The sequence below is a fragment of the Camelus bactrianus genome, chromosome 4 (assembly GCF_048773025.1).
Source record: "Camelus bactrianus isolate YW-2024 breed Bactrian camel chromosome 4, ASM4877302v1, whole genome shotgun sequence".
Taxonomy (NCBI): Eukaryota; Metazoa; Chordata; class Mammalia; order Artiodactyla; family Camelidae; genus Camelus; species Camelus bactrianus.
In genome coordinates this window covers 82,780,911-82,848,259 of record NC_133542.1, presented here as the reverse complement: position 1 = coordinate 82,848,259, position 67,349 = coordinate 82,780,911, and the positions used below count along the sequence as shown (strand labels likewise).

Sequence of the window (67,349 nt, the reverse complement as noted above, 5' to 3'; positions counted from 1 at the left end):
AACCAGGAGCTATAACAAAGCTGAAATGTTTTTGTTTCTTCAGTCTGAGTGGGTTGAAATCAATTGCTTTCTTCATGTGTTGGCAGACCTGTGTGTTCCTCCTAGGGTGAGGCTCCTGGGGGAAGGCCTGGCAAGGAACGCACCATATCTAGGAGTCATCACTGATGTTCCCACATGGTAGGTCAGAATGTGGTCAGATTCTGAAAAAAAATTGAGGGTAGGGCTTGTCTTCTATAAAACGTGTTTCTACCAAGTAGTCTATGTCATTTACATGAACCCATTCAGTAGTTTTTAAGGTGCCTACTAAGTACCAGATACTATGCTCAGAAAATGACAGTAAAGCTAAATACTCAAACTTTTTAATTTTTAAAATAAAACTACAACAAAGAGGAAGGGAGTGGTGCCTAAGAAAATGAAGATTAGAGGATTTGAAGATCAGATGAGATGAGCTTGGGGATAGGTGGCAAAAGATAAGGGAAGGAGAATGCTATTAGGAAGGAGAAGAGAAAGAAAGCTTTGTGGGATGGGGGCAACCTACTACAGTGCTCTAAGAATATGTGCTTTATTAGGCCAGATTTTTATTTATTTATTTATTTTACTGTTTTGACCTTTTCTATACCTTAAAGCCTAAAACAATGCCTGGCATTGGTAAATACTTAGGGTTTTGTTGAATGAAAGTGTAATGGGTGTGTGGAAGAACTGAAGCTGTTTTAGTCAAAGCTGTTCAAAACATTTTGGTTCTCTATGCTTCTGGGCCATTTTGGGATTTCATTGCTCTACTGCCTTGAAGTAGATGGGACCATGTGACCTGCTTTCATCAATAAAATATGAATAGAAGTGAAGCGCATCATTTTTGGACAGAACCTTAGGCACTAGTGAGGTATTCCCACATCTTTCCTTCTGGCAATGAAAGGGATGGTAGCTACTCAAAGAGTTTGTGTTACAGCTCTGTTGAATTTCTTGCATGAAAAGAATTTAAAAGTTATTTAGGCCACTGATATTTGGGGGTTATTTGTTACTCTAACACTGTCTAGACTGTCCTGACTGCTACAGAAATTTATATTCATTTTTGTTTGGCTGGAATCTTTAGATTTCCAAACACACTTGAAGAAGAACTCTGCCCACATGTCTCCTGCTTATATATTTGTTCCAGTGTTTCCTTACCATTGGTTAGGAGAGGAGTTTTAGAAATGAGGGCTCAGGCAGGAGGAAGATAGATAGGAGAAGGTTATTATAATTATTTAAAATTTTCCAGCCATAAATTTGTAAAAGGGATTGTGTTTGTTTGATGTTTAGTGTATAGAAATTTCAAGCACATTTCCCCCATTCTGGGCATACCACCATAATAAGTAGGAAAAAAAAAAAAAACAACAAACAGTGAAGTAAAAGGCTTGTACTGTGCTATCATAGATCACAGGCTTTTAGAATTAGAAGAATTTTTAGAAATTCTTAGACTAGTTTATCTTGTCTGTGAAGTTCTGATACTCCAGTATGGGCACCTAGAGTAAGTAGCAACTAGAAGTGAACATCAAAATAAACACAATGACATTTATTTTATAATGGCTTGTTAAATGGCTGAAGTCCTTAATGTTAAAATGTATTTAGGCAAAGGTTCAGACACTTTAAGAACAGAAGTTAGGAGCAGAGAGGAGTTTTGATAAAACCGGGCACTGTGCAGGAAGCTGTGTCCACCTTTGAAAGTTTGTCTCTGACGTTAACAGTTGTTACTGACAGCGGGCAGAGCCTCCCGCCCCAGTTCCCAAGATCATTCACTGACACAGGTTTGAACTTGGGGCCTCCCTGGGGTCTAAATCCTGAGAGGCGCCCCTGATAACTCTTAGGGCTGCCCTGCATTAGGAGCAAGGGCTTTGCCAAAAATGTATATGAGCAAGCAGTTAAGCTGTGGCCTTGGCCTTCTCTGCCCTAGAAACTTAGTAGCCCTGATGAGAGCTTGAGAACATGATCTTTGGAAAGGGTGATTTGCTGTGACAGCAGCTCCCTGGGCCAGGGTTAGGAGACAGTCACAGGTGAATATGAGCTCACCCTTTCCCTTCTCTCCCAGAGCAACTGGGTGTCGGCTGAGGAGATGCCAGGATGGGTGAATGCCAGTTAACTCAAATTGCCCCTCACTTGACCCTGGAGAAGAGCAAGATAGGCATGAGCTGGTGGGGTGAGGGAGGGGGAAGGCTGGGAGTGAGTGTGATCAGGCCAGATGACCCATGTCAGCATTTGGCCTGAGAAGCAGCGGAGTGGGAGGTGGAAAGAAAACCAGATAGGTAACCTCTATGTTTAAGGCCCTCACCTCAAACTTTGCACATCCAGACTCCCTTTCTGACACTGGCCGAGTTGTTCCTGGATAAGAAAGGAAAGAAAATCCAGTTTCTATAGAACATGGAGATGGGGCAGAGTGAAGTGATTCTACTGTCTTTTATTTCTCTCCTTTGCATTTTATAACTTTACTTCCTATACTTACACTCAACTCAGAGTACCTGCATTTCTCTTGGTGGGGGGGGGTAGGCTGAGTGACAGAAGGCAGGAGGCAATTTAGAGAAGAGTGGAGAGCTTGAGGTGACAGTGGTAGCCAATGCAGTTTCAAGGAACTGCCTTATAAATGTTGGAGGCTGGTACCCAGCCTGGGCTACGTAAAGAGGTTTTCCTTCCATCTATGGTGGGTCACTGAAAGAAGACCAGAGAGCCAACTTCGTTCTTACAGATCATTTTCTGCACTTCATTTTATTTACCAAATTATTGTTAAAAACAAAACAACATTGACCCAGCTAAGCAAAACTTACCTAAGATCTGACTCGAAGCAACACAGTCCCAGCACTGAGGTTGGTAGGAAGGGGTAACATTTGGTGGCAAAGGAATTGGAAGGTTGGGAGAAGGGGTCATTTTTTAGTTGCTATCCAATCTTAGTTTTCCTTTTCCTCCCTTGAGGTGTTTGGAAAGTGCAGAAGGAATACAGAACCCCAGATCTTTCCTGAGTCTAAGCCTTGAACTTTGCTTTTATGAAATGAAACATGAAAGATAGTGGAGAAAATAGTATAAATGGAATGTTTCTAGAGGTCAATGATGCGGATGGAAGACGCACTGACCAGTACTCTGCTGACCCACTTGAGTTGCTCGTGCGTCCTCTGATCAGGCTCCAGAGCTCCCTCCCTGATGGATGTGAAAGATGGACGTGATTGGAGAGGTCAGGACTTGTAACATAATTGCCAAAAGGGCCGAGGTGATGAGGAAGAAGCTGTTTTCATGGTCGCAAAGGGGGAGCATGGGAGACCTCTGGCTTTTTATGGCTTCCAGAGGCACACATCCTGCCCTCCCTAATTAGGCTAGATCCCCAGTGTCTAGGGTCTCAGAGCTTCCCGTACTATCCGGCACCACTTGTCCCCTTTGTACCCGCTTTTTCCTATTGTTATTTTATTACTGTTTGTCTCCATCCATACCGTAAACTCCATGAGGGCAGTGCTCAAGTTTTTACTTGCCACATTATCCCCAGTGCTTAGTATATTGACAAGTACATAATATATAATTATGAAGTATTTGCTGAATAGAGTGGGAAACGTTTACTGGATCCAGTTTATCATGCAGAGGTATAATATCACTTACAACTTACAGATTAAGGCGGGCTTAATTTCCACGCTCCTGGATGAAAAGGTGCTACATAGCTTTTGCTGCAGTGGATACTGAGGGACTTGGAAGAACACTGCTCCCAGAACAATGGGGCAGGTCACTGGGCAGGCACGATTGTAAATAATAGGATCTCCCCCCACCCCCACGACTTTTCATTGGTATAGTCCTCACCGTCTGGTAGAATTACAGGTTTATTGATACTACCTTTGGCTTTGTCTCATATTTTTTGTAAAATCTGCTCAAGGATTTCAGTATAGTCATCACCTGAATCTATAATGAGGACCCTGCAGTTCTCAGCCCAGGCACAAGCTCCCACCTTCCCCAAGGTGAATTCTCACCCACTCTGCACCCCTGTGAGTGCTGACCAGTCACTGAGATTTCTGAAGGGGCATTCTCATCCTTACAGTTGTTTCTGGTCTGTGGTGCTGCTTTGTCTCACTAAAACTGAAAGGGCGCAGATGTGGGTGGAGGTCTTGAGTAGAGACGCCTCTCTCTCATAATCTGGCTGTAATTCCTACTATCATGTTATTCTCTCAGATAATAGTGGTGTTGCTTTGGGTAAAGTATTATTTATTCTTGACTACGATTACTCTGTCAGTGAGCTAGAAGCTTAAGGGAGTATTTAGAGGTTTTACTGTTCTTATGTCAAGTCTATTAAACTGACATCAAAATGTACATTGATCAAAAGCTTAAAACTTGACTGAGCTTTAAGGGATTGTCTATATTAGGACAAGAAGGTAGGTGTGAACAAACATTCTATTTCTGGACAGCCTTTGAAAAATACTGACTTTTTTCCAGGATATTTGGTAGAGAACAGGAAATATCAAGATATATCCAAATAGAAAAAATTGGAGTGCGGGAAGGCACACATTATTAATTAAAGCCCTTTAAAAATCTGAAGCATTTTTTAACTCTAAAGTTTATTTGCAAACATTAATTTAAGTTTTAAGTGTTTTACTACAAATAGACTAAGCTAGAGAATTTTTAGGATTCTGCACTTTTTTTGGTTTGTTTGTTTTTGTTTCTGATTTCTGAGAAGCAGACGAAATACATGCAGAAGAAACCATCTCTGTCATAGTAAAACAAAGCTATTATGCTGTTAACATTCCTCTCGATGTTAAGTAGACACAAGAAATGCTCATATTTATTAAACGAACACATGGATTGTAAATAACAACTTTTATGAAATAAACTGTTGCCATAAGGATCATTTATCTATTTAGTCTCTGAGTTATTTGTATCATCAGTTCCTCATTCACACTTTTTTTTTTAATGTTCATGGATTTCTGAGAATTGAAGATTTGCTCAGATTGAGGCAAATGTTGTTATCTTATTGAGTTTTTTAGAATCTTGTATTTCTGCATGTGAAGTATGCAGGAATAAGAGTGAAGCAGGTAGGAAACAAAGGCGGACTCCCCTGCTGTGCAGGTGTCTTGCCGCTGCAAAAGAGCTGATGTGCTGGAGTCCTAGCAGTTCTTGAGCCACACCTGAAGGCGACTGAAAGTTGTTTCTTCAAGTTCAGAATGAGCTGCTTTATTTCATAGCCTGGTACAGTTTCTTCTTGCCTTCAAAGGATTAGCTCTTTGAACAAAGGACTGTTGCAGCCACCCTGCTTACAATCCCCCCAGACCCATTCAGCAAATAACACTGTATATGTGCCTGTACTAGCTTTCAGCAGCAGGAAGCATTTCCATTTAGGGGCTAGGCTGCATGACATGCTTATAGACATATACACTTAAATGCGCTACTGCATTGGCCTCCCAGGTGCCTCTGAAACAGGAGATGCACACTCTCCCTTAGGGGCTTTCAAGATGTAGCCCCTCCGTCTACATCAGTTACTCCCACTTAGCATCCCTAAGGCCCACCCCCCCTTACTTCTTTAGAGCTTTGCTGCGACACCACCTTATCAGAGAGGTGTTTCCTGACCACCCTCCCCATCCCCTGTCTCTGTTTTAGTTTTTCACACCACTTACTGCCAGCTAACATCAATAGGTTTTGCTTTTCTGTCAGCCTGTATTTCCCCACTATGTGAGCTCTCCATATACATACCACCTAAATCTACAAGATTCTAATGATTTGTCATACTTCTTTTTTAAAAGAAATAACACATTAAAGGTATAGTTGAAGCATACTGTGTAACCCCACCCTGATTCCTGTCCCTTCCTTCATTCCTCAAGATGGTTATTATCATGAACTGTTATTTATCAATTTATGTTTTTTATACTTTTGCTACATATGTATGCCCCCTAAGGTAGCATTATTTTGCATGTTTATCCACCTGATACTGTCGGTTTCAGCATCTGCATTTCTATCTGCAGTTTGCTTTTTAAATGTAGTGTATATTTGGTGATTCTGACATTTCTATTCATTTTTACTATTATACAGTAAGTGGTTCACTATATGAATAGTATCATTCTCTTTTTGTTGAAGGTTTAAGCTGTTTTTGATATTTTGCCATTACAAAAAAAAAAGGACATTTATATGTTCATTTGCAAGCATTTCTTTAGGGAGTTTTCCTTGAAGAAAATGCCGAGTCATAGGTATGATGTTTATTCACTTATGTGTTTATGTATGCCGGATTGCTCTTTGATGTTCTGTTACTAATTTAAACTCCCACAAATATTGTATGAAAGTTCCTTTTTTCCACGTTCCTCCCCAAACTTGTTAGTAACAGTTAAGACTCTTTAAAATGTTTTTCCAATCTGAAATGTTGTCTTTATGAAGTAATTTGATTTTTCTGATTATCAGTGAAGTCGAACATCTTTTCATGGGTCTCATTCATAGGTTTATTCACTGATTAAGTTCACTTCTTTGTAAATTTAAGAACATGCTTGGCAAATTTCTTACTTGTACAGCTAGAGTTTTGTTCATTAGATACTGACAGGCAGACTTAGCCAGTAAACTTGTTCTTTAATGAACTAACACATTGCAGGCTTATTATAATTTTTAAGAGACATGTTACTAATGTTTTACCCCTCAGAAAATTCTAAAGGATTCCATAAAAATATTATGAACCTTCCTTTGCTCCTTGACATTTAAGAAATTATACAACCTAATGACCTAAATAATATAAAGAATCTAGTGTGGTAGGCTCTGGAATTTGAGCCAACACATATGAACTGCTTACAACATGGTTAGCTATTTTTGATTGAGGGTAATTTTTCCATTTAGTGACTATAAATAAATAAGTTTAATGTACCAGTAGTAGCCTGTAGCTAAATGCCCAGTTTGTGTCATTTTACAAAGTTGAGTAAAAGAGCAGTTCCTACAGTGGTGACCCTTTGCCTTCTTTTTTCTCATCCCCCAGGTTGTATCAGAGTAAGATGGATGGCAGCTTTGACTGTGATCGTGGTGACCTGGAGCCACCTGATCACTAACAAAAGGCATCTGCTAGCCACCAGCCGCCAGGGCTTCCTGCTGAAATACACAGCAACCGAGAAAAAGAAGCAAAATGGAAACAGTGCCGACCAGCACCTTAGAGCAATGCTGCTCAGGACCAGCAGACACTGAACGTATCTGCACTGTGAGGAGAATGCTCATAGAAGCCTGTTGTGTGCATATTAGTTTGGAGAGAGAGTGACATTAATCATTACTATGAACCCAAGCTTATCATAGATCTTTCCAATTGGAAGGAACAAAGCAAAGAAAAATCTGATAAGAGGCAAGTCAAAATGTGAAAGGAATGGGTTGGTTAAAGCCCAGAGAGCTCTGGAGGAAGCATCAGAGCAACTGATTGAAAAAGAAAGGGAAAAGAGTCAGGGGTCTGACTGATTCCTTTATTGCAGGAACTATTCAGCTTAGTTCACAGCATGAGCCGACTGGTGGTGCTGACAAATTAAATGACTTGAATAGCTCAGTGTCCCAACTGGAATGGAAAAGTTTGATATCAAAGTTGAGAAAAAAAACAGGAAAAGGGATGGCAAGTTTGACTCAGTTAGGAGCCTTGCCCCAGCCTTTTCGGGGTAGCCAGTTTGTGGGTGGGGGGGCTGTTTTCTTATAAATCAGTTTTGTTGTGAGGTAAGGAAGGATGAGCAAATTGAAGAGGAAAACACTTACACCACTTACTTGGACAAGTTCTTTAGCAGCAAAGAGGATATCAAAATGCTAGAAACTGAGACAGTAGAGGATGGGAAGCTTGGGGAGAGAGGAAAAGAGGAAGGATTTCTGAACAACAGCAGGGAGTTCCTCTTTAACAAGCAGCTTGAATCCATAGGCATCCCGCAGTTTCACAGTCCCGTTGGGTCACCACTTAAGTTGATACAGGCCGCATTAACACCTTCTGCTATGAAATCTTCCCCTCGGATTCCTCATAAAACATACAGCAGCATTCTGAAACATCTGAACTAAAACACTCAGCAGTCTCTTTGTATTCTTCATGAAATGTGTTTCGTCTTTTTTATTACTTGTGTTTTAAGTCATTTTTTAACTTGAATCAGATGGTGTCATTTAGAAAGGATTTTATTCTTGGTTTTTAAAATCCAAACTGTTTTTCCTACATGCGAGGTGGTTTTCATTTTAACTGGCATGTCATTTGCACACAAAAATAAAAAATAGAGCAAAATAATGCAATGCAGGAGAAGATGGAAGAAATGCCCTGAGACAAGTAAAAAAAATTCTTGCATAGAACAATGATCTGTTTTACAGGAAACAGATTGCCTTGAGATTTACACAGTGAGACCACATAATTGCATGAAAATATCTATTTTTTTCTTTAAACATTTTTCATTCATGAGTATTTTCAAGTTTTTCATACTGTACACATTTCTTAAAAACACAACTGAAATGAATGCTAAATTTGGTACACGTGTTACCTACCTCAAGGTAACAAAAGTATGTGGTGAAACATACACCACCCATGGTGCTTCACAGTACGCGCCTCTATTTGGCCAGCATTTAATGTCAATTATTCTTAATAAGATTCACTCACCATTTATAAATGCCCTGGTATGCATTCTTCATGGTGAAGTGTTACTACATCACATCTTATTTATTTTAGCAAATCAGTATATTTTCTGTATTTAATTATAAAATGTTAACTTAGTTTTTGAAATTTAATTACAAATACCCTTTTTTCCATTTGGCGCTATGGTTTGTTGCCTACTTAGCTGAATATATAATGTCAGCTTATCCTAAGGCTGTCCACGTACTTAACTTACTTAAGCGTTAATTTTAAGTAAAGTGCTCACTGTGTATAGGAATTTGTATTTTGGAGGTGCTTGATCTGTCTACAAAGAAAAATTAGAAATTATATTATTATAAAATGCTCCTAGAAGTCTTAATTGTGTTTGTTTAAAAAAAAAAAAACCTGTAATGTTACACCTGTGTGCATGGAAGTAATTAAGGTACATCATTATTATAGTTTAAAAGTTGTACATGATGAGACATATTTTGCTTTTACTGTGTTTTTACTGAATGATCCATTCCCCATTCCAAGGCAAGCATGAGTAAAATTAGGTTAAATGTAAAAACAAAAAAAATTCATATGCTTGCTTTTTAAAAATCTTCTCAACATATTAACTGCTGAGAAAGTCATGTTAAAATCTCCACTATGGAAGAAAAAAAAAAAAAAAAAAGAAAACAAAATCTCCACTACGATTATTAATCCCTTTATTCCTATCAATTTCTGTTTATATCTTTTTGGGCTTCATTGCTACTCACACGTGTGTCTTGCATTGTATGGGGATCTACTTTGTTCTATGTTTTAGTATTAAGGTCTAATTTGTTAATATTAATATGGCTAAAGCAGATTTATTTGGTTATTTGTTTGATGTATCTTTTCTGATTTTACTTTCAAACTTCTTGTATACTCATGTTTTCAATATATTTCTTTTAAATAGCATAAATCTGCTTTTTTTCAAGTCTGAACATCTTTATCTTTAACTGAATAATTTAGGCCACTTAGATTTGTTGTAATTACTAACATATTTTTATTTATTAATATCTTATTTTGTGCTTTCTATGTGTACTGCCTTTCTTCTGTTCCCTTTTTTTTTCCTCATATTCATTTGAATCAATTTAATATTTCCATTTACCAATATTTTTCTCTACTTACTAGTCTGGAAGTGATACACAAGATTTCTATTTTTTGCATAATTTCCCTACATATTTTATCATTCATGCTTTAATTATCAAAATCTGAAGTTAATTAATATCTTTTCCCTCCTTCAACACAATATTCAATGGAAGGCTTTCATTATTTCAACAAACTTTGCAATTTTAAAAATAATTTTTTCACTAATACTTTTTGTTACTTCATATTGTCATATACTTCTGGTCTTTCTTTTTGTACCAAAAGATATTGTAATGTTTTCCTAAATATGCAAAATATTTATATTTATTATTATTTTTTAAGTTAGCATTTCTTTTTCTCAGAATTTCCATTTGCAATCAATTTCCTTCTTTATGAAATATATTCTGTATGATTTTTCCATATTTTCCACCCATATTTCTTAATAATCAACTTTCTCATTTTTGTTATCTGAAAATTTATTCACCCTAATTTGGAATTTTATTTCTAGAAATAAATAAATAAATAAATATTTTTTGTAATAAAATTTCAGGTTTACAGTTATTTCCAATCTCTTTTGACTTCTACAGTTGTTATTAAGTAGTCAGATATCAGTATTTTTTTTCCTTTGATGGTAATTTGTCATTGTCATTAGGCTCTTCTTAACATCATTTGTGTATTTTTTAGTGTCTATGTTTTAGTTTCTTTATAGTTAAATTACCCTTCTTGGATAGGCTGTGCATCCTTAATGTGGCATGCTGTACTTCTCTAGAAATGTAACATCCTGAAACTTATCTCTTTACATATTGCTTCAGTCTAATTCCCTTCTGCCTTTCTTCTGGAGTGCCAATCAGATAGTTTTTAAAACTACACATTCTATCTTATTTGTCTCAACCACCCTTCCACTTTTTTTCACTTGTCTCTCTGCTGAGTTATGCATAATTTCTTATTTCAGTTCAGTAACTCTAGTCACCTGTGTCTAACAAAATACATTAGTTCCCCTCTGTGATTCTTTTGACTTTTACATTCCAAATTCTCTCTTAAGAAGCAATGGCTTTTAACTCTTCTTGAACCTATGTCTTCTATATTCCATGTGAATGTGTTGTGCCCTTTGATCAATTTTAAATATTATTGATTTACTTTCTGTTATTTTAGATGATGTTTTAGGGCTTCCCTTCACCATCTCCTTTTCTTCTCCTCTCCTTTTTTAATATAATCAAAGTTTTGGTTAAATCAATATTTACTGTTTAGTTATGATGTCTGTGTAACTACTGTTCATAGTATAAAAAGTAGTTGTTTATTTCCTTTCTTACCTTTACTTTTAACTGAGCTCAGTAATTGAACTTTTTCCAATTTTTAATTTTTTTGTATTTATGGCTCTTTTTACCCATGATTTCTAATAATCTCTCTAGATAATTGTCTACAATGTTAATGATGTAATTAAATTTGTAATTTTAGGTTTTTTTGGAAACACCTCTGTCACTGGCTTTCTTTTTACTCTCATCTTGGCTGGTTTCTCTTTAGGCTTTCTACACAGAATTCACCCAGGAGCTTCTCTTCCTGAATATTTTGGGAATTCCCTTTGCCTTACTCCTAAATTGGATTCCAAGTTTACTTGCTCTTTCTTCTGTGTATCTTCTCACTTTTTCTCATTTCTCATGTATTCTCTTGTTTTGAAGGAATAGATTCAATACTTCATAAGTTTAGAAAGATGATACAGTGGAAAAGAGCACTTTAAAAAAAAAAGTTCAAGCAGGACATGGATCTTTGCCTGTTTTTTGATGTCTTCCTGTTTACTTTGGAAAGAAAGCGCTAGTCCTGGGGGCAGGGCTAGACACTGACCTAGGATACAAGCAAAAGAGCACAGGCTTCAGTGCATTGTCTGAGGAGACAAATATTAATGTAAATCTACAGTCGGAAAATAACCCAGGCAATTACAGACAACTGCTGTGATTTTTAAGAAAACAGCCAATAACTGAGCATTGTTTCTCTTCCAGGAAATTCATTACAGTAACAAGATGATGTCATTCAGACTTAGAAAGCCAGGGCATTGGTAATTCTAATTTTGGTAAAGCTGGTACACTCCATCCATTCTTGCATACTATGTATTGAGCACCTACTCTCTACTTGGTTCTTTCCACATGTTTTTCTCCCCCAAAAGTCACATAATAAACTTGCAAATAGCAACTATCCCATTCACAATGAAGAAATGGAGGCTCTGAGACTTGCAAGACCTCGACCAATGCCTCACATTGCAGAGGAGATAGAACTAACTAGCTCACGTGCATTTGCTTCTAAAACCACTGGGGTACACTGTATTTTACAAAAGGAGTTTTTTGTTTTGTTTTTAAATACTAAGTGTTTTCTTCCTCCTATTCCGCAAATGTTTAACTATGATTCTGCTCAGTTATACATAGGGGCACCCTGTTTAAGCACAGCTAGTGGAAACATGGTCCTCTCCATACCCACGATGGAGATGTGCGGCTGTTTTCTGCCTAGGAGAGTCCCTTACTCCCTTAGGTCTTTAACCAGCACTCTGGACTTTGAGGAGTCTAGTGCTCAGGTGGGTGGTGGAATCTGGGATTAACGAATTCGGCCTCTGAGGTTCTTCCTCAGAGGAACAGCCTCCACCACCCCATCCTAATTCCCTACAGTCTCATCTCCTGACAACCTGACTTAAAAACACCCACAGATGCAAAGGACTCCAGGCAGCACCTTCCTCCCAAATGCTACTCCTTAAAGGGAAATTAAGAGGGAAGCTAGGCTTTGCAGACTGCAAACCAAAACCTTCAGCTCTTGCAATGCAACAGGTTGTCTCTGCTAGGAAAGAGGATGTGAGTTCTCCAGAGCTACCTGCAGCCAGATGGTCTTTCAAGACTTTACACTATGAGCTGCATGGCTCGCATTTGCTAGAGTGATGTCCAAGGCATGAAACCCATCAGCCCAAAGGACAAATCCTGGGTGGCACCAGCTCAGCTCTGCACCTCTTCATAGGCCCCCTTCCTGGCCCACTCCAGCCAAGGTTGCCTGGGGAAGTTTTGAGACTTACCAAGAAAAGGCTCAAGCCAGAGGTGGCTCTTGTGCAGTTACACCTGAGCAGGCTCCATTCGCCCCTCCCACCAGGGAAAGGGCCTGGGGAAGGTGGCAGCACTGGGGGCGTGTGCAGCTCCCCACCCAGAGACCACTCGCCCCACCAGCCCCAGCCCCAACTCCCCTTTCTGAAGCAACCTGCCTGGGAGAACACGCATCTCTGCTCTCACCTCCGGACTTCCAAATACTACTAACAGCCACAAGAAGCACGATCCCCATACGCAGGCTCGCAGTGAGACCCCGACTCCAGCCCCAACCCACACGGAAGCTAACCCTCTGGTTTCTCTCCCCAGCCCGCGAAGCTCCGTCCTGGCACAGAGGGTTTCACCCCGCGTGCGGTGAGCCTCCATCTAGGGAACACTGACCTGTCACGTTCTGTCTCCTACCTGTGCCGCTGGAGCCGGACTGGGGGAGGCCAGGCCCGGTCCCCAATGCTATCAGAAACATTGCTCAGTGAGGGAGTGTCCCCTTTGTGAGGAGGAAGGCTAGGGCGATGGGTGAGCTCCTCAATTTCACCAAAGCAGGGCCAGGATGCAGATGAAAGGGAGGGAAGGAGGGGGATGGATGCTCTGGCGGGCCAGTGGGGTGCTCAGCTCAGGAGGGGGACCTCAGGAGCGCAGCTCCTCCCCAGAGTGGGGCAGCCAGGAGGGCAGCGCTCACCATCTTGTGTTACGGAAATGACAGGCCAGCCAAGAAACAAGCACCGCTCGGAGGGTGGGAGTACTCAGATGTATTATGACAGCGGGCTCAGAGGGGCTTCTGCTTCTAAGCTGTGAGCACCTCCAAGGCGTGAACATGAGGTTTTACAGGGTGAAGTACAAGTTTGGGGTTTTCAGCCAATAGGCACACAGTAGCTTTAGCACCATCATTATCACAAAAGTAGAGGCAGTGATGCAGCAAATCAACATTTCAAGGCCAGATATGTCTCTTTGAAAATCCAGCTGCCTAGAAAAACATGAACAGTGAATCAGCAAACCGACACTTATTAATTTAGATTTACGAGTTAGCCCAGCAGAACTCAGAACACTAATCCGACACTTCTTACACTTACATTTGTGACTTAGCTTGTAAACCCAGCTGGGCTTTTCCTTCATAATTCCGAGTGAGGTAAGCCAGAAGAGAGAAAAATGCCATATGATACCACTTCCATGTGGAATCTAAAAAAAAAGACAGAAATGAGCTCAACGACCAAAGAGGAACAAACCCACAGACATAGAGAAACCAACTTATGGTTACCAGGGAGGGAAGGGGGTGGGAAGGGGTAAATATGGGAATTGGAAAATTGCCCCTCTTGGGGAGTGATGGAAATGGTAGCTATGTTGATTGTGGTGATGGTTTTCTGGGTGCAGACATCTATGAAAATTCATCAAATACTACATGTGAGATGTGTCTTATTGACGGCACAGAAATCGTACCACAATAAAGGTGTTTTAACAAAAAGAGATGGGCTGCACTGTGTCCTATGTTTGTATGTGACTTCAGGGAGGCCTCAAGAGGGCGGTGCTGGCCTTCCTGCCAACACGATGACATGAAGCCCGAACAATCCATCGATGGGAAGAAGATAAGAGCCATGGTCTTTTACGCCATAACATTCTACACAGATGCTGCCAACTAAACCTGGGATTTTACTCTCAGCTTTCTGGATGCCAAAGCCAACGGGGAGAGACCATCACTATTGCATCATCCAGCCCACCTAACCCACCTTTCTTCTTCCCTAGATGAACCAGCAGTGCTGGAGAGGGAGGACATTGACTGCCTGGCCATTTGTCTTGGAATGGGCCGGATACTGACTGTGTCTCTAGCTGCCGTCTCAGCGCTCACCACCAACGTTTTCAACAGCGGCGAGAGGGCAGGAGCCCCCCAGCTGCAGTTGCCTTCATCCAGTCAGGCAGGACCCAGCTTGCCCTTTCTGGAGTTTGGGTGGGGTGGAATCAGGCACCGTGGACAGCTCCTGCCTAACTCTGCCCTTTTCTTCTTTTCCTGGAAGTCTTTCTCATCTCTCTTCCTACAAAGGCCGGGGCCTGTTCCCAGATCATTGAACACCTCCAGGCAAAGGGAAATCACAGAGCTGCCCAGCCCCACACTGGAACCTGTTGACCTAAGGTCTATCTCCCTGTCACTTCTGCCATTGGTTGGAAACTCTGAGAGCAACTAATCCCCATTCTGTTTGGCAGTCCTGGAGTATTTGACGACCATAATCTGTCCTTCTGTCCTTCTCCAGGGTCTAACCAGTGCCAGTGCCCTCCTCCTCCCCTGCAAGCAGTCCCCTTACACCCAGCCTGACAGGACATTCTCCTCCTTAGATCCCAGCCTGACATTGAGATGGAGGCAAGTGCTGGGCAGCCCAAGGATTACCAGCTAGGTGGGGCAACTGGATGCCTTGTGCCTTTGCAGCTCTGCTCTAGTGGGCGGTGATGGCTAGATGTTGAGGCGTGGATCTGGGCATCACAGAGAACCACACGCTGAATGCAAGTTCTCAGGGTGAGCTTGCTCCTGGGAGGCCCCAGAGCAGTGTTGTAAGTAGAGAAGCACAACCCCAGCCAGGAGCCTGAGAAAAGGCCCCCTGACGGTGCTGCGTCCAGCAACGGGCGGCATCAGTGAGAGGGACCTGGGGATCTATAAAGAGACCAACAAACATGCACACAAACGTTTCAGCAGTTAGAGTACAAGTACCTCTGAAAAGAAGATTTTTAGTGTGTTTTTTAAATTGTCATTTTGTATTACTTTAATGTTGGAAGTAATGTCAGTCCTGGCTACTTATAGATGATGAGAATGTGGGTGCTTTTTTTTCCTTCTTTTTGTTCCACTGTATTTTCTAAAATTAACACTTAATTTTTTAATTTGTATGTTTCTAACACTGGAGACCAAATGGCTGAGAAAAGGAGAGACTTGTAACTGTCAGGTTGTTAGTGGGGCCACTGTGCAGGCAGGACGGGGCACCAGCACAGCTGGCTGCTGCTGGGAGAGGGCCACCCAGGGCAACAGGACCCAGTGCAGCCTCCCCAGCTTGGGACCTGATCCTCAGCTTTGCAGGGCCACACCCTCAATTTTATTAAGTGAACTGGAATGGTCTCCCTCCAAAGACTTTGTAAACATTCTGAATTGAACCAAATGGTTGTATTTAACCTGGTAACACAATATTCCCGGACAGGTTGGTAGATATCTTAAGTGCAAGTGTTAACACACTTGGAGAGAGAGTGATGCAGATGCAAATGTGGAATCTTTCTTGCTTTCAATGAGTACAATGCATAAAGCAAGAAGTGCTATCAGACGAAATTCACTGTCTTGGAGAACTTGGCTCTGCTGAGTTAGAAAGTCCTCAGCCCATGAAAGGAGGAAAATTTAGCTACACCCAGATCCGGGAAGGATCCTCGGAGCTCAGAACCATCCTACAGGTTGGGTGGCACTGAAAAGAGGTCCTGAAGTGAAGAGACCATGGTGTACCTGTACCCTTTGTTTCATCTCTTTAGGATGCATGTAATATGGAAATGCTTTCCTGATTACTGGCATCTTAAAAGAGAGAAGCCACAGCTTCCTCCTATGAATACGCAGTTTCCAACATCAGATGGGCAAAGCTTGGTGTTTGGCCGAGATGTTCTTGATGGGTCATGGAGTCTTGAATCCAGTCGCTACCCTCTCTTCCTGGCACCAAGACCATATTTGTTTTTTTCCTTCAAACATCTCTCCAGTTTTCACTTCCATGTCATCTCACCACCACTGACCCTAGACCCCAACTCAACTGCAATATGGCACCCACTTCCTATCTGGTCTCTCTGCCCTCATGCTGCTGCCTCTGTGTCATCCTCTATGCCACCACTGGAGTGGCCTTTTCAAAATGAAAATCTGGGCATGTCTTATCCCTGTCACCTGGAGATGGGGGAAGGTAAAGGATGTTTCCAAAGAGCAGTACTATCTGGTCCACCATCCCTCATCTCCAGCTCCCAGAGATGTCCCTGCAGCATGATCAGATCCCTCAGAGGCTGGTCACAGAGCACCATGACTTGGGTTCTCCCAGGACAGAGGTATAGATTTATACTCACTGTTCCCTGTGATGACATTCATGAAGCCACCTGGAGATTATGCCCCTTATGTCTTGGAAGGAGAGGATGGAGTAGCCAATTACCAAAAGAGTTTCTTGGGTCGGTGGGTCATTTGGTCCCTTTGTGTCTCTCTTTGCCGCCTCATGTTCCATCCTAGAGAGATCGAGTCCTCTGCTGATGACTGAAGAATGGAAGGAAAGGATGGTTAATCCCCTTCCTCAGAATTTTTTAAAAATTTCTAGTCAACGTTATATGTTTCCCCTCCATAGCACCCCAGGTAGGGGGGGGGGCGGCAGGAATGGCATTCCCCTCCCCAACTAATGCCATGCAGCAACCTCCAGTGTGCACCCTCAAGAGTCCCCTCAGAGCCACCTCTCTGCCAGCCAAGATCACCCACTGGAGCGTCTTCACCCCACCCCACCCTTTTCTCCTTTCAACCCTCTGCCATCTCCCCTCTCTACCTCCTACCCTTTGGCTCTCAGGGCTTCCAGCCCGGGTTGTCCACCATTGTTGGCTCTGCTCAGTGGAGAAAGGTGGAAACTCTGGGTCCTGAAAAGGACTGGAGGCAAAAAGCCTATCATTATGGCCGGGCCTTTGGATGAAAATCATAAAAACCAGCCAACTACTCACATTGGGAAGGTCAGTCTCGTGATGGAACATTTTTAGCACCTTATAATGCCCAAATGTGTCTGTCTGCCTCCCAGTCTTAAGTTACAAATAGTTTTTTTGTTTGTTTGGTTTTGATTATTTTTAAGGGAGAGGAGTGGATGGGTTCATTGTGGGAAAAATAAGATTTTGAAAAACTTTTGGTATAAGAAGTTTCATAGAGATTAAAACTCTATCACATACTATGCTAAGCATATTCTGGAAGGACTTCTAGTGTCTGTTTACTTTCTTCACAATAAACTCCTCCGAGCTGGCTCTGTCTCCTTCTAAGGTCCCTGACGGAGCAGTGATGACTGCGCTGGGTCAGCTCCATGCCCTTTGGGATGCCAAGTTCCACACAGAAACGCTCACTTTCACAGCTCAAGGGTTACTTCAATTAGTACATGGTGAGTTTCCAGTTCTATACACTTGCTTGACAACGTTCTTATAGACATAGATGCTTATTTTTCTTTTTTAAGCATCATTAGTTTTGATGTGTGGATTTTCCTTGGCCTTCAGAATATTTATGAGACTTTGATGGACCCAGCAGATGATGATTTTCATGGTTATTATTTTTTATGTAAAAGGGAAAGACATTCTCGGTAGTAAAGTCATATTTAGCAGTTTAAACAATAAAATACCAACTCTCCAAAAGAGGGGAAACTAAGAATGTGGAAAGGGGGCCAAATTCCAGGAATGAAAAAGAGGCCGGTAGGGTTAAGGTGAGAAATGCTGGAGGGGAGGCTGTACCTCAATTGGTTGTGTGCATACTTAGCAAGCAGGAGGTTCTGGGTTCAATCGCCAGTACTTCCTCTAAGAATGAATAAATAAACCTAATTACCTACACACACACACACACACACACACACACACACACACACACACACACACACACACAAGATGGGACATGCTGGAGCAGAAAATGAAATTCATGTTAATGTAGAAAGCTTCATTCCTGAGCGCGTGAATCCTGGGACAAAAGTTTGCAGATCTCTGTGAGGCCGGGTCGTCTATGCCGGGGGAGAACTCACAGCACTTAGAATCCGCTGGGCGCTTTAAAAATTTTGATGCTGGGCCCCACGCCTCCTACCCCATCCACCAAGATTGGATCGGGTTGGTCTGGAGTGTGGTCGGGGCCTCGGGGTCTTCAAGCATCGCCGCGGCCTTCCCCTTGGTAATTCTAGTGCACCCCGACTGGGAGGTGATCCACCCACACCCGTTGCTTATAAATGAGGACACTGAGCTCAGCGGGAAAAGAGCCCAGGATCACAGCAGGCTCGAGGCAGCGCTCAGACTGGCACCCAAGCCCAGTGCTAGCTTCGTGCCCCTTCTGGCCCTCTGGCCCTCTGCCCCAGCCCCCGACTCCAACGGGAACAGATCCAAGCCTCACCGGCTCTCCCTCTCACCCACCACCCTCACCTGCGCAGGTCGGCGTCACCATGATGGAGGCCCGGCAGCTGGTGAGCTTGAAAATGGACCCCGTGGAGTGCGGGGCGGTGGGGACGATGAGAAGTGCACATCCATGAAGGAGTGTGCTAACTGCCCCTCCTACAACGAGGTCAGTGTCCTTGCCCTCAGGGAAGGGGCCTCTAAAGGGTGACCGGGGTGGGGCACCGGCTCATCGTGCCCAACAGGAGAAGCTGGGAGTCATGGGGCACAAAGGCTACCAGCTGGGGTGACCCCGGCCCGCCCTGGCCCAACCCCCAGCACGCTGATGTGCAGGGCCCTGTCCTCTGAACCCCTGGTCTGGATCCCAGATTGACACTGGTCTGAGCAGGAGCCGCCCTGAGAAAGGAACACCGTCCCAGCCCTCCTGTGCTGCTCCCAGCAGTGCCTGTGAGTGAGCCCTGCTCCCGTGAGCCCTGCTTCCAGCTGCTTCCCAGGCCCGGGCCCCAGCCCGTGGTGGCCCCGGCCCATGGTGGACCCAGAACCATAACGAGCACCTGAGATGTGCTGTGCCATCTCCTAAATTCTTCTAAGGGCATTATGTCTTCTGATTCTCACAACTGTCAGAAGTTGTCACCATCAAGCCCATTTTACACAAGGGACATTGAGGCTCCTGGAGAAGGACCTGGCCCAGGTGCTAAGTGACAGAGTCGGTTCTGTGTGCATGCGCTCCCTGCCCGCTGTCGTCACGGGTGCCTGAACCTCTCTCTGCGGGGCGGAGACTGAGGCCTCCATCTGGGAAGCGCCACGATCGCAGAGCATTATAGACAGAGGAGGGCCCGGGCCGTCTGGCCTCTGCCCAGCTCTCTGCCTGCCACCCTGGATGGCCACCCCAGACAGCACTGTGCCTCGGCTCCCGGGAGGGACCCATCATAGTCAGCTCTGGGGAGGGAAGCCCCGCAGACGCCTGACGCACATCGGACTAAGCCAGAGGTCACTGGCAGGGGGGCCCTGGCCCTCCCTTTTCTGGACGGGCTTCCCGCCTGCTTCTCCTGGCGGCTCCAGGCAGTGAGGGGAGCCAGGCCAGCCCACGTGAGGCATCCTTGTCCCGTGCCTCAGCGTCTCCTGAGGAGCGGTGAGGGCGGAAGGCACCATCTGCCTCGTGTGAGAGGACGTCTCTTAGGCAGCTGTGGGAGTCCCCAGCTGCGCCCCTTCAGGAAGAAAGCATGCAGCTGCCCTTCACAGGGACCCGGGCTCTGGCCATGGCCTGGCCGAAGTCTCCTAAGCAACCACAGATGGGCCCTGTTCCTACAGCTGGTTTCCCACAGGACTGGGACCTCACTGTTCAGGACACCCCTCAGCCCTGTGTGGCAACCTTCCCAGGAGCCAGGAAACTCAGGCTCCCATCTCTGACCTCATGTCAGGACGTATCCCTGACTGGAAAAGCCTCCAGCCCCGATAAGGTCTAATTTTCCCGAACATCTATGGAGACAGGCGCCCACAGCCTTCCGTGGTCATCTGATAGTGGTGAGGCCATGTTGGGGTGACTGGAGGGCTCACCTTGCACTGGACCCACACACCTCATGTTTCATCCAAATGCCTTCCTCCTTTCCAAGGACACAGAGCTGTTCTCCCCACTCTGTGGCTCCCCAGCAAACTCCTACTCACCCTGCAGGGCCCAGCTCAAATGTCTTTGCACTGAGCAGCCTTCCACGCACTCTCTAGGTCAGAGATCAGGGCATTCCTCTCTCTGACCGTAACATTGCTGAGTTGCAGTTGATCCTTCATGTCTTAAACTGGGAGGCTCTTGGTCTCCTGCATCGCTGTAGCCCAGCCCAGGGACTGGCATGCACCTGGAGGTCTTTGGTGACACTTTGACAAATGGATACTTACCCAAATGTAGAAACAGACATCCACGGGGCACCTGCTGTGCACCAGGCTCATGCCTGGCTACGCAGGGGCTGCAAACAGGATACCTCCTAGTTCTAGCCTCGAATCTGTTTTCCAAACTCTAAATTTATATCCACTAAGACTATTTATTCTGCTCATCTTTGGACTATCTTCAATTTATACCTGATCACATTTTTGTTCCTTTTCACAAACCCAAGTAACAGATTTATTCAATTTCTCTTTCCTCTCACCCCGAGCTCCTCTCACTCAGCACTGTGCATCACAGGATGCTGAGCAGCGTCCCTGGTTCTACCCGCTGGACACCAATAGCAATCCTCCACTTAGGGGTAGCAACCAAGAAGTGTCCAGAGGTTTCCAGATGCACCCTAGGGGTTGAAATTGCCCCCAGCTGAGAACCAGAGCTCTAAACTATCTTCCCATGATTCCTTCCAGCCCCAAAGCTGGAATTTTCTTTCCCTTTTCTTCTCTTTCTGGGCTAAATTCCTCTTCCTGTTATAATATCCCCCTGGTCCCAGGGGTGGACTGCTTCCTGCTAATTCTCTGAGTTGATGGGAACCTGCCTTTGACACCGCTAAACATGATAGAGGGAGGTGAAAATAATCAACATCACGTAGATAATTACAAAAGGGAAATCAGCTCCAGAGATACAAGAACTATGAGCGCAGATGGCTCAGAGTGCTAGCTGAGCCCCTCCCTCCACCAGGGCCAGCACAGCTCTGGGGCACCCGGTCTGGCCTTGACCCTCCTGCCTGGCTGTCGAGAAGGGAGACCTGTCTTTCGAGAAGGGAGGCTCACAATCATCACTCTCCCCGAGCAACCTGGCTGTCCACAGGCCAGAGCAAGACCCCTTCTCCGTGGGTGCATCCAGTCCTGCCCATCAGCATCTTCCTTCTACCTAGAACCCCCCCTACCCTTTGTCTGGAATCACTCTCTATGTCTCAGATTATCTAGCACGACACCCTCCCCTCTGTGTCACCGGCTCTGCCTTTGCTCTGCTTCTGGCTCCTCCTTGGCCTGCAAGGCCTTTCACTCCAGAGTCTAAGTGCAGCGAGAACTGTCCTGCTCGAGGACAGGAGCTAGAAGCCTTTCATCTGTCTGTCCATCTACCTGCCCACCTGTGTCTGTCTGCCCGTCCAGCTGTGCCTTTCCTCAGTCCCTCGTACCTCCTAGTGACCACCCCTCCCTCACTTTACTCCCTGCAGTCACGTCTGCCCCACCCCCAGCTTTCCTGAAACTAGGAACAGCCAATTCACCACGGACTTGGCTGTTCCTAAGTTCAGGGTCCACCATTGTCCCCTCTCCCTTGACTGCCGAGGACCTTCCATCCTCTCGCTGCCCCCACCCCGGGGACCTCTCCTGCCCTCTCACGCTTTCCCCTGTCTCGCCAGCTCCTGTCCTCACCGCCTTCCTCCCTCTGCCCACTGCTCAAGTGCTGCTGCTGCTTGGAGCCCTGTCCTGGGCCACCTTCTTTCCTAATTTCCCACCTACTCGCCTGGGGTGTCTCCCCAAGGGGTCAGGTACCGTCTGTGTTTCTAGACGCGTGGACCACCCGCCTCTCCAGGCTTCAGCCCCTGTGGTCAGCACCACCTGGGCAGAGAGCTGCTACGCAAAGCACTTGGCATGCACTGTGCCCTGATGTGACCTGGGCTGAATGCTTGACTGGGGTCATCTCATTTAGATTTATAACCACGCCTCCTAGCAACCTCGTGAATGGTGCCCCGGAGCATTTCCCCAGGGTGGCTCTGGATCATTAATCCCCATGTCACAGAGGGGTAAACTGAGGCCTAGGAAAGAAGTGGTTTGCCCCAAAACTCAGGCTTTTTGGCACTAAAGTTGGCACTTTTACCCACAATGCTCTAGCGTGAGCCTCCAGCAGCTGGGAGAAGATTCTCCTCATTTATTCCAAGTACTTGGGCCACATTTCTTCCTTCTCCTGCCCACAAGTTCACCAAAGCAGTGGGCCCTCTGCTCACTGCCCACACCCTCATTCCCAGCGCTGGTATGCTGAGGTCAGGAGAAGTCAGTGGGACCTGCACCTGTGTGTGGCAGCTCCCAGCTGGGGAGGACGGGTCACAGCCACGGCATTTACACTGACAGCCGAGTAAGTTCATCCGTTCTCAGTTCTAAGGCTCAGCTTACTGTAAAAGTTAACACCTCTGAAGTTGGGGTGCAGCGTGCAGGCAGCATTGTACTGTAATGGTGATGTCTGTGGGACCCTGATAGCCACAGTGTACCTTCCAGCATCTCGTGTGCCTCATCAAGCCCGGTAACGAGACTCTAAGGCGGGTCATTGCCCCCACTTGACAGCTCATGAAGCTGGGGTTCAGAGGATGTGTTGCTCAGGGCCGCACAGCTCTCAGCTGGGTCAGGGTCAGCGGGGACCAGTGGTTCTTCCTCCTCCTGCTCATCCACATTTTGGGGCTCACGGGACATGGCCCGTGTGCAGACAGGCACTGCCAGGAGGGAGGGGACCGGCGCTCAGCCTCTGCCGGGCCAGAGACACCAGGTCTGGGGCCTTCCCCCTCCAGCGCTTCATCTCTGAATTCCACATCTCCCCTGATGGCATGTTCGATAGGATCATCAAGACCTCGGTGAGTGGCGCACAGTCCCTGGCAGGTGGGGCTCCAACTGCACCTTTGTGCAGACTTGCAAAGGGCACCCCCTCTGGGAGGGAGAGCCACAGAAAAGCAGACCTGCACCCAGACACACATCTGAGCAAGCCGAGCACTGGCTGGATTTGGGCCCCACTCACTCCATCAGCCAGATGCTTCTGGAGAGTGTACAACCTGTTCACCCGTACCTGGGAGCCCACAAAACACAGAAGGCAGGACGGCCTGATGCTAAGCCCCAGAGAGCCACCCCTGCCCTGCCGGATGCCCTCCTGCTTCCGTGAAGCTCAGGTCCCCAGAAAGAGTGAGGTGGCACCACTGGGAGTCAACTCTTTGCCCCATGGAAAGCCTCAGCCCCATCCCTCCTGACTGGTGGCTGGTGGATCTGACTGGAAGGTGACTCACTCCAAGAACCTGCTGTGCAGTGGCACCCTCGTGTGGTCCTTCAAGATGGACGTGGGAACCGCGTGTTGCCAGCCTGGTGTGTAGTCGCATGGCCTGGTCAGTGTGGGTGCACATGGCTCTGGGAGCGCGGGGCACGCTGTCCTTCCCACCCTGCCAGCCCCTGGTCTCAGCCTGGCCAGGACCGTGAACTTGGGTGGGGCCACAAGTACACACAGCCATGGGGTGCGCAGGGCAATGGGGTGCCCTGTCTGCACACAAACACAATGACTACCTGCACCCAGTCTGCAGGGTTCACAGGAGCCCCACGAGGTAGGCAGCATCGCCCCCTTTTAAAGTTGGGGAGCCTGGACCTTAGAGCAGCACCCGGGTTTCCCCAGTCACCCAGTTGGTCGGTGGTGAAGTTCTCAGCACCAGATGCAGTGACGCTGGGCCCTCAAACACTTCCACTGACCATCCATCAAGGGACCCAGGCCACCTGAGAACAGCCATGTGGGGCTGTGTCTATGGTAACCCGGGGTCAAACCTCCATGGGGTCGGTGAAGGAACCCCGAGGGGTGGCCCAGAGGGCTGGTGATGATGGCTGGGCCAGGCAGAGAAAGTGCCCTTGGCCTGACAGACAACAGCTAAGCACACGGCCAGCCCAGGAACCACTGGCACACAAGCTGGCATTGGGCTCCACCCAAGCCCCTCAAGTGGACTTGTCACTGGGGGTACAGTAAGGACCTCATTAGCCCTTTGACAGTGACACTACAATGTGTGACTATCACATCTGACCCTCAGCAAACAGAGAGGGAGGCATCAGCGTTCCTCCCCATTCTACAGAAGAGGTAAATGAGGCCAAGAGAAGTTGTGTCTCGGAGGTGCCACTAAACTACTAGGTTGAACAAATTGGTGATTCCTTGAGGTTCACCCTAGCAGACACTTGGCTGGTGCACATTATAACTATCATTCAGGCCAGGAAACTGAAGTTCAAAACCCAAGATTATACACATAAAAATCACAAAACCATAGAACATGGAAACTTCAAGAGACCTTAAAAACACCTAGTCTGATCTCTCTATGAAAGGACAGAAAGAATAAACCCACTCCCTCTTCAAATAGCCTTTACCTTTGAAGGCAGATTTTATGTCCTTCCTCTCATTCTCCTTTCTTGTCAAATGTCCCCCAGTTCAGCCAGCCATGTGCACACCTGTCCACCTGCCCGTGTATCCACTCATCCACCCACCCGCCTGTCCACATATTAATCCATCTTCTATCCATTTATTCATCTACCATCCACCCATCTATCCGTCTACATTTTCAACTGGCCTGGCAGCCCCCCACCCACCCTGTATCCGTCTCCCCACCCAGCCGTCTGGCTACCTGTTCCTGTATCTGTGCCACAATCATCTGTTCCAGCAACACCCTGACGCTCTGGAGCAGCCTAGGCCCCAGCCCCCTGCTCCTGAGGCTCCAGTTCCGCCACACCACACCCCCGGGGGCTTGACCGGGCGGTGGCTCGGGGAACGTGTGTCCTCTGGCCCAGAGGCTGGCGGAGCTGTGGCCCCAGGGCCGCTGGGCCTGACAGCCTGGACTCCACGCACCAACACTGTGCTCCACTCCGGGCTGCGCGGTGGCCCCGAGGGCGGGCCGTCCTGCCGGCCCCCGCGCACGTCCCCGCGGGGCCGAGGGGCCACTGGAGGTGTGACGTTGCCGTGGTGGGCAAGGGGGCCGACACCAAGCCACCCCACGAGGCCAGCCAGATGGACGAGGATGGCATCAAGGGCTGAGGCGCCCATCTACCCCGGCCCCTGGCGACCTGGCCCGGCCCTTCCAGGGGCACAAGGGGGCTCCCGGGATGGACCTGGCCCAGAGACTGTGCCCTCACTCTGTCTCCCTCAGCCACACACTCAGACGGCCCAGCTGTCCCTGGAAGGAGCCAGCGTCAGTGTCCACGGACTCTCCATATGGGACAGAAAGGCCTGAGGCCAGGCGGGCAGGGTTCACAGGGGACAGTCAGGAATGACAGTCATTTGACATCTGGACTTCTGTCTGTGAGAAACTTGGGAAAAAAAGGGGCAGGTTCCCAGAGCTGCTGGATCTTGAGTCTACACCCAAGAGAGCAAAGCCATTTTGTTTTCTGTGCCAATTTTAAGCAGCTGACAGTGGCTGTTGAGAAATATTCTGGGACCTTGTCTGAACATAGTGGGAGAAAGTGCTGGGATCCAGTGAGTCATGACTTCGGTGGGCCGGGGAGGGAGCGTGGGGGCCACGGGTGAGGCTTCTATGTGGGAGACAAAAGATGTGACACCCAGCTAGGAAAGGGGACAGTGTTACCAGGAGGGATCTCCCCCTCTGCAGTTTACAAAGTGCTCATGTGTTTTAACCTGTTTATCACACTCCTGGAAGGGAGCCTTATCCTACTCCTGGGAGGCGGCTGTTATTCCTGTCTTCCAGGTGAGGAAGCTGAGGCTCAGAGAGTTGGGGAGATTTGCCTAGGATCCCATGAGAGACCAGGAACCGTCAACTTGAGCATCTTCAGTTCTAGTGTGGTCCTTCTCAGCCGTCCTTCACATGCTGTCCTGGGCCCCAGGGGTGTGCAGATGCTGGGGCAGGAGTCTGGGCGCCCAGTCTGGCCACCACAGTCCTAACTGTATGCGCCGGCAGGAACTTGCTGCTCCCTGAGGGGGTGCCCCCTGAACGCCAGTGGGCCCGGTTCTACGTGAAAATTTACCGAGCAAAGGGGTTGCCCCACACGAACACAGGCCCCATGGCTGACGTGAAGAAGGCTTTCACTGGTGAGAACAAGGACCTGGTTGGCCCCTATGTGCAAGTCATCTTTGCTGGCCAGAAGGGATTGGGGCACAGGCAGCAGGAGGCTGGGGCATGGGGTGACAGGCACCAGGGTGCAGAGGGATGGTCAAGGGGTCCTGGGGACAGACATGAGGCAGAATCAGAAGCCACCAGACTGGACTTCGATCACCTTGGTGTGTTCACCTCTGGAAGTGAGGAGATATGAGCGGAGCTCCAGCTCAGAGGGGCTGGGGGCCAGGCCAGTCTGGGCCTTAGGGATTCCTCCCTGCCCCCAGGTCACAGAGACCAAGAGCTGAACGGGGGGACACTGTGAGGGAGGAGTGTTTGAGAGGCTGGTCGGGGGGGAAGAGTGAGGAGAGGAGCGTGCACACACACACACATACACACGGGCACAGCCGCCACGTGCCACACATAACACATATATACCCACTCACCCGCAGACACACGTGCTCACACACATGCAAACTCTCACCCCCTCCCACCAGGGCAGGACCTCAGTGCAGAAGAGCAGCTATGAGCCACTGTGGAATGAGCGGGTGGTCTTTACAGACCTGTCCCCCAACTCTGCAAGTGCACGAAAGTACAGATCCGGGACTCGGACAAGGTCAACGACGTGCCCATAGGTGCCCACTTCACTGACCTGCTCAAGGTTTCCAAAGACGGAGACAAAGCTGAGTAGCAGGAGGCTGGGGGGTGGGGGTGGGGCTGAAGGGGCGGAGTCAGTGAGACTCCCACACATGCCCCCTCCATCCCGCACCTCGGCTGGAGGCTGGAGCGGCAGTGGGCTTGCTCAGGGCTTTTACCAGCAGCCTCTGCCTCAGGGGAAGGGTGGAAACTCATGACTCAGCTCTGCACAGAGCTGCCTGGGCCTGTCTGAGCCAGGCTGCCTGGATTCGAAGCCCAGCTGCTCTGACAGTTAGAAGCTGTGTGAACTTTGTATCTGTTTTCGCATCTGTAAAATGATGAAATATCTATGTGTGCATATGTACATGCACGTCACATACACATGCGTACTGCCCCCCTAGAAACTACCTGCAGACTTGTGGGGACTTGGAAAGACTCACCCCTCCTAGGATCTGGGCACTGAGCTGGGTAAGGGATACAGAGCAAGGGAGGAATCCATCCTGTCCTCACAGTGCTCACTGGGGATGAGGGAGATGGATGTGCTACTAAATGTGCAAAACCTGAGGCACGAGGCACGAAAGACCACACAGATTGTACGATTCTGTTTACGTGAAATATCCAGAATAAGCAAATCCATAGAGGCAGCAAATTGACTCATGGTTTCCCACGGGTAGGGGGAGGGGAGTGAGGATGACCTGCTGAAAGCTACGTGGTTTGTTTTGAGGGGGATGGAAATGTCCTGGATGGTTGCACAACATAGTGAACACACTAAAAAACACTGAAATGCATACTTAATATGGTGAATTTTACGTTACATGAAGTATATCTCAAATTTTAAAATGCTGTAATTTTTTTATAAACTAGGCAGAACAAAACCAAACAAAAGACATAAAGCAGAATTGGATCCAAGTTTCACATGAGCCATGACAAATCCCAACAGGAGAAAAATAGTTGGGACTAGGAAACGGGAGGGCTTCGTGGGGGAAGAGCGTTTAACAGGCAGAAGCAGAGAGGAAGGACCTTTGGAGAGGAGGGGAGGGGTCTGCGGAAGCAGGTGAGACTGTGGTGGCACACAGCCATCCTTTAAGTGGCTTGTCGGTGGCCCGGGAGCAGGCACCAGGCAGCGGGCAGCACGACTTCGCTGCACAGACGTGGATGTGGGTGTACGTGGGCGCCACCGCTGGCTCAGGCCCCACAGGGAATAAGGTGACACATGACAGTGCCCCATGCGTGTGAGAAAGCCACCCCGTCACCGCGCACAGCAGACAGGAGCTCTCTCCGCAGCCCCTTGAGAGCCTCAAGCAGCCCCCCCAGGCCCTCTCTGGCCTCGGGTGACTCCCTGATCCAGGCATGAGGTCCTCAGCTCTGCAACCAGGAGGTGCAGGCTGGGAGCCCCCCAAAGAGGTCCCCCCACCCCAAGCAAGCCCCTCCACCCTCTGCCCCCACCCGCAGGCGTGCTGCCCACGCCGGGCCCTCCTAGGTGAGCGTGTGCAGCTCCATATGCAACCACATGCTGCCCGACGAGCAACAGGACCAGAAAGATTGCCTGGGGGAGGCTGTGTCCTTTCTCACCCGCCTCATGCGGGGCCCGGGGGTGGAAGCCCTGGATACCTCCAACCCTGAGCTCACCGGCCCCTCGGAGGTGCAGGGGGAGTAGGCCACGCCTGTCTCAGAGGTGAGGCCCCTGCTGGGGGGGTGGGGGTGCTCTGCTGTCCTCCAGAGCCCCCTGCTCAGTCCCCTTCCTGCCCCAGCAGCCTGGGCCTGGGCTCAGCCTGTGGCCACCCTGCCTGCCTCGGGGGCTGGAGCCCAGGATGAGACCTTCCTGCCCAGGAAGCAGTGTCCCCTTCCACTGCCTGCGAGTGCTCTGCCCGGAGGTCCTGAGGCGGAGCCCTGCCTCTGCCCTGTTCCTGGCGGTGGCTGTCCTCGTGTTGGACAGAGCAGCCTTTCCCCCAGGGACATCCAGGCTGGGAGGCAAAAGGAGTTGGACCTTCAGTGTCTGGGCTCCCAGCTCCACAGCTGGGTAGCATATCCCCCACCATTAGCCACCAGGGCCTGTCTGTGAGATGGTAGGAGGAGGCCTGGCCCCAGGCCCAACATCCCGGCTAAGTTCTCAGGATGCTTTGAACCACCTTCTCCACAGAGCTGCATGTGGAAGGTGGGAGAATTCTTTCTATTTGGAGTCTTTCTGGAGGCCTCAATGATCGATTGGGAAAATGGAGACAAGCCCATCACCTGTGAGGTCACCATAGGTCAGGAAAGAAGCCCCCAGCAGAAGGGAGCGAGGCCTTGCTGGGTGGGCGAGGAGAGGGTGGGGGTCCGGGGCACTTCCCGGGCGGGACCTTGAGTTCAGCGGTCATCGGGGCGCCAGGGAGGTCTCTTTCTCTGGCTAGTGCTCTGTCCTGTCTGTGCTGGCTCTGACCCCAGCACCTTCCCCTTTCCCTGACTTTCCCTCTTCCCTTCCACAAAGCTTGGGACTGGAGGGCAGGGTGGGGACCCTAGGTACTCGCAAGCCCTCCTCTGCCTCCAGGCAACTATGGGAATGAAGCTGATGGCCTGTCACGCCCTCAGCGGCCTTGGCCTCGGAATGATCCAGGGGACGAGAAGGAGGTTGATCTGATCCAGAACAACAGTGATGACAAGACTGACGAGGCTGGGGACTTAGCCTCCGTCTCCTCCACCCCACCCATGCGGCCCCAGACCACCGACAGGTGAGCCAGCGGGACAGAGGGTGCTGGGAGGCCCTGCCCGCTGCCCCAATCCTCTCATGGCCCGCTCCCCTTGCCACCTCCCTGGGCTCCCAGGCCTCAAACTCCCACCTGCTCCCCACCCCCCAGGAACTACTTCCACCTGCCATACTTGGAGTGCAAGCCCTGCATCTGCATCAAAAGCTGATGGCCAGACCAGTGCCACTGCCTCTGCAGATCCAGCATCGTGGACACATCGCAGACAAGCTGGTCGTGGCCAGGCCGGGGAGGGAGGGGAAAGCTGGGGAGGGGGATGCTTCGGATGGCCTCCCTCAGCCTGGAAGTTTCCCTCGCAACACAAGAGGCCTGTCTGCCCAGCAGCTTGCTGTCGGGTGGGTGAAGTTCTGCAGGAACGGCCCCAGCAGGAGTTTCTGTCCCCACCCAAGTCCTAAGAGTGGAAGAGGGCCTGAGGGCCACCCAGCCCCTGTGATCACTGGAGGCGGCTGGCCAATCCCTCTGTCTCTGGCCTGCACACCTTCCACCACTCACATCTAGACCTGAGTCCCGCCCAGCCCCTGTGAGTCCACCAGACCACAGACTCAGGCCAGAAGTGGCTTCTTCCTTCAGGAACTGAAGACCCGTGAACATGAAGGCCTCCAGGCTCTGAAAACAGAGAAACTGGTGGTTTCCCTATGATGATGGGACACTCCAGGGACAGTGCTCATGGGAGGTCCTAGGGCACTAGCCCCTTGTCCCCATGATGAACGGGGTAAAACATCTGGGGGAGCTGATGGAGGCTGGGGCTCACACTCCTGGTTAACAGGAAGAGGGCCTGGATGATGATCAAAACGGACAAGTCCTACCCTGAGCGACAGCGGGGCATCCTGGAGGAGCCAAGCTGTGGCTGCTGGTGAGCCACAGGGCTGCTGAATGGGCCGGGGGTGGCGCGGCATGCAGAAGAGGGGGCTGGCAGAGAAGGAGGCATTTGCAGGCCTCCTGCTGGCAGGTGGGCTCTGCTAAGCCCTGTTCCCCGCTTTCTGTCCCAGCCGTTTCCTCTCACTGGCTGACAAGCACCAGGGCTCCTCGTCCCACACCAGGCTAGACGGAGAGTGCCTCAAGTCCCGCGTGCGGGAGCTGGTGCGGATGCTGCTGGACCACATGGGGGACAGGGCAGGGTCTGGAGGTGGAGTGGGAACTCAAGGTGGGGGGACATCTGCTCTGAAGTCACAGCCCCTAGGGCCAGCCTCCATCACAAGTCATGGACTAAACCCAACATACACCCCATGACCCCGCAGGAGAGTATGGGGCAACAGGCAAAGACCCTGCGGACACAGGTGAAGCGACACACAGTGTGGGACAAGCTGAGGCTAAGCCAGAACTGCCTGCAGAAGCTGCGCTTCCTGGCAGACAAGGTGTGCCCCCCGAAGGCATGCACAGAGGGGATGCCAGCCCCAAACCCAAGTGACCCGAGGCAGAAGTGGGGCTGCACAGGAGGCGTTGAGCCAGACCACCCAGGAGGCCCCTCCTGCTCTGACAGCCGCTAGGGGACGGGGGTGACCAAGCCTTTCACCCTGTTGGGTGTTCTTCCCCCTGGATCCGTGGGAGGAGAAGGAAACCCCAGCATCAGGGGTCCTTCCGTCCGTGGGTCCAGGGCTGGCCAAGGGGCAGGACCTCTCCCTTATGGGCCGCCACCTGCCCACCGCAGGCCCGCACAGCATCCCCGATGTCTTCATATGGATGATGAGCGACGACAAGCATATGGCCTCAGCCTGGTGCCCCCCCCCAGGACCTGGTCTTCTCCATCGTGGGGGAGGAGCTGGGTGAGGACCACACCAGATCAAGGCACTCTTCCTCAAGGTGCCAGAAGGGAAGCGAGATTAGAGGGTGGTGGGGTCCAGGCTTTGTTCAAGGGGTCAGTCTCCCCTTGGAGGGAGCAGCGTGCCCACCCTGGGTCTGGCTGGCCTGAGCTGATGGGGTGCTCAGAGAAGAGGTGGAGGGAGCAGAAATGACAGCAGGTCCCATCCCACCCATCCTCCTTGGCACTCTGTTCCCAAACCCACAGCCCAGTGGAATGGCTGCGAAGGGACAGAGGCCCTCTGACCACGGCCTGCTGCAGCCCCCTGTCCCTTCCTCACCCCACAGGCTCCAGCAGCTGACCCTGTGCCCACCCCCAGCTGCCTGGGATGTGGGGCTTCGGCGCGGTGGGCTGGGCAGTGCAAGCCAGGCTGGAGCCCTGCCTGCAGCTGGGCCACAGCAGGCAGCGCAGGGACTTCCTGTGGGGCCTGCACTGTGGCTTCGAGGGAGTCCAGTCGGCCCTGGGTTTGGGCCTGCACTCCCTCCTGCCCAGGAGCCTGGTCTGCACCAGTGAGTGAGGCAGGTTGCAGCCAGGCCCAGGGAAGCCCCTGGCTCCAGCCCTCACCCTGGGAGAGCGCTAGGGCCACCTGTTCCCAGCCTCCTGGCCTGTGCTCCCCACAGAGAAGCAGGCCTCCAGCCCCTTGCCCTCAGGTACCAGGCTCGGAGCCTCTGCGCAGCTGACTGCAGTGGCCTCTCAGACTCTTCACCTGAGTCTTTTTATCGACCAAAGTCAGTGCATGGAAGTGAGGGCTGGAGGAGGAGGGAGCGGCACTGGCTTTGCGGGCACTGGGGGAGGCCTGTGAGCTTCTAGGGCCTGGGGAGACAGATCAGCCAGCACCCTAGACCCTCAGAGGGAAGCCTGGCAGATACCTGGGTACCCGGGCCACATGGTGGAGGCTTTAATGCACTTACATTCTGCATGGAGGACAGGGAAGACCTGGCAGGGGCTGAGGGAACAGGGTCAGGAGCAGACCTCACGTCAACCTTCATTTTAAGATTCCCAGAAGAGTCAAGGAATATGTCCCTCCCGCCCCCAAGTCCCCTGGAAACCACAGTGGCTGGGGGTGACTCCTGCTCGGGTATCTGCCCACCCACCACCATTGATTACCCATCCCCCCCGCCCTGAGCTACAGGTGCTGAATGAGACCCTGTGCCCCACCTGGGACCAGGTGCTGGTGTTCGACACCCTTGAGTGCTATGGGGAAGCTCGAGTTCCTGGACGATCCCCCAATCGTTGTCATTGAAATCTATGGCCAGGACACTGGTGTAGGTGGGCTTCGGCACCAGGGACCACTCCAACGTCCCCTCACTACAACCGCACTGGTGGCCCCCTCCCCCGCTCTCCCCTGACCCCCTCGGCCAGGTGCTTGCTGGGAAGCTGGAAGGTTGGGCAGCCCCTCCAGGACACCTCAGGTGTCCCCTGGCCTGTCACTTCAGTCTGACTCCTTCCTGATGCTCGGGGACTCTGGGGCCTCAGGGAGGAGATGGGCCAGGGCATCCTGCCTCCCAGCACAGACAGCCAAATCTCAGGCCCAGAATCTTCAAGAGATATGTCAGTAAGGCCTGCTGTCCCCTGCCTCCGCCACCCCAGGGACTCCCCGGCCCCTGCCCACACCTACCACAGTCAGCTGCCCAGCTTTCCACAGGAGCACTGGAGTGGGGGAGTGGAGGACTGGGGTGCCCCGAGTGAGCTCTGGACTAGAGGCAGGCGCACCCGTTTCTAGTCTGAGTACTGCATCTGCTGTTCATTACCTACCTGGCCTGAGCTAGCCTGAGACTTGGTTTCCCCATCTGTAAAATGGGATGATCACCCCTGAAGCTACATGATGCTGTGGGGGACTGAATGTGATCCAGGATGTCAACATGCTTGGTAAATTCAAGCGCTGAGAGGCTACCCTGGCTGTTTGTCGTGTCAGGGCAAAGCCGACTACATGGGCCGGAACTTTGCCAAGCCCGTGGTGAAGCTGGCCAGTGAGGCATACTGCCCACCCTGCTTCCCGCCCCCGCTTGTGTCCTACCAGATCTACCGGGGCAGCGCCACTGCAGGGGACCTGCTGGCCACCTTCGAGCTCTGGCAGGTGGGGCTGCAGGGAAGAGGGGACTGAGTGGGGGCCAGTCTCCTCCCCATCCAGCTGTGAGGCCCATTGTAATGGAAACTGAGGATGTGGTTCTTGGGAACCCAGGCTGTTCAGCTTTCCTTGTCTCCCCAGGTCACGTGGCAAATAACTCATGAGGAGAGGGAGCTCTCCCCAGGCTAGGACACTATGTCCCCCATTTCCCAGATTGGACCAGCAGGGAAGGCCGACCTGCCGCCCATCAATGATCCAGTGGACGTGGACCGAGGTCCCATCATGCCTGTGCCCATTGGCATCTGGCCCATGCTCAGCAAGTACCAGACGAGGTGTGTGAGGACTGCACACCTTGCCCGTCCTTGCCTGCAACAGGCCCTGATGTGCTCGGCTTCCCGGCCCCCTCGCTCTCTCCCTATCAAGGGTCTGTGCACATATTATATGGTTGGCATCAGAGTCCAGTGGTCTTCGGCAACCTCAGGCCATGCCTCATTTTCCAGATAAGGGTGATGAAGGCCAAGGAGGGGAAGTGACTGGCCCCAGGTCACACCAAGGAGCCGGCAGCAGACCCAGACTGCTGCCCATCCAGCACCTGCCCCTTCTGCACTGTCACACTGCTGCCATCCAGGACCTATCCCAGCCCTCCATCTGCCCCCAACACCCACCCTCACCCTGAAGCCCCTTCAGGACACCCGCCCCTCGCAGCTGTCTGCACCCGGCCTCCTCCCACGCACTGCCCACCCAGGGGCCAAGTCCTCCTCAGGTGGCCTGGCACCCACAGCTGGTGCCCTTGACTGAGGGGCTCCCCTCTTCCCCCGCCTCCCTCCAACTCACGCAAGTGCTGTTCTGGGGCCTGCGGGACCTCAAGGACATCAACCTGGCCCAGGTGGACCGGCCACGGTGGACATCGAGTGTGCGGGGAAGGGGGTGCCGTCGTACCTGATCCACAATTACAAGAAGAACCCCAACTTCAGCACCCTCGTCAAGTGGTCTGAAGTTGTAGATCTGGGCCCCGGGGTCGCTGGGCAGAGCTGGGTGCAGCCAGGCAGCTGGGCAGGGCCAGGTGCCTCTGGCCCTTCTCTGGCCCTTCTCTGGTGCCGGCCCCCACCCCCAGGACCTCCCGGAGAATGAGCCCCTGCAGCCGCCCTCGGACAACCGCGTGGTGGCTGCCGGGCCTTGGCCGCTGCACCCTGGGGGGCTCCCAGCCGTCAGCTCCCTGCTGCGCTTCCTCTCCCGGCCCCCAGACCGCTGGCCCCCAACTGGAATAGCGCAGGGACGGCCGTGCCCCAAGGCCCATGGATGGTGCTCCAAGGGTTTCTTCCTTGGGCTCATCCCCTATTCAGAATCAGGGAGGCCAGGAGGGAGGGCCCACCCAGGGGCCAAGGAAGGCTGCCCCTCACTCTCGAGCCAGAAAGGGCCAGGGCCGGCGTCCTTAGAATGCCCGAGGGCAGATGGCTTCCTCTGCCAGGTCTTGGAGAAGACCCAGGCCCCCTCCCAGCCTCCACTGTGTCACTCACCGCAGCCCACCTTCCTCTCTGGCCACCTCGTCCTCTGCCTGTGCCCATCTTTTCTCCCTCAGCTGTTGCCTCCCTCCCTCTCCCCTCAGAAAGCTCCAGAATCAGCTTTAACCTCCGGTCATTTCATCCACCCCTGACTCTCACCATTACTCCTGCTCTTCCCTGTCTGTCTGTCCATCTCTCTGTCCAGGCAGACTCCCCGGGGCTGCCGTGTGCTGTACAATGGGGGGGTCCTCCTCCCACCCTGCAGGGGTGGTCGTGGTGAACATGGAGCCAGAGGTGCCCGTCAAGAAGCTGGAGACCACAGTGAAGCTGGACGCGGTGAGGTGCCTGGGGTCAGTCCCACGCTGGCTGTGGATGTGCACCTGCATGTGACACTTTACCAGAGCCAGGCCAGTCCACCTGTGAGACAGTACATTAAGTCACTTCCCCTTCAGCATGTGATGGGACAGGGCCTCCCCTGACTGCATGTGCACAGAGCCCTGTCCTAGACTGTCCTGGGAGGGAGGACTCAATTCTGCGTGTGTGTGTGTGTGTGCATGCATGCATCTGGGGACACATGCCTGAACGCATAGTACACATGTGTGAGAGGCAGGGAGAACAGTGACCATGTGAAGTCATAGCCTGCAATTACTTTTATTCCAACAAACACCATAAGCACTGGATTCCTTGTGTGAATACCAGTGTTCTTTCCAGAGGGTCCCTGGGTTCCTTCCCAGCCATTCACAAAAGACCCTCCCCATGCCTGGCTTGGGGACGAATTTCCAGGTGGAAGCTCCTTATTCGTCCTTTGGGACTAGGGCTGTTTATCCGCCAGAGGGAGACCTGGGGATTCAGGTGTGGAGGTGACCTCTGCCAAGGAGGGCAGGATGGAAGCTGGCCTGGAACAGGCCATCCTGAATCCAGACAGTGTGGAGGAAAGAGTTCGGGCCTTCCCTCAGCACCCCATCACTTGCTCTGTACCCCATTCCTCACATCGTGTGCTTCATGCAGCCTGGGGTGCCCCCTAGCTTCTGAAGCCTGAGCTGGGTCTGAAAGGACCTTCCCTTACCCCCATCATCCTGGTCCCCAGAGAGTCCCAGCTGAGTTAGTGCGGGTGTGGCTCTGGGGAAAGGGGAGCAGCTGAGGCCCAGGCCTGGTCCACAGGCCCGGGTGGCACGGCTAGGGCTCTGGGGCTGCACCTGGAGACCCCATGCCCCCCTCAGCTCCCAGCCTCCTGACCTCCCTCTGAGGGTGTCCAGGCCATCAGTGAACAGAGGACGGCACTGGCCCGAGCTTCCCCATCATCCCACAGGCCCTGGGCTCCTGTGGGGCCGTGTCACCAGGATCCTCTTCAGCTGTGTCACTGAGCGTCCACTTCCCTGTTGAGGCCCTTGCACCCCCCCATAGCCAACATCACCGAGCGCCGGCCACGTGCCTTGTCAGCCTCCCCTTCTGACGCGGCCTGCTCACTGCAGGGATCCCCTGGCCGTGCGCAGCCATCCCGGGGCCCAGCACCCCCATTTAGACTCGGTGGAGCCCTGAAACCGGTCACTTTTGAAAGCCCCCAGTGATTCTAATGTGCAGCCAGGGTTGCCAGCCACCGCCCTGGAAGGTCTGAGGAAACATCTGCGAGGCAGAGCCTTCACGGCCTCAGAACTGGCTGTGTGAGCAGAGGCGCTCGCAGCGCACAGGGGGCGTCCCTGCGTCAGCTCCCTCTCCTCCTCCCTCCCTGGCTGGGCCGCTGCCTCCACGTCCAGCCCTGTGGCTAAGGCCTGTTCCTGTCTCCTTGCTTCCCCCCTGCAGACTTCTGATGTGGCCATCACGGTGGACGTGGTGAGTGTGGGGACCACAGGGGGTTCTGGGGAGAGAAGACCCTACACCATGCAAGGTATCAGGCCAAGGGGAGCAGCTTCAGGGACTGAGACACCCCCAGCCCCTGGCACTCCGGCCAGCACGCACCCCCGGAGAGGCAGCTGGAGAGAGCTGCTTGGGGAGCAGGGCCACCGGGTGCTGCTTCTGCCTCGGCTGGTGGTTCATGCTGGCAGGTCATGACCCTCTGTGGGCCATGGCATCCATTTCCACAAATCAAGGCCCTGCCCCTTTGACATTGGGGGCTCCCCAGAGCCTCCTGGAGCCCAGGGCTTCTGGGGAGCAGATGGTCAGAATGGAAGGGGGACTCCCAGATGGTCCAGGGCTCTGGGAATGACCAGGGTGCGGGGATGTATGCAGGACTCCGGACTTGGCCAGCCCTTCAGGCTGATGAGGATGAGAAGAAGGAGAAGGAGAAGGGCATCTCAGAAGAGACGGAGGAGGAGGAGCCAGCTGAGAGCATGCAGGACTGGCGGTCCACGTGCTTCGCCGCCATTGACACCATGAAGGAGCTGAGGCCTCGGGCCGGGGTTGGGGCCCGAGGAGGGACTAGGCTGGAAGAGGTGACCCCAACTCCCCATCAGACCTTCCAGTCCAGCTTCTTTCCTGCCCCCTACTCCATCAACATGAGCTTGGAGCAGCCTGTAAGACTTTTTGAGCTTCGTTGTGAACGATTGGTTTTCATGGATTCTGCTTTTTGAAGATCTGATTGTTTAACAAATTCATCGTGGCTGCTAAGACTTGTATATCTTGCATATATTTTTACTAAATTAAATGAGGTTAATCTGTCAATGCAAGGGGAAAATGTGACAGTTTTTACAGTATTTGATAAAATGTCATCAAAAGAAAACTTTGTTTTCCTACACTCAGTGACTTGACTGAAATTAATCCTATGGTTGATGGAGATACTTTCAGGGCCGCTGTGCAGCACCTCAGGGATTTGCATTCTACTCTGTTAATATTTTCCTGTAACAAAAGGTAATAATGCTTGGGTTAGAAATTTATTTACAGTAACCTAACCCAACCTCATTAGTGTCATGGGACTATGAGAGCCTGATTGATTTAACATCTGATTCCCAGGCGAAGCAAAATTTCACTGAACTTTCATGAAATGATTTTTGGAGCAGCCTGAGTCAGGAGTAGACAAGTGTTGCAATGCTTGCAGGTTGTGTACTGCTTCGTTTACTACCATGCACCTATGTGAAGCAGGATTTTCCTATTATGCTGAAAAAAAAAAAAACCAACTACATGTGGATCTGACTTAGCAACACCACACCTAACATTAAGCAGATATGTGATAAAAAGACATAAAAGCACTGTTCTCATTAAAATCGGAGGGTTCTGCATGCCTCTTGATAACCAAATATAAGATGCAAATTTAAAATGATTTACTTCAAAAAAAGGAAGCTAGTGCATTTATTTTTCATGAGTGAAAGCATATGATGTGGTATATTACTTTGCAGCTTTTGGTAGCTGAGGCTGACTCACCAACGCGGTGGGTAATTCAGTAAAGCAGGAACATGGGGAGGCAATCATTTATTTCAAAGAACATTAAGGTAGAAACACCACATGACTGGGCTTCAAGATGCTCACATTCACTTGTCACACCAGAGAATCCTTCATGTGTCCACTTCCATCATTAGCCAAGATCCAGGAGGTTCATGATGCACCCCGGTGTGTGTGTGTCACCCCTCAGCCATTTAACTTGCCTAATTGTCATGTTTTCTATTCAAAAAATAAATAAATTTCAGTACATAAAAACGAAGAGGAGCATAACAAATGATAATATATCCAACCTGACCAAAGAAACAAAAAGTACAAATGGAACAAACACATTGTGTGTACCTCTTCCCAACTGCCAGCTTATGTCACCTGGTGGCCCCAAATGGAGCATCTCCTACAAGGCACTCTACTGGGAGGGTGTGTGTGTGTGTGTACGCACGTGTGTCAGTGTGGGGTGGCACGTAGATCAGAGGTCCAGCAGTCATTCAGAAAGCACACAGCTGACCCAGGCAGGGGCCAAGCTTCAGACCTTCCCAGCTGAGCCTGTGCCCAGGTTGCTCCGCAGCTCACACTGGCTAGGGGAGGCTGGGTCACACGTGTCCCTCCATCCCCAGCCCAGCTGGAAGCCAGAAAGAGGCCCAGGTCAGCCCGTGGCCCATTTTCAGCCCTGCTCCACCCTGGCCTGTCCAAATGCCACAGGGCCATGTCACACATCTGGCTGGCAAGCGTTCCTTGGGCTAGAGCAGCTATCCCCTCTTCTCCGCGTTTGCCCCCTGCCTGGTGTGCCTCTATAGCTGCCCTCCCGCTCCCCCGGCCTCTCAGCGCCATCTCCCCTCCTCCTCCCCGTAGTGTCTCAGCGTTTTCCTGCCTTTGGTGAGATGGGGCCATTTCTCTCAAGGGTCGTTTTAAATGTTCAGGTTTTTAAATTTTTATTTTATTGAAGTATAGTCAGTTTAAAATGTTGTGTCAATTTCTGGTGTACAGCACAATGCTTCAGTCATACATGAACATACGTATATTCATTTTCATGTCCTTTCTCACCATGAGCTACTACAAGATACTGACTATGATTCCCTGTGCTGTGTAGTATAAACTTGTTGATCTCTTTTATATTTACCAGTCACTATCTGCAAATCTCGAACTCCCAGTGTATCCCTTCCCACCCTGTTCCCCTCTGGTAACCATGAGTTTGTTTTCTATGTCTGTTTAATTTTAGATTCCACATGAGTGTTGTCATATGGTGTTTTTCTTTCTTTCTGGCTTACTTCACTTAGAATGATGTTTTCCAGGGCCATCCATGTTGCTGCAAATGGCATATTATTTTTTATGGCTGAGTAGTATTCCATTGTATACATGACACGGCTTCTGTATCCAGTCATCTGTTGGTGGACATTTAAGCTGTCTCCATGTCTTGGCTATTGTAAATAGTGCTATGAACATTGGGGTGCTGGTGTCTTTCTGTATTAAGGCTCCCTTTGGATATATGCCCAGGAGTGGGATTACTGTATCATATAGTAAGTGTATTTTTAGTTTTTTGAGGAATCTCCATACCATTTTCCATAACTGCTTTACCAAACTACATTCCCACCGACAGTGTACAAGGGTTCACTGTTTTCCACACCCTCTCTAGCATTTACCACTTGAATATTCATGTTTTAATTATTTTATTGCAGCAGCAACATGTAAGAATGAAAAAGTGGCATTCTGGTGGCTGGGGGATGAGCCTGTGTGTGTGTCCCTGTGCATGTGTGTATGTTCCTGTATGTGTGTACGTGTCCCTGTGTGTGCATGTCTGCCCTCCATGTGCCTGCATGGGGGTGGGGAGTGGGGCTGGAGCCTGTGTGTGTGACTGAGTGACATCTCAGGCATGTGGGCCTGGAGGGGTGTGCGAGGCTGTGATGCTGGGCTGAGAGGCTGTGACCTGACCAAGGCCACACAGCCCGTCTTGGGGCTCAGGGCCCCACATTTGCTTCCAGGCCTGTCACCAATCAGCTGGGGTGTTCCCTGCTGTGACACAGGGCTTGGAGTCCTGACCTTAAGGGCCCCACAACTTCCCTCAGGAGGAGGGGTCTCTGGGGCAGGAGGAGGTGGCTGGGCTTGGCATGGGGAGGGGGGAGCAGGGAATCCAAGGGGGTGAGCATGGCTCTGGAGTTTGGGGGTGACCAGCAGCAGTGAGGTGAGGGAAGTAAGAAGGGCCTCCTCACCAGGACTGAGTTTGTCACCCCGGCCAAGGGAGCCGCTCTTCTGCACAAGGGCCAATTTAGAAAAATGTGGAAAACCAAGTTTCAGGCTCCATGGTAGATAAGTCCCATTCCAGAGGGAAATAGCAGGATGTGACCCCGTAAAAAGTGGTGAGCTCACGTGAGCCACCGCCTCCCCCAGAAAGGAATTCCCCCGAGAGCCAGAGCTCACCCCACACCCACCCAGGGGCCTGGGAGGCCTGGAGTGATGGCCCTGCTGGGGTCCCACTACCCAGGAAGATGGGGAGAAGGGCCGCTGGTCATACAGTCGAGGCCCAAGGAGGGGAAGAGACCTGCCCAGGTCACCCAGCACAGGAGGGCAGTCGGGTGGGACCCAGGCCTTCGGGCTTGTCACAGGCCCCCTTCTTAAGACAGGGGCACAGGCCTGCCTGGGAAAGAAGCATCGGGAAAGTGAATAACCCTGCAGACAGGGCCAAGTTGGCTGGCTGGCCGAGCCTCAGTTTCCCTTCTGTGGAACGGGGGACGGGACGGCGCCTGCTCACAGGGTCTCTGTGAAGCTAGAGATGGTGCTGCTGTGGTGCTGGGGAGAGCCCTCCTGGTCCTCCTTACCTTGGAAGTGGCTGGAGGGCCCTTCCTGAGGGCCAATGGTGCCTGTCTAGCTGGGCTGGCTGCTGGTCCCTGTGGCCCTGACAGTGGCAGCTACACGGCTTGGTGAAGGATGGGCCAACTCCCCTTCCCAGTCACCCTGGCCCATCGTCCCCCACCACGCACCCTGGGCTGGCTCCCTCTTTCCTTTCTGCCTCCTCTTGTCTCTGCTTCCCCCCACCTGGTGTCCCTCTCTTGTCACCTCCTGTCCCTCTCTAGGACTTGACCCCCACCTTTCTCTCTCTCACTCACACACTGTCTCTCCCTGCGTGTGTCTTTCTCTGCCTCTCCCCCAGGCCCTCAGGCCCTGAGCTCAGGTCTAGCCCTGTCCAGGGCCACTGAGCCACAGGGCCACATCTCTCCCAGCCCTCCCACCCTCACAGCGATGTTCCAGCCCCAGCTCTGCTCACAGTGGAGGAGCCCGGTTACAGAGCTGCTCCTGCTGGCATTTGCTGCTGCATCGCTGATCCCCCCACTTCCTGGGCAGCGCAGGAGTCTCACCTTGACCTGTTTGTGGCCCAGCCTGGACCCCAGAGCTGCTTCAGGGCTGGCTGCCTCCCCCACCTGGAAGGAGGGAGGGCCCCGTGGGCTCCAGGGACAGCTGGCACAGAGTGGAGTGGACTCTTTATACCCAACACCTTCTCCCTGGCAGTGGTGGCACCCCAACCACTGACCCTGCCCCGCCCACCTCAGAGTCAGGAGGCTGTGGGAGGATGAAGGGCGCTCATGGGGCCCACTGAGAGCACTGCCACCCTCAGCCCTCCTCAGGGTCTGCCTGGAGCCGGGGCTGCCGGGCAGCTGATGCGGGGTGGGGGCAAGGGCCTGGTCAGTGCAGGGCCTCTCGCTGGACGCCCATGGCCCCCCTGCACCTCATCCGTTCCTCACCATGAGACACGGCCACTTCATTCTGGTCATCTAGCTCACGACCGGACACCCCTGTGACTGACAGGCCCCACATGCCCAGTGAGTGTTTACAGACTGAAGCAGCACAGCCATCACTAGATCTAGACACAGGCTGTACCCACCACCCAGGAGGAGCCCCGGGGCCCCTGTGGTCACTGCTGCCCTGAAGGGGTAACCTTGCGTCTGCCCTGTCATCTTAGTTCCTGCTGGTTTGTGAGTTGTGTGCCCGTGAATCACTGCGTGCCCTCAAGAGGGTGTGACCACTGGTCCTCCAGGAAGCAGACACTGACACAGACAGAACTGTGACAATTTCATTAGGGGTGACAATAGGAGAGAACAGCAGAGGGGGCAGGTTGAAGCAGGGAAACATTCGGGCCTTAATGCACCTCTGACATCTTCTCTAAACACATCATTGTCACAGCTGAGGGGCCCCTTGAGTTGGCAAATGGACTGTGCTGTAAGGCAAAAAGAGTTATTTATTTTAATAGGATCTTATTTTTTCCTGATTTTGTCTTCTCTAATGTATGTATGGCCTCTGACGGACACTGTAGTCTGTGTGTGCATCTCCGTGTCTATACAGAATGAAAATAATTATTTTCACATCTCAGACACAGATCTCAAAATGTGCACATTCTGATTATTATATTTCCTTCTTTAACTAGTAAGACCTAAGATTTAATAGAAGAAAGGGACCTTTTGCCTTATCTTTAAAGCAGAGAATGGTAAGCTCTGGGCCTGAGCTCTTATATCTTCAGTTTAATTTAATGTACTTCCTAAGGTCTCTTTTGATGATTCTGTGTGCAGACACTTTCTTTTAAACTATGAGAATGCTGAGTGAGAAATATGTCCCAGTCATTTTGCAAAACAATGTGTGTGCTTGACCCAACCCTCCTCACAATGACGTCAGGGACCAGCGTTACCCCCCGGCTCACAGAGAACAACGCTGAGACCCTGTGGGGGCCCCACTGAGTCTTGGTGTTAGGGGATGAACTGCAAGAACTCAAAGAATCAGAAATTGGATCTTGTGACATAAATGTGGAGATGCCAAGCTGACAGTGGGCATGGTGACAGGAGGGAGCAGGGGTGTAGGGACAGGGGTCCTACAGGGTGTCTCCTGATCACCCCTGACTTCCCCCAAAGAACCTGCCTCATGCTGAAGGGCAAGGCACCTGCTCAGCTGATCTAAATCCTGCCTGCACTTTTCAAATCACTGGGGCAAAAGAAAACTTCAGCCACACAAAATACCCTGAAAAAAACAAGCTAAATTTCAGTTTCTCTGATATCCAGAGATTTCATCCAGACCCAGAACTTTCAGAAACCCAAGAGAACAATCATCTTTATATGAGGTTGTGAACTGAGGGCTTTCTGGAGGCACTGGGTTCTGAAGGGGATATGTGCATGGCTGCACTGAGTCCCCTGCACACACACGTGGCTCTGAGTGGACCTCACGCTGCATTCACACGGCCCACCTGAGCTGCCTGCGCTGCCAGGAGTGACCTTCCAGCTCCATCTGAGTGAACCCAACAAACGCCCACTGGGCAGCCCTTCAATTTCTTTCTTCCCCTCCACACCCTCTTATTCACTCCTGTGTGGCTCACGTGTCCCTCTTCTGCACTCTGAGGCCCTGCACGGGCACATCTGCTATGGTGACTAGCTGTCTGCTGTGAATGTCTCTCTCCCTCACTCGCTCCCTCACCCCTCGAGGCAACCCCGTGAGCCCCTGAAGCTAGGGCTGTGCTTCACCCCTCACAGAGCACATCACATGGTCCATGCAAGAGGCACATCTGCCAAACTGGGACTTCAAATTCACTTGATATTCTGTCAAAAGTCTCTTCTGTTCTATACAAGAGACACCTGCTTCCCAGGTCAGGACGGGGAAATGACACAGTCCATCAGATGTGTGTGCTGGGAAGCTAGACAGACGTCACAATGTCCCAAGTCAGATTTCCTCAGGCATCGCAAGGCCCTGGAGTGCCATCTCCCCTTCTGCAAAGACTCGACAAGGGAGCAGAAGCACATGCTCTCATCTTTCCGAGTGCTGTAACTGGTGGTGGTGGGGGTGGCGGTGGGTGAGACCGCATAGGCCACAACAGAGGTGGGGGTGGCGGTGATGAATAGCCTCTGAGAAGTGACGCTGGGTGTCCCATCGGGCGAGGCACACCAAGTGGTCCTGCACAAGTACCGGGACATCGGGAATCCACAGTTACCTGCAGAACAGAAGAGAGAGCTGTGTTGGATGACAGACAAAAGGAACAACACCTACAGAACCTGAAACCCAATGCAGCAGCTGTCAGCACCGGGCACCCTCCCCTCCACCGGGTGCCCAGACAGCAGCACAGGGCCACACACTCGACCTTGGGGATAAAACACTGTTGCCACACGACACCGCTGGTGTCTGTAAGTGGAGGAAGGCGAGAGTCCTGCCTGAGACGATGTACAGAGGTTCCAGCAAATTGATAAAAGTAGGACCTCCCAAACAGGAAGCCTCTCTGTGCAGGACAACCCAGCCTGACACCTTCCCCAGCTCCACAGAAGCATGGTCTGCATGAACCAGAAACACAGAGAAAGAAAGGAAGTGAAGGCCTGGTTTTCCACATAGAATCAGAGCCGCGCCTGGGTACTTGCTCTGTCTGCAGGACCCTGCCAGACCCTCTCTACTCCCTGCTCACAAAGGGCCCTCCTCTGCCATGCAGGAGCTGCCCCTGGGCGCAATGAGCTCTGAGGAGCTGGGCATCCCGCAGTCCTGTGGGGGAGCTGGCAAAGTGCTTCTGAGGGGACAAGGCTGTCCTCAGAAGGGAGTCAGTCTCCGCTACAATCATCCTTATTCGCAGGGATGTCAGGATTTTAAGTTCGCTAGGAAAAGCACACTACGTTTGTCCTATGGGAAAGGGAAGGGGGAAGTCTCAATCCTGCAAATAACACCAACGGGATTTTAGCTCATGTGGAAAATCCCACGGTGTGTGATGAGACAGAGAAGAAGCTCTGACAGCTTCCAGGGCAGAACCGACCCACCGCGGGATGGAGAACATGATGCCAGGACTGTGGTGCAAATTGGTCCTGCAGGGAAGTAGGCATTTTCACGGCGGGCACTTTCCCTTCTAGCCTCAATTCCTTACTACAAATGCACCATCTCTGAGAGTCAGGCTTTTCTGCCCGAGAGTACAACTGGAGGCAGCGGGGAAGGCACCTTTACCTCCCCAGAAGAGACAGTGATGGCCTGTGATATTTACCACAGCCAGGAAGACTCAAAGTTGCACAAACACCACGGAGTAAGGCTGGAGGGGTGGCTTAGCTCAGTTTTCAGTTACGAGGAATTGAATGGGCATTCTACAAAGGAGAATCCCACAGCCTGAGCCAGGAAACCATTCAAAGAATAACAACAGGAACCGGTCTCATTGACCCAGGAGCAATCCCAAGAGAAGGAGGAAAAAAGGAGTTAGCCGAGCCAGGAGAAGTCAGTATGGAGCAAGGGCTCACCATTCTTATGCTATTTTAAGAAAAACACAGTCAAAGCCTGAGGTCCTCAGCCCCCATGCACTCCCTCGCTGATGGCTTCTGCAAGTAACACTCAAGGTGACAGGGGGAGAGGAAAAGCCAATGGACCCTGGGCAAGAGTTTGAATTTGAAAACAAAAAGACATGCCAGACTCATAACAGAACACACAGTCTGCAGACGAGGCCACAAGAGGCTGCTGCAAAAACAAAAAGAATCCATATCCCAGAAAGACATCCACCGAACAAGACCTCCCAATTTATCTGGGCCTCCGTGGTGGCCTCAGGAAGGCGGGAGCTACCGGGGAACACCGGAGACACACGAGGTTCTGAATCGGAAAAAAACCACAGAAAGGAAGGAGGATTAGGCTTTTCAGAGTAGACTATACACCAGCAAAACAAAAATTTGAGCCTTCTTTCCCATATGACAATCGCTCTCATATCACACCGAGTGGGAGACAGGTCTCAGGACCCTTGACTGAAGAGACCACAGGCCCCGGGTTCGGGTGTTTCTTCCGTAACCGATCACCGGCTGTGGAAGGTCAGGGCTCCACTCGCTGCAAACACTGACAGGGGAGGGCTTGTCCCCCAGGGAGCCCGGAACGTGGTGTCTGTTGAAGGCCCGTGTACAGAACCAACACGTCTGCCCTCCGTCAGAGGACCCTGTTTCCCTATACAATAGACACCTCCCTCCCCAGGGCAGGACGGGGAAGACGCGGTCCATCAAGTGCGTCTGCTAAGGGACCAGAGGGACACGGCCGTGAGCCCAGTCAGGGCCGCCCGTGCACGGGGAAGCCCCGGAGAGCGATCTGCCCTTCTTCTGCAGTGACTCAAGGAAGAAACAGAGGACTATGCATTCCTCTTACCGAGCGGAGCAGCTGGCGGTGGGGGGCGAGGCTGCACAGGGCACCAAGGGGGACCAGGTGCAGGTGCCCAGCTGGGCGACGACGGGCCGCTCATGGGGCAGGCCACGCGGGCTGGTCAGTCCTCGGAAAGTTTGGGGCCCTCCGGCCCACGGGGTGACCTGCAGGACAGAAGGGAGGGCTGGGTTGGATGACAGACAAAAGCGCCAACACTGACAAGAGCCGAAACCCAACGCAGCAGTCGTCATCAACGGGCACCCTCCCCTGCACTGGGTGCCCAGTTGGCAGCTACGCTGCATGCACTCCATCAGCCCTGGGCCTGCCTGCAGCTTGGGTTGCACAGGAGGCTTTGGGGATAAAACACTGTCACCAAACTTCACTGTGATGACAGGGCATTCTTATCCCCTAATTCCCAATCCATAGGCAAAACCAGGCAATGTTTGTTCTTAAGGAAAATGCTAGTTCCAGAGATTATTCAATACAAAATGACTACTGGAACACAACTGAAAAAAATTACTTACTTTGGTTTCCTCTGCCTCCTGAGCCGGAAAGGCGGTGCCATTCCTAACAGGGGTGCCACCCAGCCCTGAAGCTGTAAAGGGAGAGCAGCGCTGAAGGCGGATTCTATCTGACAGATGCCGTGCGGGGGAAGCACGAGCCGAGCCCTCCGTGCCCTCCTCCAGGAGCTCTCACTCCCGCCCACACCCCGGGGTCTTCACAGAGGCCGCAGGTCTCCCTCACACCTCAGGTGACCCCGAGGACGAGGGGAGACTGGACCCCTGTCCCATGACGAGGACACCACAGGGCCTTGATTCTGGTGTTTTCATAGCTAATCACCCTGGATGGGGTCTTAGGGCTCAGATCCCTGGCAACCAACACTGACACAGGGGACTCACAGCACACTTCAGGGCAAATCAGTCTGTATGCAGATTACACATTAAAGTAAGAAGGGTCTTTCGTAGGAAGAGTATCAACAACCCCTGACCCACCTCTTCCTCCTCAGCCTGTTGGTAAACTGTTAAAAGCCTTCTCTCTGACAGCGCATGTCTTGTATAAGTGACCAGATGTCACGTAAACATTTATGAAAGAAGTGGCCTCAATGGCTCATGTTGTAATAATCGGCAAAAGAATGGTGAGTTACATGGAGTAGCTGGTGGGAGACTTTAGAGTTACACGTTAACTCTGGGAGAGGTAGGCTACGTAGTCATGTCACTTACTAACTGGCTACTCTAGGTCACTGTGCAAGCTTTTTTTATAAGAACAAAGGAACCTGCAAAATTAGTGAAGAAATGCCTGCTGCCTTAAAGCAGATCTTGAATAGAATATTTATCCACCAAGGCAAATGAAGAAAAATGTTTTTCTCGTTATGACATACTGCCTTCATTCTAAAACGTCATCCATGTTATTTTCCTGAAATGAGAAGAAAATTCAGCCTTCAAAACTGTGTCCAGGTGGGACGAGAGGGCTGACGCTCACGTCTTCTAGCGCACAGAAACCAGCCATGCCAGCCACACCAGGCAACCAAGAGCCTGGGGGGCGGCCCGCAGTCCCTGGAGGGGCATGAGCTCCACCGCTCACAGGGGACAGAGCCCTGCTGGCTGGTGGCATGTAAAGAAAACAGCATCTTGTCACCCATCTGTGAACCTGTTCCCCACAGTGAGTGTGTGGTGTGGTGTCCAGGAAACCCGACAACTACCCATGGGGACAAGCAGCCCACTGGGTGGCTCCTGCTGCAGAAATGGAGCTGCCGCACTTCACAGTGCGCTCCTTACCTCTCAGGGGAGGGTGCAGCCTGTACGGTCCTCCTGGGGTGGGCTCCTGCCTCATGTATTCCTCTGCCTGCCTCCATCTGCAGATTGCATCCAATCTTAAAGATAAAGAATGGCTTCAATACAAACTACACCACCAATTCCTCTACTAGGCACAAAACAACCAGTCCTTAAATATCTCAAAACACCCGTAAAAATGTGTCAAAATTCTGTACCTCTGTTTCAGGTGGGCAACTTCCCTTCTCAGCTCAGAGGAGTTTTCCCTTCTCAGGTCAGAGTTTTCCCTTCTCAGGTCAGAGTTTTCCCTTCTCAATTCAGAGATTTCCCTCTCCAGCTCCTGAGCCCTGAGCTGTGGGAGAAAAACACATCCACGTTCAGTTGTGGCCGACTGTGCACAAAGGGAAGGAAGGAAACAAATTCTTACCGAGCTGTCTTGGGCCTTCTTCTCGGCAAGAGTGACCTGAAAAAGTCAACACATCAAGAAACACCCCATGGCTAGGGGTTCTCAGGGCCACAATAACTGTCTGCATCAGGTGCTGAGGACTCGGTGTGTCAGGAGGAAGGCAGGTTACCTGGTGTCTCCAAGTGATCTCTGCTTCCCGCATTTGCCCGTGACATTCTTCAAGTCTTATCCTATGAGTTACAAATTGTTGCATCAGAGAAGACACAATGCTGGGTATGCTGTTAAATAACCTGCCCCAGTCCACGTTATCTGCACTGCACACTCACACACATCATCTCACCGCTCAAGACACACTGCACACGGCTGCAGAAGCACAGCAGGTGCAAAGCTGTCGCTGCAGCCACTCCTTCCGTCACTGTTACTGAACGCCTGCCCGGTTCTGCGCTGACACAATTCCCCCTCCCGTTCTCAGCATTTCCCTCACGTGTCCTGTGCTGAGCATCTTTCAACACAAAGCTTGATTCTTCCTTTCCTTACATCCTGACCCTACTTCTTACACCTGGGTCTCCCCAGCAGCACGGGAATGTTTATTTGTCCGACTGACGCTACACTAAACTGCTATCCTCAGGGTGAGAACGGTTTATAGCACCTTCAGAAACATCTCTGTGAACCGTCTCTCCTCTCAGTCTGGCCAGCACTGGGACCAGGAAATTCTTAGTAACTTAATACTTTTTAAAGTTAAACGTTTAACTTAACATGTGTAAAACTTAACACTTTTCCTCCTGTGTGAAGCCATGTATACAAATGTCTTTTGTTTGGGTCGGTTTATGATATTGTGTCTAAACATTTTAGAAAAGTTTTCAAAAAATCCAACAGGTGTTTTCAGAGCCGCAGGTGCAGAGGAGCTGAACTCACTTGTACCATCTTGTCTCCTCTTCAGCCAATTTTGCCTCCTCCTTTGCTGCCAACAGCTGCTGCTTTCCCACCAGCTCACATCCGTTCATGTCCACCTTCCTGAGAGGGGAAAGAAACTCTGAAATTCTGCCAGTTTCCCTCCCAGAAACTGGAAGGGAAGAATTCCATATTCCTTTTGCACTTCCCCATAAATGCTCAGGCTGATAAATACACAGGAAAGAATTAAAGTACCCCCACTAATAAATATGAAAAAACTACACTCAGGCCTCTGGCAAGTGTTTGGTATCTGGGCTTCCCTTCAGCGTCCCCACCCCTAATCATTTATGCATAAAGTAAACACACAGGAAAAGCCCACGTGAGGTGTGCTCTGCGCCCCCCCCACCAGGCTCAGGCTCCTGTGCCTGGGACAGCGCGAGCTCACTGTGTTTCAACGTGGGAATCAGGGTCTGACCAAGTCATCACAACCAAACACATTAGGGTAAAGCAAGCGTTCATGACTTGTTTGATTTCTCCCACAGAGAGCCCAGATTTCAGTCAAAACCTGGAGCAAAACCTGATCCTTTAGGAAATATAAGGAAATGTTTGTTTTTGAAAGTGGTTTAATGGGTGTGATGTCCATGACCTCTCCCTGAGAATGACAGGAAACTCTGGACAAATTATGAAATCCATGATCGAATGTACCAAATTGCTAACAAGCCAGAAAGGGACATGAGGCCAAGATGGAGAAGAAGAAAGCCCAGGACTGGGCCCACCTTCCCCGGGGGTCACCCGGTAACTGCAGAGGAAACCACTGAGATGCAGAGCAGCCCGGCAGCCGGTGCCCCCTACGCACGGGCACCACAGTCAGGCAGCTGGAGCTCACGGTCCGTCAGCGAAGGTGATCCCTAGAGAGACCCACAGGACTTAGCTGGGATCCACGAGAGCTACATGCCAGAAACAAAGGTGGACAGGAGACACACGGGCATCACGAAAGCTGGCTGCACTGACTGATCTCAGCTGCTAACCGGGTTAACAGGATGTAGCGCTGCTGGCGCCCTGACCACCTGCCAGCTGTAATGCCCACCTTCTCTGCAGCAAGTTAACCTCACACGAGGCCTCAAATTTCCTCTATTTTCTACCCAATGTCTAGAGTTTATTAAAAATGATAGACACATGACAGGTCATGACACTTTGATGTGGTTGAAACCTAAGGACAATAAAAATGGACCTAGAGGGATCCAGATAATGAAGTGACTAAATCTGGTCCAAGAACCCGCTAAAATCTCAAACTAAATACAGACAAGACTCTGGTAACCAGTTAGAATGAACAGAAGCAGCAGATTACAGAAATCAAGGTCAAAAAATAAATGCACATCTGTACTGATTGAATATGGTAAAGAAAATATGGTGTTAAGTATTCTGAAACATATTACAATATCCACATAACTCCACACATTCATTCACACATTGTCATAATTAACACGGGAACGTCTTACCCTTCAGTGTCCATAGTTCTCTGTCCACTGATTTCATCAAGGACGCATACTTTCTTCACCTGCCTTTGGAAACCGTCTTCCTCACGTTCTTTCAGAGATCCCGATGCAGCATGGTGGTCTTGCATTTTCTTTTTACCCTCTATAAACATAAAACAACTGGCTTTGTGTGTGCACATGTGCACTCAAGAGCTTGGCTGTGCTGGGGAGTGGAGAAAGGAGAGAATTCTGAAGGCAGGAATCCCTTTTTTACCTTCCCAGTGCAAATTCATTGCTATTACAGGCATGTTTCATTTTATTGCCCTCCCTGGTAATGCATATTTTTGAACAATTGAAGATTTGTAACAACCTTGAGTACAGCAATTCCATTGGTGACATTTTTTTCTGGCAGCATTTGCTCATTTCTTATCTCTGTGTCACATTTTGGTAGTTCCTGAAATATTTGGTTCTTTATCATTTTAATTAAAACAGGCATGACATTCCTTTAAGGCAAAGCCTAATCCAGCGGAAGTCCCTAGTTCTCAGCAATTCTATAAACCCTGAGAGAGGTGAAGAGGCTTCAGAAGAAAAGTGTGAAGCCAGCAGGGGTTGGCCCATGAAGTTTAAGGCAAGATTCCATCTCCACTGCATACCTGTGCAAGGTAAGGTGGGAAGAGCTGACCCAGAGGCTGCTGCAAGTGCTCCAGGAGATGAAGCTAAGGCAGCTAATGAAGGTGGCTGCACTAAACAACAGGTTTTCAATGCAGAGAACTGCAAGGGGAGGCCACCCAGCACCATCACAGCTGGAGAGAAGTCAGCGCCTGGCATCAAGGCTTCAATGGACAGGCTGATTTTCCCATTAGCGGCTAACGAAGCCAATATTCATTTAACATTATGAAAATCCTATGTCCCATGAGAATCAAGTGAAATCTACTCTGTGCTCTATAAATAGAACAAAGCCTGAATGACAGCACATCTATTTACAACATGAATATTTTAGCCCATTGTTGAGACCTACTGCTCAGAAAACAAAACAAAACACAAAAAAAATTTTCTTTCAAAATATTACTGCTCATGGGCAATGCACAAGTCATCCAGGAGCTCTGATGGAGATGCATGAGATGAATGCTGGTTCCATGGTTAACACGACATCTATTCTGCAGCCCATGGATCAGGAGTAATTATGACTTTCAAGCCTTATTATTTAAGAAATACATTTTGGAAGGCTTTAGCTGCCATAGACAGTGACACCACTGATGGGTCTGGGCAAATGAATGGAAAATTTTCTGGAAAGGATTCACCATTTTACATGCCATTAAGAACATTCATGGTTCATGGGAAGAAGTCAAAATATCAACATGAACTGGGGTTTGGAAGGAATTGATTCCAGTCCTGATGTGTGACTTTGAGGGGCTCAAGACTTCAGTGCAGGAAGGAGCTTCAGATGTGCTGAAAATAGCAGGAGAACTAGAGTTACAAGTGGAGCCTGAAGATATGACTGATTGGCTGCAACCTCATGATAAAATATGCATGAATGAGGAGCTGCTTCTTATGGACAAGCAAAGAAATTGGTTTCTTGAGATGGAATCTACTGGTGAAGATGCTGTGAAGAAGGTTGAAATAACAAAGGACTTAGAAGAGCGTATGAACTTAGCTGATAAATTACCACAGGGTTTGAAAGGACTGACTCCAATTTGGAAAGAATTTCTACTGTGTGTAAAATGTGTCAAATTGCCTGCCACAGAGGACTTGTTCCTGAAAGGAAGAGAGAATCCTGTCACAAACTTCATTGTGGTCTTATGTTAAGAAATTGCAAAAGCCACACCGATCTTCAGCAACTGCCACAATGACCAGTCAGCAGCCACCAACGTTAATTCAAGACCATCCACCAAAATGACTGTAACTCAATAAAAAAAAGTTAAAAAAAAAAAGACCATCCACCAACAAAAAGATTACACCTCACTAAAGGCTCCAATGATGGCTAGCAGTTTTTAGTAATAAAGAGTATTTTCATTAAGTTATGAACATTGGGGTTTTTAGACACAGTGTTATTGCCCACTTAATAGACTACAGTATAGTGTAAACTTAACTGTTATTTGCACTGGAAAACCAAAAAAAAAAAAAAAAAAAAACCAAAAAAAATGTTATTTGACTCTCTTTATTATATTTATTTTATTCTAGGGGTCTAGAACTGAAGCCACAACATCTCCCAGGAATCCTGTATGTAAGGTTTTCTTCCCAACAAGCAACATACCTTCCAGGCTGCAGTCCCCAGTTGTCACAGCTCGCTGCATCAAATCCTCAGATCTGGTCTTCGAAACACCTGGCTGTAAGATAGATATGAGAAGACATTCAAGAAGTACTGATCCACAGCAATGTGAACATACTTAACATGAGAGGAATCATACGCTTGGAATCAGCTAAGATGGGCCATCTGCTTTCCGTGCGTTACAGCACAATTAAACACTGACACAGTGATGCTCGGTTCTCTGAGGTAAGCATCTCTGGGGGTGAGTAACAATCTTTACTCTCTTCTTGCTGCTGAGCTGAACGTCCTCCTGCACATGCATTTCTTCAGATTTCACTGTGGCTTCACAGACATGAGATTTATTAAGAGCAATTTCAACTTAAAACATTCTCATTGGTGACTAAATTCCCAAGAAAAATAATTTGAGTAGATATCAACATTTAATCTTCTAAGACATGAGATTGTTGTTCCTTGTGAAAGCTAATGTGTACAGTGGAAATCCTGCTGCAACTGGAGGCATTTATCTCAAATTCCTGAAGTGTTCATTGAAACAGCACCTTTCAAGTTCTCTGGAGATGTTCCTTTTTCCAGTATCTTCACACAGGACAGAAATAAAGTATGTACTAAGATTTCAATGAAAACTCAGGGTGATATGCTTAAAAAGTGTAACTTTTTTTTCCCCAGAAACAAAGTATTTTGTTAACTGCAAAACAAACCATAGAAAATAAATATATTAGCCCTGGTACATGTCCAAAGTCTTTGGTGAGCATTCTCTCCAGAAGATATTAAGGCAGTGAAATGATTCTGAACATACAAATTTTATAAAGAAAGGAAGCAAGTGTTATACGTTCCCTTACACATGCTTGAAAGCATCTGAGACTTTCCCTGAATTTTGGTTTGGGGCTGAAGACAGTGCTCCATTTGAGAGTTTACAGCAGACAGGGCCTCTTCCTTCAAGTTCTAGCACCGGGCATCCTAACAGCTCGTTCTGACCCTTTGCATCTTGCATTTCCTTCTTCAGCTGGTCCTCCTCCACTGCCAGCCTGCCAATCTCTTCCAGAAAGTCTTGGTTTGTTCTGATGGGCAGTTGCTTCTCTTCAACCCTTTTGGAATCCTGTCCCTTCTCAGCCAGTACCCACAACTACCCCTAAGTTTCCTGTGATGGCAGCTGATCCAGGCTGGGCCCAGGACAAATGTCAAGCCCATAAAGAAATGTGGAAAAAAGACCTCCTGGCACAGATATTTCCTCTCCTCCACAGGCTTCCTCCTCCCTGGACAATGGAGGGCACGACTGGACGACAAGGGGAAGCAAGGGTGGGAAACTGCTCATGTCAAAGAGCTCACAAATGAGTGTCGCTGGTGAAATATAAACAAAGTTTACCCAAATTCACATGGAAAATTCTGTGTTTAACATCAACAGGGCAAGGAGCTGTGCACCTAGTCTAGTAACTTCCTTCACCTCTCAGGTATTTCCTGGCATCTTCTGTGTATCTTGGAGGGCAGTGTGAGTGGTGAGAAAACTCTCTAGGTTGTGGAAATAAGACATATTTCCTAGTCTCTGAAATAGAAAAAGTCACAGAGGTTTTAGTCCCTGAAATTCTGGGTCATTGTTCACAGGGAGGTTCCGCTCCTGGGCTGTCACACTCTGCTGTGGTCAAAAGCAGGAGGAGCAGGAGCACGCAGCTCGCCCAGGGCACAAAAAGCCTCAGAAGCCCGGCTATGGTCATCGTGGCAGCTCTCACCAGGTGTGGGCTCTTGGCGTTCTGGTCCCTCACTGCCTGCAGCTTAGCTCGAACAATCTGAATGATGTCATTCAAATGTTCATTCACCTTCTCAATGGCTTTCAAGCTCTCCTTCAATGAAACATTGAATTAGTAACAATTACTCATTACTTTCATTTCTATTTTCAGAATGTAATCTAACAAGAGAAGAGGTTCGTACCTTAAACTTCAGTGCTTTCTCAGAGGGCATCTCCTTTTGCCTGATGGCCTCCTCTAAGCATTTCTTTGCGTTGTTGGTCTATGCAAAAATGTAATGAAGAAAACAGAATTACAAATACTAATTACACTGCTAGCTGAACCTATCTTGTGGGTGACCCCTTCCACTAATACAGAAAGTGGTGTTTTACATCTATGACACTTGCTTTGTTTATTTTTTTTTTACTGTTATATAGTCAGTTACAATGTGTCAATTTTCTGGTGTACAGCATGTTTCAGTCACATATATATATACACCTATGTTTGTCTTCACATTCTTTTTCATTATAGATTACAAGATATCAAGTAGAGTTCCCTGTGCTCTACAGAAGAAATTTGGTTTTGGGTTTTTTTTTGTTTTGTTTTGTTTTTTTGTTTTTTTTTTTATCTAGGACACTTGCTTTGAACCTAGACCTCTTATGGAACACATGGAACAGGACAGTAGGATGAAGGAAAAGAGAGCCAAATAACTGAACTGCCAGAGGGGAGAGGAACTGAAGGTAAAATCACAAAAAAAAAAAAAAAAAAAAAAGCAAAAGGACAAGGATACCTTCTGCACCCAAGCAGATATATTTTCTGCAAGTTCTCTGATTTCATTCTCCAAATTCTTGCTCTGCTCAGTCATCTGCTTTAAAGTAACTAAAAGGAGATGAAGCAATTTCTCATATTGGCAAGAAAACCCAGTAGAATAGAATTATCATGATTTATTAGCAGTAGAGACATATCTGGCTGGCAGTATGAGTATAATTAACTTTTTAGCTTTTCTACTGTGCCTAAAGGAAGCAAATCTTAGTGGCATTCTAAATGTGAGATCATTGAGATTCCTAGTTTAATTTTTTTCAAAGATGCAGAAACACAATAAAAAGTCTTCCCCTAAATTCTCTCCCAGCTATAAGCACCATTCTTAGAAAATTCAATCATTCAAATACTTCTGACATCACCAGAGATGAAAAAGAAAAACCAAGCATCCTGTCCCCTTAACATTCTCTCCTCCAATTACTAAGGTAAGTAAACATGCCCTTGCTTAAAAAAATAGAACCCTTATCCCATGCAGGTTCACCCCACAGCCAGACCCTATCTGCAACACCACAGAAGGCAAGTTCAAAACGTTGCCTGACTGGGCCTGCACAGGCCTCCAGTATCTTCCTGCTGCCTGGCAGATCGTCTTTCATGAAAACCATGTTGGGGGCCCTGAAGGACAAGGTCGCTGGAATTAAACACTTTGGTACCATGTGGGCTTCCCCACCTAGTAACTGGAGGACCTGGATAACACACAGGCCCTAAATGACAAGCTTTTCTATCGCCAGGATGAGAGTGTTACCATCACTGCTTCAGGAAAGCAGCACATGTAAAACAGCCAGTCACAGGCGACTCCACTTGTGAAGCTCTAGAACGCAGCCCTCAGAACCAGACTCCTCTCTCAGGCATCTAAGTCCCTCATCTGACCACACAGTGCACACGCGTCTTCTCTCTGCCCAGTGGGGATGCTCTGATGCTGAGATCCCTCTTCTCAGTACCAGCCCTTCTGCATCAACTGTCACCAATAGCAGCCCTTGAGGGCCTACTGAGCGCCGGGCAGCCACCCTGCCCACCACGCACAGCCCCACTTGGTCAGCAGAGTGTGAAGCCTGCATAGAAAGCATCATCCTCAGGCTGAATCACTTCCATTAAGTCCCCACTGCCATGAATGGCTCCCTTCACTTATGAGTCACAGCCCATGGTTTCCCCTCTGCTGTGACACACACCTCCTGGCTACATCTGCATCCCTCCCTCAGCCTGGAGAGTCCTGACAGGCTCAAGTATTGTTTCAGCATTTTTACTTTTCACCAAGAGCCAACTCATATTAGGGACACACTCCGAACATTAGACTCTTCTCATCACCTGCTTCCTCAAGGTTGCTATGCAAAATTAAACTCATCCTAGTCTCCCTACTCCTGTGACCCTCCTGGCCTCTTAGCTCAATAGATGCCAAATTCCTCTACGATGTCATTTAGACACCATCGCAGGAGTAAAATTTTCAAGAGTTGAGAAGTCAGTTAGACATCAGAAGTCATTGTGTTTACTCTTAGTTGAATTAAAATCCACATCAAATCCTGGTATTGAGAAAATATTACAAAGGAAACTAAACCCTAATACCTTACCTTGACACACTGGAGGCTTTACCTAGGAGAGGAAGAAACATTAAATTTGAAGTCAAAACTTATAATTAGTAAATCTATAATTTCTAATAAACTATCAAAACAGTAATCCATTGAAATCACAATTATCACTTTGGTTCAGCATAACAATTAATATGATTAAAAATCAGGAAAAATCAGAATTTCCTACTTAAGGCATGATCTTTCACTCACCATTTCTGATAGCACAATGGTAAATAACTTATTTTAGAACAAAAGATCTGCTTACATTCTATTAAATAAACATCACTCTATTCAATTTTCATAACGCATATTCATATTTAACAACACTGAACTATATTATTTTCATGATATGTTGTTGTAATGCATCATTTATCTAATTTTTTTTTTTGTCAAACCGAACATCCACACTTAAGTCCATAACCTGGATAGTTGTGTAACCTTCAAAAGAGAGAGAGAGACCGAGAGGAGAAAACTAAAAGAAAAATAAATTCAAAATATTTATATTAAGATTAAGATGCACCCCTTTCATTCAATGAAAGGTTTTCTGAAATCTTATACAGAGTTGACTGTTGAATTGATAAGCAATTGTAACATATGGGGTCGTAAGATTTGTCAAGACCACTAAAAACAAACGGACATCAAATGAGACATCAGATGAGAATGAAAGTGATTAATGGCTGTAGTAAAAGCACACACAGCAGCAGGATGGACAGCGACCATTTTCAAGAAGCGAACGTGCTTCTTGACTCAGATACAAGTCATTGTCTGAGGAGTAATATTTCAGTAAAACCCAGGCAGGACTCCACTGTAATACCATGTAAAGACACATTTCCCTGACCCTTAACACATATTTCTTCATTCAAAACTTTAAGTGATGATCAGAGACTGAGGCCAGCCCCTAACCTTGCCAAGATATTGGAGAATCATCACAGTGTTGAAGATCCAGTGGCAATAATGTGGCAATAGAAGAATGCATCCACGGAGGGCAAACAGAAAACCTCAGATGTACCCTTATCTTCACACTTGCTCAGGAACACTGAGCTTCCCTGTCCCCTGTCACCCAACACACAGGCAGGGGCAGGTGGAGAGATAGATGGGCTCACCAAATACTTAACCTTCCTGTTTTGTTATTGAAGAGAAGAGTTTATAAATTGCCATTGTCTCATTGAGAATATACTGTTGTCTTGCTCAATGAGTTCTTACTATAAAGATTTTGCAACAAATTTCCATTTCAAAACTAATTTGTGTTCAAGTTAGTAATCTAAAAGGAAACAAAGAAAAGACTCCTGGATTCTGGCCCAGGCAGGCAAATAAAATGTCCAGTGACTATAAAAATTCCTATTAGGTGTGATTAAAAGGACACTGTCAGGTACTTTAGTAATACTCACAGCAAGACGAACAAGAGAAAAATAGAAACTCCCCAGGAGGCAGCAAGAAGAATAAGCTTCCACAGAAGTTCATAAACATCAGATGCAGGATGGAAAAGGAGAATCAGAGTGTCGAGGATCTGAAAAGATATTAGATATAATGAGGAACCTCAAAGACATTCCTAGTGTATATGTCACAGAGAATCATCTTTAGAAACCCTCAACCACATCCTCAAATAGCTCCACAGAGAGGCAAGAAGGGACACTTGAGTTCAAAGGAGCTCTTGGGAGTGTGGGCATGTTTACTGCCTTGATTTGGTAATAGTTTCACTGCTGCACACATACGTCAAATACCTGATACACAAAATGTTAGAGATTTGACTTTGCTGACAGGCACATTGCAAATATTTTTAAAATAGTTAACAGAACTTAACTTATGAATGTAGAAGCCAACTTGAAATTGAAAATAAGCAAACACAAACCTACAGGGCATGGGACGCCTCCATCTTCTATTGTATGTTCATGAAGTACCTGGACAAACCCCTATGAAATGTCTCCAAAAATACACCCAACATGTATGGGGAAAGAGCAATGAAGGTATGTGTTAAAATACAGAGAGATGTACAGAGATGTATTTCTACATTTATAGACTGGACATGAGTGAGAAAGCAGACCAGCTCTTAGAATAATGTCAAAATCACTATTCCAGCAAAAATTAATGATATATTTTAGCCCAACTATCTAAAAACCATGGAGGTTTTCTTCAATATTCACTTTGGTTCTGAACCAGAGCATGTAATGTCAGACTTCTGAAATAAATAGGGATTTGTATAATAGAGTTTTAATCATATTATACAAGATTACTCAAAGAATGAAGTTACATAAAAAGAGAACTCAAAATAATCAGTACAAATAATTTACATGCATATTTCACAGTACTGCACCTACGTCCATTAAGAGCCACCAAGAAAATTAATTTGTATTTCTGGAATGTACAGTCACCAAAACAAAAGCCAAACACATAGTTTTGTAAAAACTAGATTTATAAGTATTATAGGAGGGAATAAATGCACAATGTAATTTGTACTTTATCTAGACACCAAGTTTCAGTCTTGTGCAAATAAAACCCCTCTAGAAAGCAGCCTCTGAAATCAGTAACACTGTCATTGTCAGCTCTCACAGTTGGGGTCAGTAAAATGTGTGCTGGTGGAAAACATGCACTGTCTTTGCATAGCTGCCGTCTGAGAGAGCAGTGGATCTCAGCACAAAGGAGAGACATGCAGATCAAAGGCACAAAAACAAACACCATCTAGTCGCTAACTGGTAAAACCCCCTCCACCATGGGCATGCTTGTTACACATGGCACTGTCTGAGCGCTGACGTCAGCAGCTGCCTCCTACCTAGAGCCTATCCATCAGGGCCGATGGACTCAGGTTCTGTCAGCAGCCATGAGCAACGGTGGAGAAGGACAAGTTAGTTTATCCAAATGCTCAAAGATGTGGTAGGGAAAGAGGGCTGAGTAACCTGTGAGAACTCAGCCTCATTCCCTTTGAGGGAAAAAATCCCAACAAAGATGACCTAGAAATGCCCTCCTTAGTAGGCTCAAAAGAAACAGAACAGACTCTTCTTTGGGTGGAGTGTTCATGTGGCATTGATTCTGCTTCAGTGCAAAGATTGTTCCTGACACTCGGTTTTTCCAGGTCCGTAAGAATCTGGTGGAAGCCTATCAGAACAAACCACTTAAATCCATGAGGTGTTCTCAGTCTTTCTTTTTTAGGGTGTGGAGGTGATTTATCCTGACACAGTAAAAATTTCACAGCATGTATCTGAATTTTCTTTATATTTAGACAATTCTAAGGACATGAAGGACACTTTCTGCTTCGGGGAAATCAACATTCTTCACAAGGACACGTCACTGAAAAAAAAGATAACTCGTCCACCTCCTGGTCACATCCCTCCTGAGCATTTCCTCATTGTAAACATCACAGCAGTTTGCAGCCACTGATTTTCACATCAGCTCGGCTCTCAGGGCTCCCCCATCAACCTAGCTGGACACAGAGTCCCTGGGGGCAGCCTCCAAGATAAAAAGGAAAGGGATAACTAAGAATTTGCTAGAAGTCCAATAAAAATAAAAGCAAAAATAAACAAATGGGACCTAATTAAACTTGGAAGCTTTTGCATAGCAATGGAAACCATAAACAAAACAAAAAGACAAGCTACAGAATGGGAGAAAATTTTTGCAAAACATGAAACTGAAAGGGCTTAATCGCCAGAATATATAAAAATATCATACAACTAAATAAGAAAAAAAAAAAAAACTCAATCCAAAAATGGGCAGAAGACCTAAACAAGCAATTGTCCAGTGAAGACATACAAATGGCTAACAGGCACATGAAAAAGTGCTCATTATCACTGATTATCAGAGAAATGCAAATCAAAACTACAATGAGGTATCACCTCACACAAGTCAGAATGGCCGTCATTCAAAAGTCCACAAATGACAAATGTTGGAGAGGCTGTGGAGAAAAGGGAACTCTCCTACACCGCTGGTGGGAATGCAGGTTGGTGCAGCCACTGTGCAAAAGTTTGTAGATTCCTCAAAAGACTAGGAATAGACTTACCATATGACCTAATAATCCCACTCCTGGGCATATGTCCAGAAGGAACCCTACTTCAAAAAGACACCTGCACCCCAATGTTCATAGCACCACTATTTACAATAGCCAAGACATGTAAACAGCCTAAATGTCCATCAACAGATGACTGGATAAAGAAGAGGTGGTATATTTATACAATGAAATACTATTTGGCCATAAAAAACCAATATGCCATTTGCAGCAACATGGATGTCCCTAGAGAATGTCATTCTAAGTGAAGTAAGCCAAAAAGAGAAAGAAAAATACCATATGAGATTGCTAACATGTGGAATCCAAAAAAAAAAAAAAAAAAAAAAAAGAAGAGCATAAATACAAAACAGAAACAGACTCACAGACATAGAATACAAACTTGCGGTTGCCAAGGGGCTGAGGGGTGGGAAGGGACAGATTGGGAGTTTGAAATTTGTAGATACTGACAGGCATATGCAGAATAGATAATCAAGATTATACTGTATATCACAGGGAAATATATACAAGATCTTATGCTAGTTCACAAAGGAAAAATTCTGACAATGAAAATATGTATGTTCATATATAACTGAAAAACTGTGCTCTACACTAGAATTTGACACACTATTGTAAAATGACTATAACTCAATAAAAATGTAAAAAAAAGAAGCTGTGGTATATTTTACACAATGGACTACTACTCAGCCATAAAAATGATAAAATGATGCCATTTGCAGCAACAGGGAATGGATGGACCTGGAGAATGTCATTCTAAGTGAAGTAGTCATAAAGGAAAAGAAAAATACCATATGATATCACTTATATTTGGAATAAAAAAAAAAAAGAAAAAGACAAACTTATTTACAAAACAGAAACAGACTTACAGCATAGAAAACAAACTTATTGTTACCAGAGGGAAAGGGAGTGGGAAAGGAAAAATTGGAAGTTTGAGATTCATGAATACTGATCTCTATAAAGTAGACAACAACTAGTTTACACTGTACAGCACAGGGAACTCTATTTAATATCTTGTAGTAATTTATGGTAAAAAAAAGAATATGAAAATGAATATATGTATTTTCCTATATGACTGAAGCATTCTGTTGTACATGAGAAATGGACAACATGGTAAACTGACTATACTTCAATAAAAATATTTTAAAATTTATAGGGCTATTGAATACTTTCGTTACATTAAAATTTCTGAAAAGAATACACTTCAAAGAAAAAACAAAGTTGCTCTAAGATAACAAACCAGAAAGCACAGAGCAGAGATGACATTTCGCTGTTTAACAGACCAGCACCAACCCAGTGCTGAGACCCCACTGCTCCCAGGACTGCCAGACGTCACCACCAGGAAGGGTGCACACACAGGAGAGCACACCGCACAGGGACGGAACCGGAACACACACAACTTGAAGCAGGATCCTGACAAGCTTTCTGGGAGCCAGTCTCACTATGACTTCTAGTAAATAGGAGTTTCTCGCTTTTTAAAAAACTGCTTTACTGAGATATAATTCACCCACTCCCCCATTTTAGGCATACAACTCAATGGCTTTTAGGATGTTCACACTTCCTTCTTTGATGCAATAAAGTAACTATTTCAGGTTTCATCCTGTCAACCTGCTGTTTGGTCCAAGAGGTCCTGCTAGGACTCAGATCTTGAGGACGCCGGTGGCCAGAGCCGCTCTAGGCTGGTCAAGAAACCTGTCCTGAGAGCCTCGGGCTTCACCAACGATGCGTTCCCATCAAGGACCCTATGAGAAAGCAGCTATTTAACCACAGTGTGAAAGAGCCCAGGAAAAGGGAGGACACCTGATGCCCGATGTTTACTCACAGTTGTAATTTCATATCCAGTACACCCCAGCACGTGGGACCAGAACATCCTCATCACCTCCATGTCCTGGTCCTCTCAGGTGGGGAGGAGGGAGGGGAGGGGAGGGGAGGGTTGGGGAGGGGAGGGGAGGGGAGGGGTGGGGGATGGAGTGGGGAGGGAGTGTGACAGGAAGAGGGGTTGGGCACTTGGGAGGAGAAGAAGGGGGTCACAGAAAGGATGAGGGTCAATCAAGCTCTTGAGGGGAGGAAGGAGGGTTCAGTCAGGTCAGGAGGTCAGCAGGTCAGGAAAACAAACAGCAGGCAAGCGGACTCTCAGGAGCAGCTGGAGGGGACCAGACGCCTCCCTCCAAGCCTTCTCCTGTCTGAACGCTGCCTTAGCAACGCCCCATGCTTTATGCCCTCTCTCGACCAATCACCTGCCTTTGCCCCTGGCACCTCACAGTGGACATGCCGGGTGACGTCACTTTTACAATGCGCCCCGCCTAACTGGTCCCCCACCACCAACTGCCATCTAACCCTGGGTCCTTTCTGCAAACTTTTCTGACCTTATGCTTTCTGGTTCTGCCCAACCGATGTCCCCTGCCCCCTACTTCTGGGGTGCTCCCTCCTCCTTTTCCAAATTCCCAGGATTTCCATTGGGCAGTGACTGAAAAACATATTAGGTAGACAATGACAGAACCAAGAGGAATCAAATATACAGGCAGGGTGGGAGGTCCTCCCTCCCCTTCGCTCAGCACTGCACACAAAATGCAGAGAGAACGTCCACAAGACGGAGAAGCTCTTAACAGCACACCATCTTAATCACATTGCCACACCCATGTGGCCGTCCTTATCTGTAGTACACCTGTAGGTGACACATTAATTTTAAGTACGTATGTCACATGCATAAAAATAAGCCCTATGATTTTTGCCAAAAATATATAAAACTATAAAAAAAATTATATATTGTCACACCCCCTACACTGCACTTGGGTGATTCACTTACACCCAGGTTCAAGGAGGCAGAAACTACCTGGGTAGGACAGAAGCAAAGTTGTGCTTTGGGGCAGTACTGGCTGTAAAGGGGCCTGAGAAACACTTTTGGGGCGGTGGGAAGACTTGGTGTCTAGATATGGGGGGTGGTTGTGTTCACTCAATCAAGAAATACTGAGCACATGGGGCCTGCCAGTCTTAGGAGTCGGAGAGACCCTCCTGCCCTGTGGGGAGTTGACCCCGACTCCTCACAAACCCAGTGGGTCTGCGTTTCCAACCGCACTGCTGGGACTTCCTGGTCCCACAGCCGGGCTTCAGGCGCTGTGCTGGCTTCAGGATCCCCCGGCCTGGAGGGACTGAGTCCCATCCAGGATGAGCAGGCTTCAGGGATCCTGGGTCTCCTCCTGCTGTCAATCCGAATTCCTTCCAACCCTCAGGAGTCGGCACCCCCTGTAAATCACCAATTAGCATCAGGTCAAAGGTATTGAGGTCTCACACTAAGCAATAAACTGTGCCAACTGACCAAATTCAAAGTGCAGTGTTCCAACTACACAACATTCTCAATAACCCATTTTATGGATGAGAAAACAGAGGGGATGTGAATCAACTAAGGGTCTCGGGGCGGCGAGTGCTGTAACTTTACCCTGAACTAAGATCTACCTTGGAAAGCGATTCCACCTGGAGCCTGTCCTGTGACCTGCTCCCTGAGGTTCTGAGGAAGACCGTTGGCTTTTCCTTGGGAAATTCCTCTTGCAATGACATTAAGTCATGCATCAGTCAGGACAAACGGTGAGGATGTGTTCACGAGGGATCCTGACTCTTAACGGCAAGTCAACTTTGCCTCAGGAAATGGGTCTTCTATTACCATTAATTCGGGCACCAAGGTAAATAAGAGTAACAACATAAAATCCATCATACATATAAGTACTTTTAATTTAAAATATAAATAACTTTATGAACTACAAATGGATGCATTGCATTGGTCCATGACAAACAGGACATTACATACATTCATTACAAAGAAGTGCTGTCATGGGTGGGGATGTGGTGACAAGAACAGGGTCAGTTTTAGCAGGGAAGGATGTCCCACAGCTCTCAGTACAGGGTGGGTAAGTTCACAGTGCTTCTCCCCATGACCAAACTCTCACCACACACACACACACACACACACAGGCAAATGCACATAGATCCTAAAATGACCATCTACCTTCTGATCAGAAAAAAGATAAAGATATGTGCTCACACCACCTAACAACACACTGACCACACACACAATTCCCATAATAACTTCTTAATACTTCAGTTCTATGAGCCTCTGAAGTTCCCCTCACTTGTGCTCACCATCATCTAACAGAAAGAAATCATAAACAATACTTCAAGTTTGATTCATTACAGTTCCTCTAAGAACTTATATTATTGCAAGTGTCAGAAGAATATAAAATTCAATTTCAGATGGAGATTTTGGCTCAGTAGTTTTCATGGTTAAAAGTTTCCACTGACTACACAAAATTATTGGCTCTACTTTTCTCATTCTGTGCTTTCTGTCCCAACTAAAATTTCCCTATACATCTCGTTATTTTGGATTTCAGTCAGTGGCCTGATAGTGCATTTTGTAGATAGTTTGATTGTTCCTACAGATCACTATCTATTGATGAGCATTTTATTCTTTTAGTATTAAATAGAACAAATGACTTCCAGTCTACAGCTTTTCCTGTGCCTGGAGAAACAATAAAGCTGATACCGACGTCACTCACCACTACACTACCAGACTCACAGCTTGTCCTGACCGCACTCTGACCTCCTCTAGTCAGTGTCCAGAAAAATCAAGCCCACACACTTGTGGATGTGACTCTATAGGGCCAGCACGCCCACCTTCTCCATTTACTTACTCTCAGTCATCACTACTTTCCTATATTTGACCTAGAAGTTGCCCTCCTCTTACCCCTACCCTGAGCATTTCAGAAGAGTAACCTAAAAACTAAACTCTTCATGGCACAAACTGTAATCACATTACTAGTAGCCATAAAGTTAGCCTATGAATGAATTTAAAAGGATTAGAATGAATGTATGATAATTACTTTAAACAAAAACATTTTGACTCATAAAACTGTAATTAGCTTCATAATTATCAAATGGCATTAGTCTATTTTACTATCCTTTTTGCATTTACAGTACCCTATATGGATACTAATATATAAATCACACTTAACATCCCCAATTACTATGCTTAGATGGCACAATATCATCATTTTTCATTACAGCCACTGTCACCACACTCAGCACCCATTGTACGTGAGCTGGCATAACACCTGCCATCAGTGCTCCCCACCTGTGTGGCCGCACCGGGACCGTCACTAACAGCTGTGGGATCCAGCGCCTGCGGTACTGATTGTGTACAAAATCTTAACCTTCTTCAAGGCTAAAACTCATTATTCCAAACATTATAGTAATACAATTAACACGATTACCAAAATTATATCCTCTGAATTAACACTAAACCTTATGGCCTATTAACCAGCCTTATCAGCTTATTGCTCCTGAATCAACTGACACAGCCTCCACTTTTCACTAGCTTCCTTTCTGTTAGTGCCTCCACTTGCATCAACAATGTCTCTTCTTCCACCAGCATACACAGCCAGCTGATTTCATCCATCCCAGCAATCATTAACCCCCAAAACTGTGTCATCACAAGTACCCTTACTACAAACATCCTTAGACTTTCACACTTCACAACTGACCACATTCTATAGTTTAATCAAAACAACATTAGTCAAAACCCTAATTATTTACTACCCAACAGAAAATCAGACAAGATGATTAAATTCAGGACTCTGTTTCTTACTGTATGTACTCCTTGGATCATTTTCACTTGTCACTGCATTAATTTTTACCCAGAATCTTGTAGGTTCCTTACATTTTATAATAATTCAACACTAAACTC

The 67,349-nt window shown here is 48.5% G+C and overlaps 1 pseudogene; it reads left to right on the top strand.

Moving 5' to 3' along the window:
• The first annotated feature begins 18,427 nt into the window (after positions 1-18,427).
• On the top strand, positions 18,428-37,892 carry LOC105075990 (otoferlin-like; annotated as a pseudogene).
• The last annotated feature ends 29,457 nt before the right edge of the window (positions 37,893-67,349 follow it).